The sequence below is a fragment of the Microtus oregoni genome, unplaced genomic scaffold (assembly GCF_018167655.1).
Source record: "Microtus oregoni isolate MIOR12 unplaced genomic scaffold, Mior012 000008F_ref0000371, whole genome shotgun sequence".
Taxonomy (NCBI): Eukaryota; Metazoa; Chordata; class Mammalia; order Rodentia; family Cricetidae; genus Microtus; species Microtus oregoni.
Window position 1 is genome coordinate 36,831,519 of NW_024543067.1, and position 72,067 is coordinate 36,903,585.

Consider the following 72,067-nt stretch of genomic DNA (forward strand, 5'->3'; position numbering starts at 1 on the left):
GACAAGATGAGCAAACAGAAAAATAAAAGAGCTCCAGAGAGAATGTACAAGAATCAGTGACTCTCTTCTTTACACATTCAGGATTCCCATAAAAGTAGTAAACTTAAAACTATAGTAAATATGCAGGGGACCTTGTGCAAATACATGGCGGCCCTGTACATGTTGCTTCAGTCTCTATGATTTCATATGAGTTTTGGTCAGTGGTTTTAGAGGGCCGTGTTCTCCTGGTATCTTCCATCCCCTCTGTCTCTGCTTCCTCTTCTGAGGGGTTACCTGGCCTCTTTGGAGGAGGATTTAATGGAGACATATTTAGAGTTGTGGGCCCCAAGGTGTGTCTCTCTCTCTTTCTCTTTCTCTCTCTCTCTCTCTCTCTCTCTCTCATAATGTCTGACTGTGGGTCTCTGTATTTGTTCCCATCTGCTGCAGGAGTAAGCTTCTCAGATAATGACTGAATAAGGGACCAATCTATGAAAGTAATGGAATATAATTAGGAGTCATTTTATTGTTACCTTTTTTAGACCAGTAGTATTTGGTTTTACCCTAGCACTCTTGGTTATCTACTCTGGTTCTTGGTCACCCAAGCAATGTCTGTTATATGCTTCATCTCTGGGAATGGGCCTGATGTCAAATCAGACATTTGGTTTTTTACTCCAACAAGGTTTGTGCTGTAGCATATTTTGCAGGCAGGACAGATTTTAGATCAAAAGATTTGAGGTTACATTTGGTGTTTGCATTTCTCTTTTGGTAGCCTGAAGAGTACCAACACGTTACAGACACTAGAACATGTGTCAAAGGTTCTATGTTGACATCAGCTGGGCCATCTCCACATTCAATAAGTTGTGTATGTATTGTCTTCCGCAATGGGGCCTTGTTGTCAATTTGTGGTGAGCAACCTATTGCCTTGGCAATATCCTGGGTTATTTGAGAATTTCCATGGAACCCCACTAGCCAACAACTCAACTGGATAAAACCCAGTTCCAGCATGGGAAGCTTCATTTGGTGACTAGAAATGGCCAGTAGGGTTTTCATCTCCCTCATTATTTGGAGACTTTATCATGATTGCCTTCATATATTACAGGAAGTTTTCACTGCACTAGTTTTGCATACCACTACTAAAACATTCTTCAATTCTAGTTGTCTCTCCCCTGATTATCCCCCTCAATCCCAACTCTCCTCTCCCTTCCCACCTGATCCTCCTATTCTCTTCCCTCCCACGCATCTTCCTTGCTCCAGTCTACCCATAAAATCTATTTTACTTCCCATTCCCAGGAAGATCCATGTGTCCTCCTAACGACTTCCACTATACCTAATATCTCTGGGTCTATGGATAATAACTTGGTTATCATCTATTTAATGGCTAATATCCATATATATGCAAATATATACCATATTTAAATTTCTAGGTCTGGATTACCTTACCCACAGTGATTTTTTTCTAGTTCTATCCATTTTGCCTGTAAATTTAATGGTGTCATATTTTTAGGAGCTGAGTAATATTCTAGTGTGTAAATGCACCAAATTTTTTTTAACTATCTTCTGTTGAGGGACATTTAGGTTACTTCCAGTTTTGGGCTCTTATGAATAGAGCAGCAATGAACATGTTTGAACAATAGCCTCTGTGGTAGAATGAAGTGTCCTTTGGGCGAATGCCCAAGAATGGTATAGCCAAATCTTAAGGTAGATCAATTCCCATCTGATTTCCACACTGATTTCTATAGTGGTTATACAAGTTTGAACTCCCACCAGTAAAAGATGACTATTCCCCCTTGCTCCACATCCTTGCCAGCATGAGCGTCACTTGTGTTATTGACCTAAGGCATTCTGGCAGGTATAAAGTGGGATCATAAAGTAGTTTTCATTTGCATTTCCCTGATGTTTAATGATATTGAACATTTATTTATGTGTTTCTCAGTCATTTGAATTTCCTCTATTTGTAATTCTTTTTAGAACTGTACCCAATTTTTAAATTGAGTTATTTAGTCTTTTTATATCAAGTTTCTTGCATTCTTTATATGTTTTTTATATTAGCCCACTATTGGGTGTGGACTTGGTTAACATCTGTTCCCTCTCTGTAGGCTGACACTGTGTCCAGAACACATTCTTTGCTGTGAAGAAGTTTTTTAGTTTCATGAAGTTCAATTTATTAATTGTTGATATTGGTGCCGGCGTTAATGGTATTGTGTTCAGAAAGCATTCCCTTGTGCCTATGAGATTGAGGCTATTCTCCAATTTCTCTTCTATTAGATTCATTGTACCTGGTTTTATGCTGAACTCTTTGATCAACTTGTACTTGAGTTTTGTGCAGGGTGATAAGTATTCTATATGCATGAATCCACTTAGACCAGCACCATTTGTTTAAGATGCTTTTTTTTCCTGTGTGTATTTCTGGATTCTTTATCAAAAATCAAGTGTCCATAGATGTGTTGGTTTATGTATGGATCTTCAATTCTGTCTGTTTTTATGACAATACCATCCTGTTTTTATTACTACTGTAGCTCTGTAGTATAGTTTGGAATGAGGGATGATGAGTTTCATAAGTTCATTTATTATTCTGGATTATTTTAGATATCCTGAGATATAAAAGGCTTTTTTCTTTTGGGCTTCTAGCTCCTAAATTTTGACACAGAGACTTATTATTAATTATGAATGTTCAGCCTTAGCTTGGGCTTGTTTCTTGCTAGCCCTTATTGCTTAATCTGTTTCTCTTCCTCTTCATTTTGTCTCAAGACTTTTTTCCTTCCTACCTACCTTTCTTTCCTTCTTTCTTTATGGCTTACTTTCCTACTGTTCCCAAGGCTGGTGACTGCCTGGCTTCTGCCCCCAGATGTGTCCCTCTCTTTCTCCATTGTTCTCTCCTCCCTCTTCTCTTTCAAACCTAGATTTCTTCTACTACATATTCTCTCTGCCCTCCAACCCTGCCTAACCTTCCCCTGCCTAGTCACTGGTCTTTCAGCTTTTTATTAGACCAAGTAAGTGCCTTAGGCAGGCAAGGCAAAACAAATGCAACACATATTTTCATAATTAGGCAAATACAGTACAAACAAATGTAACACATCTTTACATTTTAACAAATACAGCAAAAACAAATAAAACACACCTTCACATAATAAAAGTAACTTCACAGCATAAAAAAAATTAACACATCTTTGTCTAGTTGAAATAATATTCCACAGCACTGAGTTTTTATGTTTCCATAACAGGTTGATAATTGTCCTTTTGTCTGTGAAAAATTGGATTGGAATTTTGATAGAGACTGTATTATATCTGTAGATTATTTTCCATAGGATGACCATTTTACAATATTAATCCTACTGATCCATGAGCATGGAAGATCTTGTCACCTTCTGACATTTTTTTCACTTTCTTTCTTCAAAGACTTGAATTTTTATCATAATCTTTCATTTGTTTGTATACATATACCCCAACGATATTTTGTATTTTTTGAGGATTTTGCAAAATATGTTGTTTATCTGACTTCTTTCTCAGTCTGTTGATCATTTGTTTATAGAAGAGCTACTGATTTTTGAGAGTTAATTTTGTAGCCAACAACTCTGCTGAAGGTATTTATCAGCTATAAGAGTTCCCCAGTCAAACTTTTGGGTCACTTATGTATACTATCATATCATCACAAATAATGATACATTGATGTATCTCTTTCCAATTTGATACCAAATTTATACTTTCTCTATATTTTATCATTTTCTCTATATATTTTATACTAATCACAAACAGGCTATTCATCACTTAACCCTTGCTCAATGTATTTGTAGCAGCTAGAAACCACCTTAGATAACAATACTAAGTTTTAGCCATTATAACAAACTGCAGTGCATTATAGGTAAAACGTGGAGAACAGAAAACAAAATTATCACTATTTCATCCAATACATTAATTTTTTTATATTTCCAACTTCCAGAATATTTCTTGAGGCTACATATATGGCTTATTGAATAAAATATTTACAATGAAAATATGACAGTTGGAGTTCAGATACCCAGCCCTTACATTAAAAGCTGAGCAGATACTGAGGGCACTTACAATCCCACCATTCAATGATATAGAAGGAGCTGCCTACCTCAAAGATGGGTAAGCTCTGCTTTCAACCAAGAGACTCTGCCTCAGAAAATCAAGTATAAAGCAATGAAGAAGAAACACAATGTCAACTTGTGCCTTCCATACGCATGCATATACATGTAAAATACATACATGCCAACACATATGGATATGCATATACATGTACAACACACACTCATACACATAAAAATAAAACACATTTTTGCTAGGCTGTGGATCACACTTAGGGCCTAATATATACTAACTAAGCACTCTTCCGCTAAACCACACACCAAACCTCTAACTATCAAAATGTTTAAGAAACCCCAAAACCGGACTCTCTGAACATGGCGAACAATGAAGGCTGATGAGAAGCCAAGGACAATGGTTTTGATCCTACTTCATGTTCTGTCTTTGTGGGAGCCTAGCCAGTTTGGATGTTCACCTTACTAGACCTGGACGAAGGGGGAAGGACCTTGGACTTTCCACAGGGCAGGGAACCCTGACTGCTCTTCAGACTGGAGAGGGAGGGGGAGAGTGGTGGGGGGAGGGGGAGAGGGGCAGGAGGAGGGGGAGGGAAATGGGAGGCTGGGAGGAGGCAGAAACTTTTTTTCTCAATAAAAAATAAAAAAAAAACTAAAACAGAGGCAGAACATTTTTAACTTTCTGTGTCTTAGAAGGAATAAAATTAAATCCTTATTTCAAGCCTCCTCTTGAGACTAACTGAAGATTAAAAGGGAAGTAAAGATGTAGACAGATGCATTTATTTATGCTGAGTTATCATGTGTCTATCTGTGAACTTAGCCTATGGTCTATACCCATCTATCCTATAGCTGATACAGCAGGCACCACCCACTGATGTCTGAAGTGTGGATTTCCACTTAAGAAGAGCACAGTAGCAAGCTAAATCTTCCTGGAATGTCAAGTAACTGAAATGACTGATTTGTCAGGAAAACCATCGGGGGCGGGGGGGCGGAGAACAGTAAAGATTGCAGCCAAGTGTGACAACCTAAGTTCAAGTTATAGAACGCACATGACTAAAGGAGAATACTGACTTCTTCAAGTTGTCCTCTGAACTCCATATACACACTGTGGTATATATGTCACTCACATATACACAGTAAATAAAGAAACAAACTTCCAGAATTCTCTTTGCAAGGTATTCTGTATTCTGACATCCCTGTGCTGTTGTTATTCCTGTTGTTGTGGTTTAGTGGTTTAGTTTGGGATTGGTTTGGTTCTGCTTTTTTTTTTTGAGATACAGTATGACTACACAGCCTTGACTGACCTAGCACTCACAAAGATTTGCTGGTTTCTACCTCTAAGTGTTAAGGTTAAAAGTCTGCACAACCACACCAGGCTTGTGTTTTGATATGGCTTCATTCATTCCTACTGAAACACCTAGAATATGTTACAATAAAAATTATGTGTAAAATAACAAAACAATGAGTATTATAACTTAGACTGTACATTCAAAATGATGCATACCAGACAGAACATATGACTCAGAGTATAGAGAGCTTTTTATCTAGAATTCTTTCAGGTCTGGAGTTTAACTCAGTGTCAGGGTGCTTATCCAAATTCAGTCTCCAGAGCTAAAACCAAAATAATAAATCTTTCATGAGGTTGCGATTACAAACATTCCCTTTATCATTACTTCAACAATCCTTTGAAGTTCAGAGGAAAACGTTAAAGGGGCACATCTTTCTGCTAGCGTGTGGAGAGGACCTATGGTCAGTAGAACTAGTGTGAGAGGATTGGATAGAAATTCCACGATTTCCATCTCAGCAAAGAACATAATTATGCTCTTCCTAAACTGAGGTTTGGCAAGTCAACATTTTTCCATCCGGCTATACAAATGGTCATATTTGTTTTGTTGATAATAAAACATGTTTTCCTGGAAGTCCCTCCTCTACGTACCATCCCTTCAATACCCATGAGTTGAAGTGCTTCTGTGCTGAATCATGACCAAGGATGTTCAATGTTCTTTACTTACCAGGAGCTCAGGCTCCATCTTTAGGGGTGGTACAGCCTTAGAAGTGTTCCAATTCAGACAACAATGGGAGGAAGAGAAAGCAGCACCCATGGGTTGAAACTAGTAATCTTAGGAGTTGGCTTATGTTCACATCTGTATGATCTTCTAAAATCAACCTTGAAATTACTCAGTTTAATCCATGTTTTCTCAATTTCTAGTGATTTTCTAGTCATAATGGAAGAAGAAAAATAGAAAATCAATATTTATGAAAATTTAGGTCTCCTCTCACCTCATGAGCAACTCATGTGTAGTATTCATTTCTTTCACAGTTTTTCTGATGCCTAGGTGGGTTTTGTCATTGTGTGTAATGGCAAAACATGAGTAAGATAGAAAATTAAGCATCTTAAGTACTGTTATGTCTACCTCATTGGTAATAGTTTCATTCCCATTGTTATGTAACCATCACTATCATCCATCTACAGTACATTTTTGTCTTCACTAATCCAAAAATTGTATATACTTTTAAACTTTCCTTCCTCTTGCTCCACAACTTTGCCAACTACTATTCTATTATGAAATGTAAATGGGGATTACATCATCAAAATCTAAAATCAATGTAGCTGCAGAATCAGGATGCATGGTCTAGAGGTTTTGCTCTGCTGTGCTTAGCAGCCCACACTCTAAATGGGTGCCATGGGCCCTGAAACTACAGTGTTCTGATGTGTAGTCTCCTCACTGCTCTTTTCATGTCCTTGTTCCTCAGGCTGTAGACGAAGGGATTTAGCATAGGTGTGACCACATTGTACATCAGTGAGGCCACTGCAGTATTGCCGGAAGAATGTGATACAGCTGATCCAAGGTATACTCCAATGGCTGTTCCATAAAATAAGCAAACAGCTACCAGGTGAGAGCCACAGGTGGAGAAGGCTTTCCACCTCCCACCCAATGACGGGATTCTCAGAATGGAGAAGATGATTTTGTAGTAAGAGAAGCAAATTCCAGAGAAAGGAAGTGAACCAGAGATGACACCAACAAAATACATGACTATGTTATTAATGAATGTGTCAAAGCAGGCAAGATTAAGGAGTTGTGCAGGGTCACAGAAGAAATTGGAAATTGCTACATCTTTGAAGTGGATGATTTGTAAGGCAATGAAGTTGTGTGCCTGAGAATCCATAAGACTAACCAAAAAAGACAGGAAAACTAAAAGGCCACAGAGGCGAGGATTCATGATGAGTGAGTAATGCAGAGGATGACAGACGGCCACAAACCTATCATAGGCCATCACAGTCAGAAGCATGCCATCCATACATCCAAAAAGGATCAAAAATGACATCTGTGTAAGGCAACCCACATAGATGATCTCTTTACTGTGAGTTTGGATGTCCACAATCATCTTTGGAACTGTGGTAGAGATGAAACAGATGTCAGCCAAAGACAGGTTGCAGAGGAAGAAGTACATGGGGGTGTGGAGGTGGGAGTCAGAGCTGACAGCCAGGATGATGAGCAGGTTCCCAAGCACCGTGACCAAGTACATGGAGAGGAACAGTCCAAAGAGGATGGGTTGCAGTCCCGGATCATCAGAGAATCTCATAAGATGGAATTCGGAGACACGTGTCAGGTTTTGTCGTTCTATATTGTTTGGACAGCTTTTAGAAATGAAAAGATAGTTAGTAAAAGTGACAGGAGCTTATCATCAATCAACACTGTGTCTGTATCTTGGACTAAAGCATCTGATTCTGTCTTGCAAAATTATCAGGTGACTGTACATCTTTGGCAATGTTTCCGATTTGCTACAATCTCACTATTCTTTTTTAACTTATTTTTGTTGACAATTTCATACATGTATAAAATATATTATGATTATATTATCCCATTACCCCATCAATCCATTTCTCACCCATGATGACATCTTTTTTATCAACAAGTCTCCTCCTACTTTTATTCCTTTTTATATAGCACAAAGGCACAAATACAACTTATTTCCCATTGGCTTGTGTTACTTACTCATCCCTTTCTACACTCATTTACATTAGAGATATTCTTAGGAAGAGATTGCAAGACCAAAATCATTAAATATACCGTCCCTGATCACAATATATTACAAAATATACAAAATATACAAAATACAAAATAATAAAAATATAATTTAAAAAATCCTTCCCATGCTGAGAAAATACAATTATAACTAAAAGAAATCAAGATACTACCTAAAATATCTATGTTATACTAAGATGATGTATGAATTGTCTTGATATGATAGTCTGTAAGACTAAAGATTTTGATATGGACTATTTATAAAATTTCTGTAAGGCTAAAGGTCACATTTTTGAGATTCAAAATATCACTGAAAGTTCATAATCCCAGAGAATGTTTTATGTTCCATTTAACTCATGGAGTTGCTTAATTCTTTGATTTTTCTCTTTCATTAATCAAAGACAATTAGGGCCTATTTAAATTCATAGATTGTTTTCAAACAACTTCAGTCCCTGACTTTGACTCTGCCGAACTTCCACTTTGACAAATGTGCATATAACTCTAAAGTGCCCTGACCACATAATGCATTACCAACATACCTGAAATAATTAAATAATGATGAACTTTTAAGAAGTATTTATGAAATATTTTATTTTCTAGAATTTTGTATAAATCCCATACAGTCAGTCCTATGAAGATATCCTTTCTATAAGATTACCTTTGCTATTTTTCTATATAGCATTCACTCCTTTATCTGATGATAAATTCTACATACACAAATGAGAAATATAGAGTCTTAAGCCTCCCAGAAGGAGGTTTTTCATCTAGTTGAAAGAACTCTATGCTAATTTTCCTGCCCAAATAAGACGCCTTGCCTAGTAATGTGTGGGAGATGCCAGCACGACTGGGAATCAGTGTGGGAGGAAAGCAGATTCTAAGAGTTCCTGGAACCCAACCAGTCCCCAAAGTCAGCTCAGTCCTCAGAGCAGAATATTTGCACGATCCCAAAAGCCACATTTCTTCATGACAAAGACAGTGTTCCTGACAGTGCCTCTACCCTTCTAGCATCTCGATGCGCACTTACTGCACTAGGATGAGTCTCTGCAGGGGCATCACCAACTGCTTCCTTCCTGCATGGTATTCACCAAATCCACAGGCTGAATGCTCAGGACTGGAAAACAAGACAAGCTCAAGTTAAAGAAGGTGTTCAAAAGAAGTAAGAGACATTGACTGAAGCTGGCGAATTACAAGTCTGAAGGCACTATCTAATTACTTCAGTTGTGTGACCTTGGGGGTTCCGCGCACACAGCTCCTAATTAGCCAGTTGGTACACATTATCCCCTGCTTCGGGGATTTATTACTATTAACAATCAAGAGAAAAGGGAAACATGCTAGGAAATTTCAGGAAAGGCTTTCCCATAGACCTTCCAACTTTTGCTAATAGAACATTTGTGTAAAACTAAGATCTATTTTTTCAGTTTACTTTTCAAGATAGTATTTCACTGTGTATGCTTTGTTGACCTGGAAGTCTGTATGTAGACCAAGCTGACCTCAAACTCACAGAGATCTGCCCCCCACTATGCCCCACAAGACTATTATTTTTCAATTCAGCTCGGGGTTTTGGCATCTGACAATGCATTGCATTGCTCAGGAAATCAGAGTAGAAGCAAATCATACTAATCACCATATACTATTTCCATTTCTTGGTTTTTGTCTCTAAGGAAAAAGTCTTATTTTCATTTTCTTTCCCCTTATTCATGCTAGTAATTTTTCCAGCATTATATTTTCATAGGTTATTTGGGGACTTCACATCATGCACCCCAATCACACTCACTTCCCAGTCCTCCTTGTGACCTTCCCCCTCCAAGAAAGGAAGAGGAAGATAAACAGGAGTATGATAAAGAGGAAGACGAAGAAGAATAATGTCCAATTTGTGTTGCTCATATACTCACTGGAGCATGGTGAGCCAGTTAAAGAAAACTGAGCCCTTCCCAACTGCACCATGGTCAGAAACCATCAACTGTGGAGAACTACACCTCAGCATCGTTATCACAATGTTTAAGAGTTCTCTTTGTTGACTTTCTGTCCACACTGTTACTTTTTGGGGGTGAGCAGTTGCCACAGACGCTTTCTATGTATAAATGTCATTTGGTTTGGTTTCTCCTACTTCCAGTTCCATACATGCTCTCTTAAATAGCAGAATGGTGATAAACAGCCCATCCTGTGTTTGTCCCAGATTTCCCATTTCCCATTGTATGTTCTTTCCCATTCATCAACAGATACATAGGCTGTTTCCATTTCCTAGCTCCTCTAAACAGTTTTACAATAAAACTGAGAGAGTCACCAAAGGGCTAGTGAGAAACATGGCACTAGGGAAATTCCCAGGAATCCAGAAGGATGACCCCAGCTGATAGTCTAAACAACAGTGGAGAGGATGCCTAAGCTGGCCTTCCCCTGTAATCAGATTGGTGACTACCTTAATTGTCATCAAAGAACCTTCATTCAGCAACTAATAGAAGCAGATACAGAGATCTAGAGAAAAGCACTGGGCCAAGCTACTGGAAGCCAGAGTCCAAGAGAAGGAGTGATAATATGAGCAAAGAGGTCAAGACCATGATGGTGATACCCACAGAAGCAGCTGACCTGAGCTAATGAGAACTCATTGACTCTGGAATGATAGTGGGGGAAACCTGCAGATGACCAAACTAGGCCCATTGAATGTGGGGGACAGTTGTATAGTTGGAGCAGACTTTAGGGCCACTGGCAGTGAGATCAGGATTTATCCCTACTCTTTGTTCTGGATTTTTGGAACCCATTCTCTTTGGAGAAATACCTTGCTCACCTTAGATATAGTGGGAATGGCCTTGGTCCTGCCTCAAAGCAATGTGCTAGACTTTGTTGACTCCCCATGGGAAGCCTTACCCTCTTTGAGGAGTGGATGGAAGTGGAATGGGGTGTTGGGGGACGGTGGAGGGCTTAGTTTGGTCCTATGCTGGGTCCCTCATTGTCAGGTCAGAGTTGGAAGGCTTTCATTAGTTCAGGAAAGCTGTTTCTGTGGGTATCCCCATCATGGTCTTGACCTCTTTGCTCATATATTCACTTCTCCCTCTCTTCAACTGGACTTTGGGAGCTCAGCCCAGTGCTCCACTGTGGTTCTCTCCATCTGCTTCCATCAGCTGCTGGATATAGGTTCTACGATAACATTTAAGGTAGCCAACAATCTGACTACAGGGCAAGGCCACTTCAGGTACCCTCTCCACTATTGCTTAGGGTCTTAGTTGGAGGTCATCCTTGTGGATTCCTGGGAATTTCTCTAGGGCTAAAACATTATTTTCCAGTCTTCTAGTTAGTTTTATTCTATTTCCAGGAATGGTTTTCCCTTACTTCTTAAGCCAATCACGATTGGAAGTGACTCACTAGGTTCTATTCACAGTAAATGAGAGGCATGAACATAAGGTGTCTTCAGAGAATCTTCACTGCTGTCCACTTAATCTTCTATGAGAAGTGAGGGGTCTAAATACATTACTATCCAGGTCTCAAAACATGTTTTTCCATCACAATTCTCCATGTCAACCAAACTTCCTGAAAACAAACTGGAAACAGGATATGATTTTCACGATGTTGGTTCTTTCTACAGACACCCAAACAGCTTCTCAGAGCATTGCTCCTGGCTTACAGTTGTGTAAGTGCCCTGGTTTCTTTTCTACTATAAGAGCTTGCACTGACACTTTAATAAACCACAGCCAACCCATAATCAAATTTCTTCGATGTCTTCTGTGATTCTGATCTCTCCTGAGGAGTAGGAATCACCTTCCTCTAGAATATATTTGATTTAAGTTCTTTTCATTCTGAGCTCTTGGGCACTTTCAAAAATTGTGTTTGCTACTTATTAGGGTATTTCTCATGGATAAGTTACAGTATATGTAAATAGTAACATGTTACTATTATTACAGATACATACAGTCTTGTCACACAGTCTGTCTTGAGTATCAAAATTTTGGTTGCTTTTCTTGATACAAAGATAGTTGGTACACACAAATGGATATGGTAGAAGACATACTTGGTCACTATACATGGAAAAAGAAGGTGTTTGAGGGCTAGAGAGATGGCTCAACAGTTAAATGCACTTACTACTGTTCTTCCTGATGATCTGACGTCACTTCCCAGCACCCACACTGCGGCTCACCACTTTCTATAACTCCAGTTCCAGGGGAACTGATGCTCTCTGGCCTCCATGGTCACTGTACATATGTGGTACACAAACAAATTGAGGCAAACACACATACACTTAGTATATACAAATACATGTATGCATACAATCACAATTAATGAAAAAAAGAGGCCATGAAATTGAAGATGATCAAGGAGGGATATGTGGGAAGGTTTGAAGGGAGGAAAGGGAAGGGATAAATGTTACGATTATGTTATAATCTCCTAAATAAAATTTTTAAGAATTGTGCCAGACATGGTGACACATGCCTTTAATCCCAAAACTCAAGAGGCAGAGGCAAGTGGATCTCTCTGGTCTACAAAACAGGTTTCTGCACAACCAGAATTGTTAAACAGAGAAACTGTCTAGAAAAAAAAAAGTAAAACTTAAAAAAAGAAGAAGAATTCTTTCTGACAATCATTTGAGAATTTGAGACCCTCTATAACCAATTTAATAAATTTCATTGGCTCCTTTGGTGAAATTGTACATTTTGGGACAATTTAGTATGCCTAGTCCAATAAACGTGTTAGTTGTGAAACAGTGCTTCCCATGGTACATGCAGCACATGATGAGTTCCACAATATTTCTGAAGTAATCTTCTTTGCTCATAAGGGCTAACGAAGGAAAGAGACTCCCTTGCACCTTCATGTTCAGTGAGCTGTGAGACCTGAAGTTCTAGGCTCAGGAACAAAGTTAGGTATGCACCTCCTGGTTAGACACCTCTAGGAGGAGGAGATAAACATTCGGAAAGACTTAAGACATGGGATGAAGTTTACTTTTGTATCACCTAAAGAACTTTGCATGATCATGAGTACCCATGATCTGTAAGTGCCTCAGGATTATCATTGTACGCCTTTCCTGACTACCACATTACACAACCCATAAAACCACCGTGTTCTCAACCAAGGTTTACCTAAAGACTTTCATGTGTACAGCACATATATTTCAACAAATCTCTCCATGCAGGTCCTGTCCCTTTACTCAGAAATTTTAAAAATACCTTGGTTTTTCTCCCAGCAGCAAAATGTCACAATGTGCTAAAAAAAAAAAAAAAATCCATGTCAACGCTCAACTGATGTTCCCGATATGTTCTTAATTTTCTTATCGAATTTATTTCCCTTCACAATGTGTTTTCTTTGGAATTTGTGTGACTGTTTTAAGCTAATTAACTCTGTTTAATGATTCAAACTTTTGCCCATAGTATTAGCAGCAAAATGACAGAAAGCTCTAGACTTCAGTCCTCCTCAGAGATACAAATTTCCTTGTGAGAACTCCATGAACTGGTTTAAAAAGATCAACATTTCAGGGAAGTACAAACCCAATAGCAGTATCACAGTGAATAAGAAAGTTTGTTACATTTGCCCACCAGTAAAGATTACATTCCCAAAACCAGATGACAAAATAGGGAGAAAGTTTCTAACTCCTAGGTTCTGTCTTTGGAATAAATAATTAAGGCAAAATACTTGTCTAAATTGTCTTTATCCTTTCATTGTGTCCCTAAAGAGCTAGTTGATGTGTTGCATGACTTAAAGAACTAAAAGTAATGACAATATACTTAAAATGACAGTACCAGGCCCACAGACAAAACTTCTAAGGCATTTTATAAAGCATCAGAGAAAATGCAGTACCTGGGACAGACAATGAGTAAAACAAAAGACAAAGGGGCTCTTGAGAAGAGAGGGAAGCCTCCTTGATTAGAAAAGGACATATACACATCCTTAGATAAGATAAATTTTAAAACCTTCCCCTATATGAAGCCAACATGTAAAACTTGTGAGAATTCACATTTTTAACCTCAACAACAACATGCAAGATATACAAAGGAACAAGGAAATATGGCCCAAACAAATAAATAAATAATAGGAAAGCAACTCTTCAAATTTTCTTTAAAAATAGTGATATATGATTTATTCAACAACAGATTCAAACAAAGGCAGATAATAAATGAGGTTGCTACACAGACAAAAGTTATAAAAATGATACATGAATAAAATGGTACAATCATATAAATTATTAGAATACAACAATCTTAAAGTTGAGGAACAACACAATAATCCAATTGAAATGGTCAGTATGGTGCTTATGATAGATTCTACTAAGCAGAAAGACGAATCAATGACCTTAAGCACAGATTCTTGGAAACCATTGAATCAGTGAAGCAAATGAAAAGAATAAAGAAAACAGAGATATATTAATGGGCTTACATGGTACAAGAAAGCCAAAATGTTTACATTAGGGGAATTCCAGAAGGAGTGTAGAGAAAGACAAACATGTTTAAAAACCAGAATGCATTACTTCCCAATTAAAAAAAAAAACAAAAGAACTAGCCATATGTAAAATCTAACAGTGGTAAATCAACACTCACAATTAGTGTTAGTGTCATGGAGAATCCTAAAATCAGCAACAAAATTTTCATTTCATGCAAGGAAGTGACTATAAATGCATCAGCATATCTTTCGGGAGAAACCTTAGGTGTCTTTTAAAATCTGTGTTCAGCCCCACTGTAGCGGCATAAACGAATGCAGACAGATTGTAAAAATATATATAGTTTTAATGTAGAAATAGACTTACAGAACCACCGTTCCCGCGGAGACCAGGAAAGCAGAAGAGACAGCTCGGAGCATGCTCGCCAAATTTATAGGCAGACATTAGCCCGAGGCGAACACGCCCCCTAAGGGGCGGGACTTATCCCTACATCTCCCCTTTTTGTCTAAATAAGACAGAACTAAACCAAATACAACTACATACAATAACAACAAATAATAAATATAACAAACAATATTGAGAACAAAAGCTTTGCTAAACATTCTATCTCAAGGAGTCCAAATAATGTAAAGAGTAACTACAATTATATAATCTTCAACTCAGTCAAAGATCTGAGAAGGGAATAAACACTACTCAACAAACGAGATATATCCAAAATGTGCAACAATTGACAGAGACAATTGACTACCTGGGCAATCACCCAAAGTCTCGTTTGCAATGTTGAGTCAACCAATTTTGGCTAAGGCCTAACATAACTGACATACCATTATTAAAGGCAAGGAACTTTTCAAAACTATCTTACCCTGTCTTGGCAGGATATGACAGTCCTGTTTTATCCATTGATGCACGCTCTGTATCTGTGTCAGTGGTTGAGGTATGGGCATTTCTTTGTCCAAAGGCCAGTTCTGCCAAATAGAAAGGCTCCAGATGGAGTGTCTTTGGTGCTCAACATTTTCTCGGGAATAGAGCGGTGTTGCCAGGAGCAATTGTGTCTCACTATCACGAAACTCTGAGTTAGATTAAGGGCCATTTTCTACAGCTCTTTGAAGAGGTTGAAGATTATCTATCTATACTGAGTATAATCTCCATATATCTAAAGAACCTGATTAGTCTAATTATAAATGACAAACTTAGATGACAATTTATCTATATAATTCTCAATATCTATCTAACTTAAAGACTAAGACAATAAACAACTGTGTAACAAATGAGGATAATGACCTCCAAATATAAACACTGTACAAATATACATTGCAATATGGCAAATATATATCAATACACAATCATTATATAAGTATCTTAATCAGAGGTAGAAATGTACACTGCAATATGGTAAATATATACGATATATATATCAATACAATATATGTCAATACATAAAAAATGTTTTAAACAGAGGTAGAAACATGCATGTGTACAATAGTCAATATAATTTAACTTTGTATCAATATACAAGAATCTATACCAATGTATTTGTCTAAAAGCAGTAACTCACAATTACAAATCTATTATCCTATCATCCCTCTTTTTTTTTTCAAAATGATCCCTGAGCGTATAAAATTCCTCCCCCAACCCTCAATCGTATACTAATTATAATCAACCCCTAAATGATGTCCCTAAACCCAAGGGCAAACTTTACTGGGAGAGGGGACGTCGTCCTCTAGAATTACTTCCAGCTGTCATGGGGGCGACGTTCTTTCTGGGGGATCCTGTGAAAGTAAAATGATGGTTAAATTTCAAGATCAATGTCTTTTAAAATTGCAAATAGTCTCTGAGTATTTTGTGGAGGTCTGGCCAGAATGTTGTACAAGATGTGCACCATTTCAGCTAACCAAGTTGGGATCGTCTTGTGCAGCTGGTATCCAAAACAGGTCTTGTAGTAGCGCTATCAGTATCATGACGTCATATCAACCAGGTAGAGTTGTTGTTGTGGGGCCCCATCTTCTTCCTGGAAACTTCAAATGTCACTTCAGGAAAAACTCATTGTTCATTGTGAAAAACTTAAACATTAATCATATAGACATATATAGACATACATATATATATTCAATGAAAGGCATGATAGATATATTCAATGAGAAGTATGATAGATATGAAGAAAAGCAAAGATGTTTTCTAAACTCATATTTCTTTCTGTCCCATATCATGGCTCTTGACATGAGACAGAAACTCCAGAAACTCTGGGTTTTTCTCTTACTAACAGGCTTGGAATTGGAGAGGGACTGAGCCAGAGTCCAACTTCAAAACCAGCTCTATATATTTATAAAGAAATGTTTAATAAGACATATAAATAAAAATTAATACTTACAAAATGTGTCCACCCATCAGTAATTAAATATTCAGGGTCCCTCAATTTCTTTGAAGATGAGTATTTTCCTGTGGAGATAAGAAAAGAACCCTGCCTCCAACCTATCTGTATTTCTTACCATCAGTATGTTCGCCATCCTTATGAAAGAATTGTTATTTATCTTTTCCAAGTGGCTTCTCTTCTTCAAACCGAACCTTTATTAATTTTGATGGTATCCACAATTTTTCCTCACCTGTGGAGATAAGAGCAAAACCCCTTCCCCAACGTAGCACATATCCTGGCTTCCATTGTGAGGTCAGCACATCCTTGAAATAAACTGGTTGATTTAGTTCAGTAGAATTCAAACCTTTGCTATTAACATGATGTTTTTTATGAAATTCAGAGGCTTCTAGCACACTACCAATCAATAATTGATCAATTTCTGCATTACCTTGTGCTGGAGGACCTGGCAGACCCATATGGGATCGGATGTGTGTTATGTACATAGGGCAAAGCCTGTTCCTGATCAAATCTTGAACCTGGAGGAACAATGAGGTTAGTTCAGTATCATCAGGTATAAATTCAGCAGTTTCAATATGTAAAATAACTCTTTCTGCGTATTGTGAATCTGTAACTATATTAATAGGTTCTTTAAAATCCCTTAGCACCATAAGAATGGCATATAATTCCGCCTTCTGGACAGAATTATACGGACTTTGTTCCACCTTATCCAAGTCTTCTGATTTGTAACCTGCCTTCCCTGATTTATTGGCATCAGTATAGAATGTACGGGCTCCAGTTATTGGAGCATCATGGACGATTCGAGGAAGAATCCAAGAAGTTCTCTTTATGAAGTTAAGCCGCTTGCTTTTTGGATAGTTGTTATTAATGTCTCCCAAAAAATTAGCACAAGCTCTTTGCCATGGTTCATTATCTTCCCATAATTTCTTTAGTTCATCAGCAGTGAAAGGCACTATAATTTCTGCGGGGTCTATGCCTGCTAGTTGACAAAGTCTCAGCTTGCCTTTTATAATTAACTCAGAGACTTTTTCCACAGAAGTTTTCAGTTTCTTACTTGGTTTATGTGGTAAAAAGATCCATTCCAAAATAATATCATCTCTCTGCATTAAAATTCCTGTAGGAGAAATTTTTGATGGTAGTATGACGAGAATACAATCGAGCTCTGGATTCACCCTGTCCACATGTGCCTGTTGTAATTTTTCCTCAATCATTGTCAGTTCCTTTTCTGCTTCAGCTGTTAATTCTCTGGGACTGTTTAAATCTTTATCACCATCCAAGGTTTTGTTCAAATGAATTATTAGATCAGGTGTTATTCCAATAGCTGGTCGTAGACTGGAAATGTCTCCTAACAGTCTTTGGAAGTCATTAAGAGTCCGTAGGCGATCTCTCCTAATTTGTGCTTTTTGTGTCTTAATTTTTTGCAAACCTATTTTATAACCTAAATAATTAACAGAATCTCCCTTCTGAAGCTTTTCAGGAGCAATTTGCAATCCCCATTTAGGTAAAAGTCTCTTTATTTCTTCAAACAGTCTGTTCAAGGTATCCATGTTTGAATCGGATAACAAGATGTCGTCCATGTAATGGTATACTATAGATTTGGGAAATTTCTTGTGTATTATTTGCAATGGTTGGTTCACAAAATATTGGCACAGGGAGGGGCTATTTAACATACCCTGGGGGAGAACGGTCCAGTGGTACCTCCTCGAAGGTTGAGAATTGTTATAAGTAGGCACTGTGAAGGCAAATTTTTCTCTATCTTCTTTTTGCAAAGGTATAGTGAAAAAACAATCCTTTAAATCAATAACTATGAGAGGCCATCCTTTTGGTAATAAAGAGGGCAAAGGAATTCCAGATTGCAGAGGGCCCATAGGTTGAATAACCTTGTTGATGGCCCTGAGATCTGTCACCATTCTCCATTTACCTGATTTTTTCTTAACCACAAATACAGGAGAATTCCAAGGGCTGGTAGATTCTTCTATATGTCCGGCATCTAATTGTTCTTGTACCAGCTGTTCTAAAGCCTGTAACTTTTCCTCAGCTAAAGGCCATTGCTTTGTCCATATTGGTTTCTCAGTCAACCATTTTAGAGGCAAGGCTGTTGGTATCTCTGAAGGGACATCAATTGCTTGTTCTTGTATAGCCCGAATGGCCGGTTTTCTCCGTTTGTAATATCTTTTAATATTATTCTCAGAAATATAGGCTCTAGAAGTAGCAGGAATGTTAATTTCGGTATTCCATTGTTGTAATAGGTCACGACCCCATAAATTCATTGTGATATTGGCTACATATGGCTTTAATTTTCCTATTTGTACCTCTGGCCCTATACCATCAACCCATCTCGTGCTCTGCCTTACTCGAGATAGGGTTCCAATTCCCAGGAGCTGAACATTTACATTCTGAAGAGGCCAATACGGATGCCAAGATTCTGGGGTAATGATACTTACATCAGCACCTGTGTCCAGCAGGCCAGTAATAAAAATGCCATTTACACACACTCTCAGTTTAGGTCTTTGATCATTTATAGAAGTTTGCCAAAACACACATAACTTATCTTTCTGAACATTATTGCTTGTAACAGTAGGCATGGTGTTGCGGGAGGTCCTCCCACTCCTCCAGCCTATCACCGCTGAGGTACCAGCCCATTGGGGCGTGGTTTCTCTCCCTTTAAAAAAGCGGCCACTTCCCTCTCCTCTCTCTCTTCACTTCCTGCTCCACCAGCGACTAGACTCCTTTCCTGGTTGCGTAGAGGGCTGTTGCCTGGGACAGTGATCTGTAAGTTTTTCCCCTTTAAATAAATACCACCCTAATAATCATAACCCCGAATTGGTGTGGCATTGTTTGTGACTTACGCCTTCATTTTGGCACCCAACGTTTGGTTTCAGAACCTCTCCTTTCCCCGCTCGCAGCCGCGAGTTCGGCTTGGTGGCCACAAGTTCGGCTTGGCAGCCGCAAGTCCAGCTTGGCAGCTGCGAGTTTGGCTAGGCGGGAGCCCTTCCTTCCTCAGCCGCCACCTGTGCCTTGCAGCGGCGGCCTTGGACTCCCCACGTGGATTTAAACTCCACAGGCCCACGGAGTCTCTGCCCACGTGGTTTGCTCTTTTCTGAGTCATTTTTAAATCTCCCTTGCAAGTACAGCTCTTAAGTGGCAGGAACCAGAGCACGCGGTTGCTGAAAGCTGTAACCCCTCAGGGTGACTCTGTCACGTGGAGGCATAAGTGGCTTCCAGATTGCTCTTCTCGACCCCTGGATTCTGGGTTTATGGTTCCGTCTCAGGAATTGATTTAATTACATTTACTTTGTTGAGAAACTTGCATTTTCCAGTTTTTAACATCTACTAAGGCACTGAAACAGGACCATGTTTTCACCGCGACTCTGCAACAGCGCCACCTGCTGGATAATAGGTAATATGGCAGTTTTCGTTTCTAACGCAAATTTTACTGCTTTGTTTTCACTAATACAATGGATTAGTAAACTTATATTTACTAATACAATGAATTACAACATACAAGGTTTATATGATTATGGGGATACCTTAATTTGCTTGTTACTAGGCCTCAGTTTTCTTTTCCATATTCTATCATTAAGGAAGAATATGGCACTCCTAAGAACGATTGAATCTTTACGTACTAATAATGAACAGAAGAATATGGCACTCCTAAGAACGATTGAATCTTTACGTACTAATAATGAACAGAAGAATATGGCACTCCTAAGAATGATAGAATCTTTACGAACTAATAATGAACAACTAATGGACAGGATTAAAATTATTGAAAATCAGAGGTTATCTGAACAAGTGGATACTATGACAGACAAAATTGATTCCATATCCAAGGGTATTAGAAAGTTACCTGAAAGGGTTCAGGCTGTTGAATTTGACCTTCAGACTTTATCACAAAGTTTTGATAAGGTAACAGACAGAATGTACCTCCAAGATGGGAATCTACATGATATACAAGAAAAGTTTAAGGAGGACATGTTATCTTTGAAGGAAAAAATTAAAGCTTTGGAATCACAGGTGCAGAATGGGGACCAAAAAATTGATACCTCAGTGAAATCACTGGAAATATATACAGGTCAGGAGATTCAGGATTTAAGAGAGACAATGATAAAAAGATTTGAAAAGATTGGGGAAATTATTGCAGCTGGTGAACAGAGTAAGGAGGCACAGGGACAGGATACAAGGCCTCCACCAGCTATTAGAACTGGCTTACCCAGGGTTCTAGCGACATACCCTATACTTAATTCTGAAAAAGCATCAACTTCTAAAGGCTCAAAGGGAGTCAGAGAAGCTAGATGGACGCCAATAGCAATGAATGATCTGAAAGAAATTAAGCAAGGTGTTGTTAATTTTGGCTTGCACAATGCATATGTAAAGGAAATGATAAGGACTTGGGCTTCTAATGCTAGAGCTACTCCCCATGATTTCCATCAGTTAGTGTCTGCAGTTTTAGATAATGGACCTTCCTTGATGTTTGGAATTTATTTCAGAGAAGAATCCAAACATATGGAACAGCAAGGAAGAGCAAAAGGTATTGAGGTTTCCCAAGATCAAATTCTTGGTGCAGGAGAATATGCTGATCCACAGGTCCAAGCTCTTTATGACGATGAAGTACTGTGTCTATGTCACCAAGCAGCTTTAAATGCTTGGAATAGGATACAAGATCCAGCAAAAAGGGTTGAATCATATACCAGAATTAGGCAGGGACAGAGAGAACCCTTTATTGACTTTTTGCAAAGATTAATTAAGGCTCTGGACATAGGGGTAACAGACCCAGAAGCTAGACAAATACTTCTTGAATCTCTAGCTTTTGAGAATGCAAACATAGAATGCAAAAAGGTAATTGGGCCTTTAAAGTCTAGATCAGCACCTATGGATGAATGGATTCAGCATACGATGAATGTTGAGACGTTTAGCTATAATGATGAATCTTGGGTAGGAGAAGCGATTTCCAAAGCAATGAGGAGACATCAAACTGCCAGGTGTTTTAATTGTGGTAAATTAGGACATTTGCAAAGGGATTGCAGGCAAAGAATTTCTAGGAATAATATCTCTTCTGGGAATGACAAAAATAGGAGACCTCGGCCTTCAGGTATATGTAGGAGATGCAGTAAAGGCAGGCATTGGTCCAACGAATGTAGGTCAACAACAGACAGACGGGGCAATCCGATATCATCGGGAAACTCCTTGGGGGGCCTCTCGCAGGCCCCCAAGCCAACAGTGGCCCAGTCATTCCCAGTCACAGTGGAGAACGTGCCTCACCAAGAAAATTAAAAGCTCCAATTTCTGCTGTAAAAAGTAATACTGGTCTAAATGAAGAATTACGTGTGGAGGATGAGTCAAAAAACCCAATAGGACAGAGTAAACGTATATTTTGGCAGACTTCTATTAATGATCAAAGACCAAAGCTAAGAGTCTGTATAAATGGCACTTTTATTGAAGGCTTATTAGACACAGGTGCGGATGTAAGTATCATTACCCCAGAATCTTGGCATCCGAATTGGCCTCTTCAAGAGGTAGATGTTCAGTTCCTGGGAATTGGAACCCTATCTCGTGTAAAACAAAGCACAAGATGGGTTGAATGCATAGGGCCCGAAGGGCAAATAGGAAGACTAAGGCCATATATAGCCAATATTGCCATAAATTTATGGGCCGTGACCTGCTACAGCAATGGAATACCCAGATTAACATTCCTGTATTTCCAGGAACTCATAATTCTGGGAAGGATATGATGAGGTATTATGGAAAAAGGTCACCAGCCATTCAGGCTGTACAAGAACATACAGCAAATACCAAACCTTTAGAGGTTCCAACAGCCCTACCTTTAAAATGGCTAACTGAGAAGCCAATATGGACCAAACAATGGCCTCTAGCTGAAGATAAACTACAGGCATTGGAACAGCTGGTGCAAGAGCAACTAGATGCTCACCATATTGAAGAATCAACCAGCCCTTGGAATTCTCCTGTGTTTGTTGTAAAAAAGAAATCTGGTAAATGGAGAATGGTGATAGATCTAAGAGCTGTCAACAAAGTAATTCAACCTATGGGCCCACTACAATCTGGAATTCCTTTGCCTTCTCTGTTACCAAAAGGATGGCCTCTTATAGTTATTGATTTGAAAGATTGTTTTTTCACTATGCCGTTACAAGAAAAGGATAGAGAAAAATTTGCCTTCACAGTGCCTACTTATAATAATTCTCAGCCTAATAGGAGATATCAATGGACTATCCTCCCACAGCGTATGCTCAATAGTCCTACACTGTGCCAATATTTTGTAAGTAAGCCATTGGAAATAATTCGTAAACAATTCCCCAAGTCCATCATTTATCATTACATGGATGACATCTTGTTATCTGATTCAAATAAAGATACTTTAGAAAGGATGTTTGAAGAAGTAAAGAAAGTCTTGCCTAGGTGGGGATTACAAATTGTCCCTGAAAAGATTCAAAGAGGAAATTCTATTAATTACCTAGGTTACAGAATAGGGTTAGAGAAAATTAAAATGCAAAAGGCACAAATTAGGAGAGACTGGTTAAAGACTCTTAATGACTTCCAAAGATTGTTAGGAGACATTTCCAGTCTACAACCAGCTGTTGGGATAACACCTGATCTAATAGTTCATTTAAACAAAACCTTAGATGGTGATAAAGATTTGAATAGTCCAAGAGAACTGACAGCTGAAGCAGAAAAGGAACTGACAATGATTGAGGAAAAATTACAGGAGGCGCATGTGGATAGGGTGAACCCAAATCTTAGCTGCATCCTAGTCATATTGCCTTCCAGAATTTCTCCTACAGGGATTCTAATGCAGAGGGAAGATATTATTTTATAGTGGATATTTATACCTAATAAACCAAGTAAAAAATTAAAAACTTATGTGGAAAAAGTCTCTGAATTAATTATAAAAGGTAAGCTGAGACTTCGTCAACTAGCAGGTATAGACCCAGCAGAAATTATAGTGCCTTTTACTACTGAAGAAATAAAAAAGTTATGGGAAGACAATGAACCGTGGCAAAGAGCTTGTGCTAACTTTTTGGGAGAAATTAATAGCAACTATCCCAAAAGTGATAGACTTAATCTCATAAAAAGAACTTCTTGGATTCTTCCTAGAATTGTACGTGATGCTCCAATAACTGGAGCCCATACGTTCTATACTGATGCAAATAAATCAGGGAAAGCAGGTTACAAGTCAGATGAATTGAGTAAGGTGGAACAAAGCCCTTATAATTCTGTCCAGAAGGCAGAATTATATGCCATTCTTATGGTGCTAAGGGATTTTAAAGAACCTCTTGATATAGTTACAGATTCACAATATGCAGAAAGAGTTATCTTGCATATTGAAACCGCTGAATTTATACCAGATGACACAGAGTTGACTTCATTGTTTATCCAGGTACAAGACATAATCAGGAACAGGCTTTGTCCGATGTACATAACACACATCCGGTCCCATACAGGTCTGCCTGATCCTCTAGCCCAAGGCAATGCTGAGATTGATCAATTATTGATTGGAAGTGTGTTGCAGGCCTCAGAATTTCATAAGAAGCATCATGTCAATAGTAAAGGCCTAAAGAAAGAATTTTCCATTACTTGGCAACAAGCTAAGGACATTATAAAGAGATGTCCTACTTGTTCTTTCTATAATCAAACACCGTTGCCTGCAGGGAGTAACCCAAAGGGTACTAAGAGAAATGAAATCTGGCAGATGGATGTGTTCCACTTTATGGAATTTGGTAAATTAAAATATGTACACCACACCATAGACACGTATTCAGGTTTTCAATGGGCTACTGCCCTGAGCTCAGAAAAGGCTGATTCAGTAATCACACATTTATTGGAAGTTATGGCCATCATGGGTATACCTGCGCAAATAAAGACAGATAATGGTCCAGCATATGTATCTAAGAAAATGAGATGCTTTTTTGATTATTATAATATAAAACACATTACAGGTATACCAAATAATCCTACAGGTCAGGCAGTTATAGAAAAATCAAATCGTACTATAAAGGATATGCTGAACAAACAGAAAGGGACTGAAAATACCCCCAGAAATAGATTACATAATGCTTTATTAACCTTGAATTTTCTTAACGCTAATGAGAAAGGAACGACAGCAACAGAAAGACATTGGATAATGGAAAAGTCTGCTGAACTAAATCAACCGATTTATTTCAAAGATGTGCTGACCTCTCAATGGAAGCCAGGAGATGTGCTATGTTGGGGAAGGGGTTTTGCTCTTGTTTCCACAGGAGAAGAAAAATTGTGGATACCATCAAAATTAATAAAGTTTCGATTTGAAGAGGAGAAACCTCTTGGAAAGGAGAAATGACAACTCATCCACAACGATGATATTCATACAGGTGGTAAGAAAAACATATAGAATGGGGGCAGGGTTCTGCTCTTATCTCCACAGGAAAACACTCATCTTTGAGAAATTCAAGGGACCCTGGATGTTTGGATACTGACAGATGGAAAAATACCTGCACAATAGGAAATATCAAGACAACTGAATGGGTTGTGTAAGTAATATTAAACCATATTTCTAAATTAATAAAGCTGGTTTTGAAGTTGGACTCTGGCTCAGTCCCTCTCCAATTCCAAGCCTGTTAGTAAGAGAAAAACCCAGAGTTTCTGGAGTTTCTGTCTCATGTCAAGAGCCATGATATGGGACAGAAAGAAATATGAGTTTAGAAAACATCTTTGCTTTTCTTCATATCTATCATACTTTTCATTGAATATATCTATCATGTCTTTCATTGAATATATATATATGTCTTTATATGTCTATATGATTAATGTTTAAGTTTTTCATAATGAACAATGAGTTTTTCCTGAAGTGACATTTGAAGTTTCCAGGAAGAAGATGGGGCCCCATAACAACAACTCCACCTGGTTGATATGATGTCATGATACTGATAGCGCTACTACAAGACCTGCTTTTGGTACCAGCTGCACAAGACAGTTCCAACTTGGTTAGCTGAAATGGTGCACATCTTATACAACATTTTGGCCAGACCTCCACAAAATACTCAGAGACTATTTGCAATTTTAAAAGACATTGATCTTGAAATTTAACCATCATTTTACTTTCACAGGATCCCCCAGAAAGAACGTCGCCCCCATGACAGCTGGAAGTAATTCTAGAGGACGACGTCCCCTCTCCCAGTAAAGTTTGCCCTTGGGTTTAGGGACATCATTTAGGGGTTGATTATAATTAGTATACGATTGAGGGTTGGGGGAGGAATTTTATACGCTCAGGGATCATTTTGAAAAAAAAAAGAGGGATGATAGGATAATAGATTTGTAATTGTGAGTTACTGCTTTTAGACAAATACATTGGTATAGATTCTTGTATATTGATACAAAGTTAAATTATATTGACTATTGTACACATGCATGTTTCTACCTCTGTTTAAAACATTTTTTATGTATTGACATATATTGTATTGATATATATATCGTATATATTTACCATATTGCAGTGTACATTTCTACCTCTGATTAAGATACTTATATAATGATTGTGTATTGATATATATTTACCTACTGCAATGTATATTTGTACATTGTTTATATTTGGAGGTCATTGTCCTCATTTGTTTCACAGTCGTTTATTGTCTTAGTCTTTAAGTTAGATAGATATTGAGAATTATATAGACTAATAGTCATCTAAGTTTGTCATTTATAATAGACTAATCAGGTTCTTTAGATATATAGAGATTATACTCAGTATAGATAGATAATCTTCAACTTCTTCAAAGAGCTGTAGAAAATGGCCTTTAATCTAACTCAGAGTTTTGTGGTAGTGAGACACAATTGCTCCTGGCAACACCGCTCTATTCCCGAGAGAATGTTGAGCACCAAAGACACTCCACCTGGAGCCTTCTTTTTGGCAGAACTGGCCTTGGGGCAAAGAAATGCCCATACCTCAACGACTGACAAAGATACAGAGCGTGCATCAATGGATAAAACAGGGATGTCATATCCTGCCAAGACAGGGTAAGATAGTTTTGAAAAGTTGCTTGCCTTTGAAAATGGTATGTCAGTTATGTTAGGCCTTAGCCAAAGTTGGTTGCTTCAACGCTGCTAACGTGATTTTGGGTGATTGCCCAGGTAGCCAGTTGTCTCTGTGATTTGTTGCATGTTTTGGAAGTTGTTTTACTAAACTTCCTAATTACCCAGGTAACATTATTTCCCTTCTCAGATCTTTGATGGGGTTGTCTTAGTCATTAAGGGCAACATTGAATAAATGGGACCTACTTAAACTGAGAAGCTTCTGTAAAGCAAAGGACACTGTCACTAAGACACAAAGGCAACCTACTGACTGGGAGAAGATCTTCACCAACCCCGCAACAGACAAAGGTCTGATCTCCAAAATATATAGAGAACTCAAGAAACTAGACTTTAAAATGCTAATTAACCCAATTAAAAAATGGGGCACTGAACTGAACAGAGAATTCTCAACAGAAGAAGTTCAAATGGCCAAAAGACACTTAAGGTCGTGCTCAACTTCCTTAGCAATCAGGGAAATGCAAATCAAAACAACTTTGAGATATCATCTTACACCTGTCAGAATGGCTAAACTCAAAAACACCAAGGATAACTTTTGCTGGAGAGGCTGTGGAAGAACGGGTACCCTCATCCATTGCTGGTGGGAATGCAATCTTGTGCAACCTCTGTGGAAGTCAGTGTTTCGGTTTCTCAGGAAATTCGGGATCAACTTACCCCTGGACCCAGCAATACCACTCTTGGGAATATACCCAAGAGATGCTCTATCAAATGACAAAAGCATTTGTTCAACTATGTTCATAGCAGTATTATTTGTAATAGCCAGAACCTGGAAACAACCTAGATGCCCTTCAATGGAAGAATGGATGAAGAAAGTATGGAATATATACACGCTAGAGTACTACGCTGCGGTAAAAAACAATGACTTCTCGAATTTTGCATGCAAATGGATGGAAATAGAAAACACTATCCTGAGTGAGGTGTCCCAGACCCAAAAAGATGAATATGGGATGTACTCACTCATAATTGGTTTCTAGCCATAAATAAGGACCAAGGTGTCTACAATAGGTGAACCTAAAGAAGCTAAGGAAGAAGGTGAACCGAAGGAAAAACATATAGTTGTCCTCTTCGCTAAGGGAAGTAGACCAAATTTCCGGGGAGAAAATGGGATCTTGGGGGGGGGGGTGGGATGGGGGTAAGAGGAGATGGGGAGAGAAAAGGTAGAAGGGAAGGAGGGGGGACCTGGGAAACAGGAGAATTGGGATAAAGGAAAGGTGGATAGGGGAGCACGGAACCACAATTCTTAGTTAAGGGAGCCACTTTAGGGTGGGCAAGCGACTTGACCCTAGAGGGGCTCCCTAGTGCCCAAGATGAGGTTCCCAGTTAGTTCCTTGGGCAGTTGAGGATTGGGAACCTGAAATGACCCTATCCTATAGCAATACTGACGAATATCTTGCATATCATCATAGAATCTTCATCTGGTGATGGATAGAGATCAAGACAGTGACCCACACAGGAGCACTGGACTGAGCTCCCAAGGTCCCAAGGAGGAGCAGAAGGAGGGAGAACATGAGCAAAGAATTCGGGACCACGAGGCGTGCATCCACCCACTGAGACAGAGGAGCTGATCTACGGGGAGCTCACCAAGGCCAGCTGGACTGTGACCGAAAAAGCATGGGATAAAACCGGACTCTCTGAACATGGCGAACAATGAGAGCTGATGAGACACCAAGGACAATGGCAGGGGGTTTTGATCCTACTTAATGTGCTGGCTTTGTGGGAGCCTAGCCAGTTTGGATGTTCACCTTCCTAGATATGGACGGAGAGGACCTAGGACTTAACACAGGGCAGGGAACCCGGACTGCTCTGTGGACTGGAGAGGGAGGGGGAGAGGAGTGGGGGGAGGGGGAGAAGGGTGGGAGGAGGGGGAGAAGGGTGGGAGGAGGGGGAGAAGGGTGGGAGGAGGGGAAGGGAAATGGGAGGCTGGGAGGAGGTGGAAACTTGTTTTTTGTTTATGTTTTTTTTTCTTCTTTTCGCAATAAAAAAAAAGAAATAAAAAAAAAATTTGGAGGGGTCCTCCATCTGGGCCTGTTATCTTAGCCCCTGTGTCCTCAAAATGAATTTGGGCCCTTAGCTTGGTGAGGAGGTCTCTACCCAACAAGGGATAGGGACAGTCCGGAACATGCAGAAAGGAATGCGTCACCTTACCAGTAGTCAGCTGAACCTTCCAATTAGTTGTCCATCGATATCTCTTGCCACCAGTGGCTCCTTGGACCCAAGCAGATCGTTCACTGAGTGGCCCTGAAGTCTGGGTCAGGACTGAATGTTGGGCCCCGGTGTCTACTAGGAAGGTGACTGGTTGCCCCCCGACATCAAGTGTTATCCTAGGCTCGGGGGGGGGTGGGGGGGGGGGGCTCGTGGCCCTGAGTTCCCTAATCCTCTAAGGTGAGGAGGGAGGTTTGGGGCCTGGGCTTCCTAGGTCCTTTGTTCCTCCTGGGGCAATCTTTAATCCAGTGTCCTTGTTCTTTACAGTAGACGCATTGGTCTCTGTCCACCTTGGCCCTAAGTCATTCTCCCTTCCTGTTTCCCTCTCTATTCTGTCCCTGAACCATGGTGGCCAACACCCTAGTTAATTCCTTGTTTCTCCTCTTGTCTCTTTCATCCTCCCGATCTTTCATTCTCTGCCATAATCTTTCCTCTTTTTCTTCTGGAATCTCTCTCTTATTGAAAATCTTCTCTGCCTCTTTTAGTAAGTCTTATATAGTATATCCCTGGAGACCCTCAAGCCTCTGCAATTTGCTTCTAATATCCAGACTAGACTGCCAAATGAAAGACATGGATACACTTGTAGCTTGCCCTGGATCTTCAGGGTCATAGGGGGTATACATCCTATAAGTGTCCTTGAGCCTTTCTAAGAAGGCTGAGGGCATCTCTTCATTTCCCTGTATTACTTGCTTAACCTGGGCCAAACTGGTGGGGCGGCGTGCTGCCCCTCGGAGACCCACGATTAGCAACTGGCGATAGAGGTGTAGATGTCCCCTACTGCAGCCCTGGTGAAATCCCAGTCAGGTTGTGTCAGAGGGAAGGCCTCGTCAATTTCGTTAGGCAAAAGGGTTGGGCTACCGTTGTCGCCTGGGATGTTTTTCTGAGCCTCCAAAAAGACTCTTTGCTTTTCCTCTGAGGTCAGCAGGGCTTGCAAGAGTTGCTGGCAATCATCCCAAGTGGGCTGGTGGGTAACTAAAATAGACTCAATCAGGTTAGTCAGCGTTATCGGATCTTTGGAGAATGGGGGGTTATGGTGTTTCCAATAGTATAGATCTGAGGCAGAGAATGGCCAGTATTGCTGTTGGCCGTTTGGGCCCTCTCTCAAGGGTAGGGCATGAGAAGTGGAATCAGGGGGTGGCTCATGCCTTCCCCGGAGTCTTTCCGCCATGGGTGAAGGGGCTGGGGAGACTTGTGCAGGCTGTCCACCCACCGCTGCAGTCTCCGGCCCATCCAAACTCTCTGGATCCTCTGGATCTGCATAAGGAGGGGGTTCTTCTGATAGAAGGTCAGTGAGGGGAGAGTCAGGGTTCGGAGGAAGGACGGGAGGGGGTGCAGGGGTAGGTTTCAGAGGTTTTTCTTTGGGAATCTTCTCCTTAAGAATGGTGGGGTATAGGGAAGAAGAGGGTGGGGCAGGGGAAGGTGCAGGAGGAAGAGGCACAAGCGGTTGGCTCTCCGGAGGAGGGGGAGCCTTAGGGGCTGTAGGGGTAAGAGGAGGTTGGGGTTTGTTAGAGATGACAAAGGGCTGGACCTATAGGGGCGGGTCACGTGCCAAACTTTCCCAGGTAACGATGAAGGCACGTTGATCCGGGTGTCCATGTGGTCCCAGGCTGAACACTTTTGCCTTATCCTGGGAAATAATATTGAGAAAAATTAAAAGTGCCGTCTCTTAGCCATTCTGCCCCAACAGTAGGCCACTTGGATGAACAAAAGATCACCCATTTCTTCTTTCGAACATCGACTGACAGGTTGTCGGCTCGGGCGCGGACGTCAGGCCAGTGGTCTAAAGTAAGGCTCAATGGGGTGGTTAGGGTTTGTCCCATCTTCTCGAAGAGAAGGGAACCAAATATAAAAACAAAAAAAAAAAGGACACACAAAGACAGAGACAGAACAAATGCGCAGCACAGCTCCGGTGTAAAACCGAAAGCAAAAACCTAGACAGAGGCTCTGAGGGTCCGGATCCCTCTCCTCCAACTAGAACCACGTATCCTTCGCATATGGGCTGAGCTCCAAAGAATCGGGCTCCAGAAGTCCTTGCGGACTGACTCCGGGGGCTCAGGTAGGCTCCAGAAACCCCTGCGGGCTGGCCTCCGAGGGCCCGGGGTCCTTATGTCCGTGGAACGTCTTCCAGGACTGCGGGGGAGAAGTCCCGGGCTCATCAGCCCCTTCCTTCCACCAGGTACAGCGCACTCAGACCTGAGCGTACAGAATTCGACAAAGAACACGGAAGACCACTCAACAGAGAACACAGAAGACAACTGAACAAAGAACACAGAAGACAACTGACTCGGAGCTGGCCAGCTTACCTCCCGATGGTGAGTCGGTGGTCCCTAGGTGGGGGTGGGGGTGTCTCAATTTCCCGGCCAACGCACCAAATGAAAGACCCTCGACGAGGACCTTTTTTCGGGAGGAGACCTCCCCAACGCCAAGGAACAAGCCGAGACCGCACGGATTCAAATCGCAAGAGGTTTATTGAGTAGACACAGGTACCTGCGGGCAGCAAGATCTCTCGGAAGATTTGCGCACCTGCCAACTGGAGGGCGGGCTTTTTATAGGGAAGAGCAAAAAGCAAGTTTACAGAAGCAAAAGCATGGTTATCGGAATGAGGCAGGGGGCATGAATGGTTTCCTCTCTCAGCATGGATGTCTGGCAACAGTCATCCTGTTCCTATCTTATAGATATCCTGTTTTGCAGTCAACCTGCTTTGTTGATGTCCTATCTTATCAATATCCTGCCTTGCAGTCTTCCTATCTCAAAGACATCCTGCTCTCTCAAGCACATGGGATGTTCTTACGAGAGCAGGCTGGCTGCTGATCTGGAAAATTGTTTTTAAAACAAACAGGATGTTCCCCTGGGAGCATGCTAGCTGCGGGTTTTGAGGAGGGGGTCTGTAGGGTCTTTCAGAACAACCCCTCACGTGGTCCTGACTTCCTTGCTTGTCTTCTCCCTCCTTCTGTCCTTCAACTGGACCTTGGGAGCTCAGTTCACAAGCCTAGAAAAGCCAAATAACAAGGTAAACCCAAAGAAAAACATATATAGATCCTCCTGGAAATTGAAAGCAAACAAGATTGCTGTGCAAAAGTTGGGAGCATGGGGGTGGAGGTAGGGGAAGGGAAGAGGGGGAGAGGGAAGGGAGAAGGAAAAGACTGGGGAGAGCTTTTAGGAATGTGGTGTGGGAGAACTGTCTGTATTCTGTCAATCATGTTTTAAATAAATGCTGATTGGCCAGGCAGGAAGTATGGGGGGGGGGACCAGACAGGAAGTAGAGGTGGAAAAAAGAGAACAGGAGAATTCTAGGAAGGAGGAAGCCCATTCCTTCTATTCCAGCCCAGATCACTGAGAAGCAAGATGTAACCTGTCTGACTGAAAGGTACCGAGAGCCATGTGGCTAACATAAATAAGAATAATGAGTTAATACACGCTACAAGAGCTAATTAGAAGACTGAGCTAATGGGCCTATCCGTTTTATAACTTATGGAGATCTCTGTGTGGTTTTCTTTGGGGCTTGCGGGCTGTGGGGTACTGGGCGGGACAGAAACCCCAACAAGCCAGCCCTCATATTACAAGAATGGGAGTGTGGAAATGGAGAAAGGGCGGATATAGGAGCAGGGAAGAAATCTATATTAAGGGAGCCATTTTAGGGTTGGCAAGAGACTTGGCTCTAGAGGGGATCCCAGGTGTCCACGGAATGTCGCCAGCTAAGTCATTGGGCAGCTGTCCTAGCCCCACTATCACACTGATGATTATCTCTAATATCACCATAGAATCTTCGTCCAGTGACAGATGGAGATAGAGACAGAGACCCTCTTCAGAGCAACGAACTGGATTCTATTTTCATATCCATTCTATTAGGCTGTCTGTATATTGGTAAATTGAGTCCATTTATATTTATGAGAGATGTTATTGACCAATGATTGTTAATTCCTATTATTTTTTTTGTTTTGGTGGTGGTAATGTATTTTCCTTCTTTGGGTTTTGCTGTTGTAAAAATATTATCTGTGTTTTCATGGATGTAACTTGGGCTGGGATTTTCCATCTAGTTCTTTCTATAGTGCTAGATTTATGAACAGATATTTAAATCTGGTTTTGTCATGCAATATCTTGTTTTCAATGTCTGTGTTGCTGGGTATAGTAGTCTGGGTTGGTATCCATGGTCACTTGGTGTCTGTAAAGTCTAGGATCTTCTGGCTTTTAGAGTCTACATTGAGAAGTCAGGTACAATTCTGATAAGTCTGATTTCATATGTTACTTGACCTTTTTCCTTTGCAGCTCTTAATATTTACTTATTCTGTATGCTTTATTATGTGGCAAGGGGACTTTTTCTTTGGTCCAACCTATTTGGTGTCCTGTAAGCTTCTTGTACCTTTATAAGCATGTCCTTCTTTAGGTTGAAAATGTTTTCTTCTACTTTGTTTGTTGAATATGTTGAACTTCTTTGAATATGGTTTTGTGCCTTTGAGCTGGGATTCTTCCCCTTCCATCCCTATTATTAAGTTTTGTCTTTTCATGGTGTCCCACAATTCCTGGATGTTTTGTGTTAGGAATTTATTGGATTTAACATTTTCTTTGACTGATGAATCTACTTTCTCTATCCTATCTTCAATACCTAAGATCCTCTCTTCTATTTCTTCCTGTGTTCTGTTGATGATGCTTCTCTCTGTAGTTCCTGTACACTTTCCCAGATTTTCCATTTCCAGAATTCCCTCAACTTGTGTTTTGTTTCTACTTCAGTTTTCAAGTCTTAAACTGCTTTCCTTCACCTGTTTGTTTTTTCTAGGCTTTCTTTAAGAAATTTATTGATTTCTTTCATTTTTCCTTTTTTTCTCAACTTCTTTAAGGGATTTTTTTCATTTCCTCTTTAAGAGCTTCTATCATCTTCATAAAATAATTTTTAAGTTTCTTTTCTTGTGTTTCAGCTGCATCACAATGTTCAGGTTTTGCTGTTATAGGATCATTGGGTTCTGGTAATACCATATTGCTTGCTCTTTTGGTTGTTGAATGTATCCTCTTTTTTATTAGATTTAAAAAAAATACCAATCCAAATTCCCACTCCCTCTCCTCCTTCCATTCCCTCCACACACCCTCCCACCCGACCTCCATCTAATCCTAAGAGCAGGTAAGGCACATTGCTTTGTGGAAAGTTCAAGGCCCTCCCTACTACATCTAGGCTGAGCAAGGTATACATCCAAAGAGAATAGGATCCCCAAAAGCCAGTACATACTGTAGAGATAAATCCTAGTGCCACTGCCAGTGGCCTCAGTCTGCCCCAGCCATACAACTGTGTTGAATGTATTCTTACACCGGTGTTTACACATCTTTTTTTCCAATTGACGTGGGTTTTGCCTGTGCCAACCGTTGTGGTTTGCACCTATGTCCATGTAGTCTGCTGTTTTTCCAACTGGTGTGGTTTGTGCCTGTGCCTGTGTAGTCTGCTAGGTTGTGGGGAAGTGTTGGCAACAGGGAGCATGCTCAGATTCTTCTTGTTGGGCAGCAGAGTAAATCTTGGTGAGACAAACCTCCGGTGGGTAGCAGAACTGGGGGTGCAGCCTGGAGGCAGGTATCTCACCTGCTTGCAGGTTTGTGTGGACTTATGTCTTTTATTTTTACATTTATTTATTTTGTGTATTTGTATGCTCATGTGTCACAAATGTAGAGGAAAGAGGATAACCTGCAGGAGTCAGTTCTTTCTATTTTGTGTTTTATGGGAATCAAAACTCAAATTGTCAGGCTTGATGCTAAGTGCCTTTAACTAGTAAGTCATCTTTCAGTCTATGTCTGTCTTTTGACAAATGAGTTTAAACATCCCATTTAAAGCACCTATATACAAGGATCATGCACTGTGGTTTTGAGTCACACCTATAATGCAACATTTATATATTATATACAATAATCAAGTGTCACACATAACAGGATAAGTAAATCACCATACAGAAAGTTACAAAATAAACAGCACTTTAAAAAGTCAATACTCTTTCATGATACTCTCAACAAATTTAATATATAGATGACATACAAAAATTTATCAGTGACTATATATGTATGAAAAGTCAGTGGCAATCAACACACTCAGTGAAACCTCCAAAGCTTTTTCTTTAAAATCAAGAACAACAGTATCCCTGCTTGGAACTTATATCCATCATAATTCTGCAAGTTGAGCCAATTAAGAGAAATAAAAGGCATCTAAATAATAAAGATAAAAATGCTTACATATATTATCATTTTGAATAGAATAAAAACTGGTAGAGCTATCTGGAAAATGGTATTGAAGCTCCTCATAGAACTATATATACACCAACTAAATAATCCAACAAACTAATTATGGGCATACACTCAAGGAATGCTTACAGAGATATCTGTAATCTATGTTCAATGTAGCAGTTCAATTTGTTTCCAACAATACAGTATGGAAATGACCTAAATGTTCCTTTGTGTAAAGAAACTTTCATAGGGGCTGGGGAGATGAGAAATTGACTCTATCTTAAGGTGGAAGTCAAGTATGAAATCCAAAGTTTTCCTGATCTCTACATGCACATTGTAGAGTCTATATTCATAGAGATGCATACACACATCACACACACACACACACACACACATATATACACACATACATACAAAAATTTTGAGTGTGCTTAAAAAGTAGACTGTCTACCCTCTTTAAAAAAAATTTTCATGCAAGACAACAGGGATAAAACTAAAGACATTTTGTTATGAAAATAAACCAGGCACAAAAACTAAAAATACATTATCCATATTCAAATATGGAGTATAGCTGGGAGAAGTGGTGTATGCATTTAAACCTAGTACTTAGGAGACAGACGATCTCTGTGAGTTCAAAGCCAGGCTGGTTTACATAGTGAGTTCCAGGACAGTCAGAACTACATAGTGAGACCCTGTCTTTAAAAGAGGGGGATATAGTCAAACAGAAGAAAAATGTAGTTGTGGTTATCAAGAGCTAAGAGTTAATGTTTATGAGTTATTGTTAAAGGTTATATACTTTCAGTTACAAGAAAGGTAACTTAAGAGTGCAGTTGATGAATATAATTAACAATGTTCTCCACCTGGATTTTCTAAGGCAGTAAAAAGTGCTTCATAATACCAAAATTACTATATCACATTTTAATTATTCTGATAATTGCTTCATATACATATATTCCACAGAATTTTGTACATCTTGAATCAATATTAAGACTGGGAAGTCATTAAGTGAAAATATTAAAATATCTCTCAAGTATTGAAAATGCAAAAAATGCTCAAAACAAATGTATAAAACTATCAAGAAAGCCAAGTTTCTGCTAGTATACAAGGTCTTAAGACATAGAAACAATTTCCATATTCTATACACACATTTACCCAAATGTGAATCACTTCACGCTTACTGAATGTTGATAACTAATGTAAATAATTACTTTCTAACATTTCTTACTTTCCCAACGTCCTCCACTGTAATACTGTAGATAATCAAAGCACTGAGCAGAAATACAATTTTCCACATTGTATCAAGAGTTTCTCTCCCATACTTATAAAAAATCCATGAAACAGTGAAGGCTTTCCATCTTTCTGACATTGTATAGCTTCAAAGTGGGCTCATGTGAACTGGATTTTGAGCATTCTGATGACTTCCCACTCTTTTCAGTTCACAAGGCATCTATGCAACTTCAATTGTTTCACATCTTTGAAGTCAAATATTATATAATCACTTTACAAATGGCTTATACTGATAAACTTTCTTTCCACTGTGAATTTGAATGCACTCCTAACGTAACAGAACTTCCTAAAGCAGTCTCTCCATTCCTTCCAATCAAAGAATTTATCTCTAGAGTTTTTATGTGTTCTGTAAGATGAGAACTACTGAAAGCTATTCCGTAACCTTTACATTTATAGGCCTTCTCCCCACTGTGAACTCGTACATGTTTACTGAGATGTGAGTAAACAGCAAAAGCTTTCCCACACTCTTTACATCCATAGGGCTTCTCTCCAGTGTGCGTTCGCATGTGAATCTGAAGGTAGGAGGAACATGTAAATGCTTTCCCACACACTGTACACTCAAAGGGCTTCTCTCCAGTATGAATTCTCAGGTGTGCAATAAGATAGGAGGAAGAAGCAAAGGCCTTCCCACACTGGTCACATTCATACGGTTTCTCTCCTGTGTGACTTCTTATATGTTCGAGGAGGCCTGAAGATGTAGTAAAAGCTTTCCCACATTCTTTACAATTATAGGGCTTCTCTCCAGTGTGAGTTCGTATATGTTTTGTGAGACCAGAACGCACAGTGAAAGCTTTCCCACATTCCTCACACTTATGGGGTTTCTCTCCTGTGTGGATCCTTACATGTTTACTTAGATGTGAAGAAACAGCAAAGGCTTTCCCACATTCCTTACACATATAAGGTTTCTCTCCAGTATGAGTCCGCATGTGATTATGAAGATAGGAAGAACACGCAAATGCTTTTCCGCACACATTGCACTCAAAGGGATTTTCTCCAGTGTGTGTTCGTAAATGCTTGGTAAGGCTTGTGCGCTCAGTGAAGGCTCTGCCACATTCTTTACATACATAGGGCTTCTCTCCAGTGTGAGTCCGCATGTGAATGCGAAGGTAAGAAGAACATGTAAACGCTTTCCCACAAACTTTACACTCAAAGGGCTTCTCTCCAGTGTGTGTTCTCAAATGTGTAATAAGGGTTGAGGAAGAAGCAAAAGCTTTGCCGCAATGGTCACACTCAAAGGGTCTCTCCCCCATGTGACTTTTCATATGTTTAATAAGGCCTGAGGTTGACGTGAAGGCTTTCCCACATTCCTTACACTCAAAAGGCTTCTCTCCAGTGTGTGTTGGTAAATGTTTACTAAGGCCAGAGCGCCCCGTGAAGGCTTTGCCACAGTCCTTACATTTATAGGGCTTTATTCCAGTGTGAACCCGAAAGTGATCATTAAGGCATGAGGCATTTCTAAAGCATTTTCCACAAACCTTACATTCAAAGGGTTTCTCTTCAGTGTGAGTTTTTAAGTGCTGAGTTAGTGGGTAACACCTAGAAAAGGCTTTTCCACACTCCTTACATTCATAAGGTTTTTCACCGGTGTGGGTACGCATATGAATATTAAGGTTGGCAGAATATTTAAAACTTTTCCCACACTGCTTACATTCATAGGGTTTTTTTCCAGTGCATGTTTGCCCATTCCCAGCATGGCTCATAGGTGGGTTAAAAGCATCACCACACTGTGCCCATTTAAAGAGTCTGTCTTCACATGCCTTAAGGGCCTGATGAAATTCACTAGATTTGAGGACTTTGGCTGGTTCACATGTTGTCTGGTAAGCAGCACTTGTAGCCAGACTGGTGTCTTTTCCACACTGGCTTAACTCAGGACCTTTGTCTGCAGAACAGGCTTCCTCAGGGTGTGCAGGAAAGGCTTGTCCATGCTGAACACAATCATAAATGTTTCCTCTGTTTTCAATACCTATGTGTGCCGGACTACATGAAGGCTCTTTGATGATTTCTCCAGGTGGCTTGAAGTCACAGAGCTTCTTTCCATCGTAGCTATTTGACTGTTGATTAAAAGGAAATAAGATATTAAAACTTTTTCAAATTTATTAGTGTAAGATAAGAACATGATGATAATGATGTTTCCCATAATTACATATACGTCACTTAATGTAAATTTAAAAATCCTATTGCAAGGATCGTGTGCCATCTACTCTAATTCTGAAAGGTTTCCTGTGTTTTCATGAAATTGTTTTAAAAGCCCAATATCTATAAGTAGGAATATGTGTTTATGGGAACTCAAGTTTCAAACTAGGATTAGAACATCTTTCTAGACTCTATGATTACAGGCTATTTCTCTCTAATACTTCTTTCTTTTGAAGGATTTTGATGAAATTTACATAAAATTACCAAGTATATTTCAATAAAGAAAATATGAAATATCTCTTGTGACTCTTACCAGTTGTGTCTCATTTGACATTTTTAACTGAAACATTGTCCCTCTGGTGTTAAGTCGCATAGCCCACTCTGAAGTTAAACAACAACAAAAAACATGTAAGTGCATCCACAGTGAAAAAGAAACATTAACAATTATACAACTCATTTCAATTTTTTTTTATATTAAGCAAGTTAAAAACAAAGTTATGTTAAATGTTAACAATTTGGCTATGTCTAAAGTTTTACAGGCTGGAATTCAGGTCCATGTCAGAATAGAAGGGATCTTAAAGGCCAGAGAGATGGCTCAGAGGCTATGAAAACTTGCTATTCTTATTCAAAAATAAATAAATAAATAAAACACCCAGATTCAGCAACCATATCAGACAGTTCACAACTACTTGTGACTCCATTCCAGGAGACTTAACACCTTCTTCTGGCCACCATAGGCATATGTATGCATATGGCACACATGAACTCACAAAGGCCCATAGTCATACACATAACAATTAAAACAACAGCTGGGCAGTGGTGGCACACACTTTTAATCCCAGCACTTGGGAAGCAAAGGCAGGTGGTTCTCTGTGAGTTCAAGCTCAGCATGGTCTACAGAACGAGCTCCAGGACAGGCTCGAAACCTTATCTCAAAAACAAAAAATAAATAAAAAATAAAACAACAAAAATAAATATTTTTAAAAGAGGCTCAGGATCCAGTAGTCAATACTAATGATGATAGTGATAATAATATAAACATAAAATACAAAGAGAATAGGCAGTCAAAATTTAAAAATGAATAATTTACTTACTCTGAAATTTAAATGCACTGATAAACAGGGACAGCATTTTTAGGGAGAAAAGAAAGATATGGACTATTGAGATTGTAAAAAAGTCTACGTAGATGGAAGTAATGGAGTTTAGAGATATGAAGATCTCCTAAAACTCTCAAGTCCAATAGCCTCAGCCTCCTGATTCAAGCTTTCACTTGTTGGTAGAGCACTTGCTTAGCTTACCATTCCATCCACAGAACTGGGGTGGGGTGGGGTGTTGCTACTGTATTCCAAGCAGACTGAACTCCCATTTACCTTGGTGAACTCCTCTCTCGATTACTCCAAACTCTTCTGTCTCCAAACAAGAGCTTGAGCTGGGTTTGATGAGCTGACATCCTATACGAGAAGAAAGACACATTCATGAAAGCAGATCAAGCAAGAAAGGATATACCTTTCCATGACTTAGAAACAACAGTTCCAATAACAGCAATGAAATACTGCTAAAGATCCCACTGAGTACAAACCCCTTTATGTGAAAAGGGTACTGACTTCTTTCCCTTTAAGCCTAAAGTGATGGTTACAAGGACAAGACAGAAACACTAATACTGAACCAGTGGGACAAGTTCACCAGGTAAAAGTGTTGGACACTAAGTATGACTACCTGATTTACTTGTCTAGGACATGGTAGAAGGAAAGAACTGACTCCCACAAATTGTATACTGACTTTTAGATGTGCACTGTGACAAAGAATAAATGTAGACATTTTTAAGCACTAATATTAATCAAATTGAAAAGAAAGTGAAAGAAAAATTTGAGACAGGTTTTTTTAACTGTGTCACTCTAATTGGCCTAAAACTTTGTAGACCAGACTGGCTGTGAACTATAGAAATATGCCTGTCTCAATTTCCTGGAGTACTAGGATAAAAGGCATGTGCCACCAAATCCACAAGATTCTTATTATTATAGAGAAAAAGATTACACTAGTAGTTAAATATTTAAGTGTATCAAAATCACATGGAGGGACCATTAAAACAGAGATGATCAGTATTCTTGATTCAGTTGTCAAAGATAGTCTGAAAACGACCTTTTAGTAGAGCAGAAGAACAATACTGGTTATTTTAGGACTGTCTTTAAAACTACAATTGGTTAAAATACATTAGGGCAGAGTTAGAGGCCTGTTTCTCATTCCCCCCTCTCTCTCTCTCTCTCTCTCTCTCTCTCTCTCTCTCTCTCTCTCCTGTCTTGTTTTCTTTTCTTTTTCAGATAGAGTCTATGTAGTCCTGGCTGTTCTGCAGTTCAATATCTAGACCAGGCTGAACTCAAATACACAGAGAACCTCTTGCCTCTGCCTCCCTAGTACTGGGGTACTAGGATTAAAGGTGTTATTTTCTATTCTTCTGTTATTTTTAACTGTCCTGAGAGCTGCATAACCTATTCTAAAAAGTAGAAAATTCATAGGTATGATAGCTCAGCAAGTAAAGGTGCTTGGTGCCAAGTCTGACAACCTAAGTTCCATCCCTAGAACTCATATGATAGGAGATGACTCCCAAAAGCTGTCCTCTGAACTCCACTCATGGGCTATGATACACACATACACACCATAAAATAACAAAATGTAATTAGAAAAATACACACATTTTTGTTCTATAAGAGTCTATGGAATGAGGAGAACCTCACCTAATGAGGCCAGGTTTTGGTAGTTCTCCAGCATCACCTCTCTGTAAAGGTTCCTTTGTTTTGTGTCCAATAAAGTCCATTCTTCCTGGGTGAAGTCTATAGCCACATCCTCAAAGGTCACTAACTCCTACAATCACATACACTTGGATTTTAGCCAACTAACATCTCCATCAAAGTTCACAGGGCACTGAAGAAGGAAACTCAATTACAAAGAGTTGGGAGTTCTCCAGCAGTCCATGCAAGAGTTTAGTGAATAGCCCTAGGCGCTCTTTATATCTATCTCGCTGCTATTAATTTTCACTTTTACATCTTAATTTTAAAGACAGGGTTGGCCAGATTGGCTGACCCTAAACTCTCTATTTTCCCTTTACCGACCCAGTGCTAGGAATAAAGACATACACCACTGTGCCTAGACTCCACCCTTATGTCTTTATTACACATCCCATTACCTCACCCATCTCATTTACTTCCTTCTATTCAAATGTGTTAAATGTACTCCATACACTTGACAAATGAGGAGAGATGAATAACAACTTTCAGAAAGGGGAATATTCGTCCCCTTTATCAACTGTCAGAACACAATAAAATCAAAAATACAAAAGCAGTGTCATGGATAAAGATTAATCACAAATTACTGAAACACTGGGATGAGATTCACAGTAATCCTAAGCCAGTATAAAAGCTTAGTTTTCTCACTGACATGATAAAATATATGACAAGAAGCAACGTCAGGAAGAAAGGATCTATTCTGGCTTACAATTTGAGAGGACATAGTCATGAAGAAATACAACTAATCACTCAGCCCTTGAATAAGGTTTTATTTCCTCCCAGAAACTCTGGAGAAAAATCTCTGCCTACATGGAAATGTGTCAGCCTTATGGGTCTAATGGCAGGATATACTTTAGTCACACCTGGTAACTACTTGTCAGGCAGTCGGACACCATCCTGTCCATCTCTGTCTTTTCACAATGAAAGTAGCTTGGGTCCCTAGAAAATAAACCTAATAGGAAAAAAGAAAACAGAGTTATCCATAATTCTCACTTTTACAAACATGGATGTCATCCTATCCTAGTTCAAAATTCCCATATAGTCCAACACAGGAAATCAATCTCTCAAGCTCTCTCTGTCTCTGTCTCTCTCTGTCTTTCTCTCTCTCACACACACGCACACATGCACGCACGCAGGCACACAGACATACACAACTCATCTTATCACATCTCATTTCATAGACACACGGGGCTGCCACACAGAGTACCAGAGTAGTCATCCTCAGAAAAAAAAGGAATGGTAACCACACTGCCCATAAGGACAAGTATACCAGTCATATTTTTTTTTACCAGTCATATTTTACAGGTAAAGAACAATAAGTCCTAGAAACAGGGCCTATTACCTGCACACGGGTGAAGGGACTCATGGGTAAATCAAGTGCACTCATTATCAGCAACCTGGCTTATAAAACAGGCTTCAGCAACCCTTGCCAACTTCAGTCATCTGTATTAATTATTTTTCTTGTTGCTATGATAAAAAAATATCCAACAAGAAACAACTTTGGGGGCTGAAAAGATGGTTCAGTTATTAAGAGCACTTGTTGCTCTTACAGAGGACCTATGTTCAGCACCTACACAGAAATTCACAACCATCCATAACTCCAGCTTCAGAAGATCTAATGCCCTTTTATGACGTCCACAGGCACCAAGCACAAATGTGGTCCACAGACACACATGGAGGCAAAACACAGGTAAAAAATAAAAGGAAAAAATCTTTTAAAAAATAAAAAGAAGCAACTTAAGGAAGAGTTTGTTTTGGCTTATAGCTGAAGAGGATATAACCCTTAGAATATACTGGAACACTTATCTTCCAGAAACTGAAAGACACATCTGGGCAGTTCACTTGAGTGGCCAAGATGATCTCTCTCTGCAGAAGGCATGGCACCAGGAGTAGGAGGCTGGCTGGTTACATTGAATCAGCAGTCAGGAAACAGAGTGAACAGAAAATAGGGCTGGGCTAAAAAACCTCAACCACCCAATACTGAGCCACTTTTTCCAGCAAAGCTCCACCTCCTGAAAGTTCTACAACCTTTTCAAACAACACTACAGGCAGCACTCATATGTCATTGGGGTAATTTGGTATTCAAACCACAGACGCATCTCTGACCTGGCAGTAATCAGAGCACCAGCACCTATCTGTACAAAGAGCACACAACGTATGAGCTAGACTTACCGTGGGACAAACTGATGGCTTCCATCATGAAAGGATGATGGTGCAATACACTGGAACACTCTTCCAGAATGTGAAGGACATGTCTAGGCAATTTATACATATAAGGGGTCTGTGGTGATCTTTCCTCTTTTTACATGGTGACTTGCATTCCTGAAGACACGGATCATTCATCAGAAAATCTTACTTATCAAATAATCAAGCATCATAATTAGCTCTTTCTCTTTCTGATGCTGATATGAGCGAAAGCCACTAAGAATGATAACACATCATCGGGAAAGATGGCTGAGCAGTTAAGAGCACTTTCTGATCTTCCAGAGGAACTGAGTTCAGTTTTCAGCACCCATGTTGGACTGATCACAACCACCTGTAACTCCAGCTCCAGGGGATCAATCACCCTCTTCTACCTCTGTGGATACCTTCATACACATGGAATACACTCATACAGACACACAGACAAACACACTCGTAGACATAAATAAAAACTTAAAAATTAGTTATCCTAAGGTATCAAGAGCTCCTATCATTAGTAGCATTTATGTTTAAAAACATAGATTCAAGCGGGCTGGAAAGATGGTTCAGTGGATAGAGTCCTTGTAACTCTTGCAGAGGACCTGGGTTCAGTTCCCAGCATCTACATGGTGGCTCACAACCATCCATAACTCTGGTTATTTTCTTTTGACCTCCACAGGCACCAGACACACAGATAGTGCACACACATGCAGGTAAAACACTCATACACAAAACAAACAAATTTTTTTGATGAACAAAAACATCTAGATTCAGAACCAGCAAAATAACTCAGCAGGTAAAGTGCTTACTGCTAGGCATGCTATCTGAGTGCAATCTCTGGGACCCATATGGTAGAAGGAGAAAATTAACTCTTGAAAGTTGTCCTCTGACCTCCACTCATGCTGTCTGAACCCAATCCAGTTACACAAACTCAATAAATAAATTTATAAATGGGTCATATAACAAACAAACAAGACTCAAAAAGAAAAAAGAACATGCAATTGTTCCAATCTTCAACTTAGAGATGAACTAAAGCTTTAAGCACTTTGACCCTCAATTCTCATCTGGAAAATAGCACTTCTCAATGGGAGGAAGACATTCCTTAGAAAAGGACTTGTTTTCAAAACTAGGACAAATAGAGGGGGTGCTATTTCAGGAAAAGGGGAAAGGTTAGGAAACTAACAGAAAATAAAGCACTACACAAATAGACTAAAAACACTAGAAAAACTATACAGGACTACTTCTTAACTTAGAGATGAGAAAGTCAGGTAAGGTCTGTATAGAGTGGGAAGGTATGTAGGCCATTTAGTTGTCTGTCTTACCAGTGAAATACCAAGGAGAAAAGAAAGAATTGTTAGTCTCTAAAGTACAAGTCATTTGGCTTATTTTTTTGTTATTTATAACAGATATACGATGTGGGATTCCCCTCTCTATGCTGTGAATACCATTAGTTAATAAAGAATCTGTCTTAGGTCTGGAAGGGAAGAATATAGGTAGGTGGGGAAAACCAAACTGAATGCTAGGAGAAAGAAGACAAAGTCAAGGAGAAGCCATGTAGCCACCGCCAGGAACAGATGAGCCAGAACCTTGCCAGTAAGCCACAGCCATGTGGTGATACACAGATTAATAGAAATAGGTTAAATTAAGATGTAAGAGCTAGCCAGTAAGAAGCTAGAGCTAATAGACCAGGCAGTGATTTAATTAATACACTTTCTGTGTGGTTATTTCGAGTATGGGCAGCCAGGAACAAACAAGTGGCCTCCTACAAAAGTTATAACTGATTTTATTTACTAGTGTTTTCCTTGATATATAAGAATTGTGTATTTTGGTGTATGGTGTAGTATTTCAGTACCATGTGTAAAGTATATAATGACCAGATGAGGGTAATTCAAAAATCAAACAAGAACGTTAAAAATGTGATGAAAATCCAGCAAGGAAGTTGAGGGTGATAGTGAATGCCATTATCCCCTGCACTTGGAAGGCAGATGGAGGCAGATCTGAGCTTGAGGTTAGTCTGCTCTACAGAGTGAGTTTCAGGACAGTCAGGGCTACAAAGAAACCTTTTTCAAAAAAATCCAAGAAAGAACATATTCCCAAAAAAGCCAAGAAGGACTAAAAAATGGATTTCTCTGACATTAGGAATGTGCCAAAGGCTAGAGAGATAGTAAAGTGGTTTCTTAACTTGTACAGGGACCCAAGTGTTATTTTCAGGACCTATGTAAAAATGCCAGGTGTAGTGGTATGCAGTTGTAATCATGAACTAGAAAGGCAGAGAGACAGGAGGATCCCTGGGGATCCTTGGTCACAGACTAGTCTAATCAGTAAGCTCCAGGCAAATGAAAGGCCCTGTTTCAGGAAATGGATGGCATCCCTGAATATGACACATGAGATCATTCTCTAGCCTCTACATACATGCACACACACATGGATTCAAACACAAATATGTATATATACACATGTGCACTTAAAAAATACCAAATCAATGTTCATACAGGATGTCATTAATGTCATGTCATACCTGTAGTCCTAGAAAAAGGTCGATACAGTAAGAATTTCTTCTGCAAAAACTGATGGCACCATTGTTGTAGTACTTCAGGTATCATTTGGAAAACACCAACTATGTCCCTTGAGAAACAGACATAACGAGGTTACAGAACCGCTGAAACAGGCAATGAGCTGTGTTGGCCAATATGTAAAGGAAGAATATCTTTAGCTGTTGACTAAATACAAGACAACCAGATGTGTTACTATACTCCTGATATTCAGGCTGAACACCAATATATGTCTCTGTTTTTTTATTATTCGTGCTACATCTGGCACAAACGTTTAGGGTACAAATTCATGAAAAGGCCATTTCCCGCTACACATGGCCAGAATCACCACCATACCAGCTAGGTTTTGCTTTCTTCTCTCCTGGCAGACTCTCCCTGAACCCTCTTCTCAGTCTGCTGCCAAACTAGATAGTTGGCTTAAAATCCAGTCAGCTTTCACTGTTCTACGCAGCAACAAAAAGCATCACATCTCCATAATCATTGTCAGCAGATTTGGTAAGACAATTGGAAATTCTTAGAGGGAAGAATTAGTTAAGAGATTTTTTTCACATTAAAAAATGAAAAACATATTACAATGGAGGAATTTGGGTCACAGTATGATAATACACTGGACAGCAATAAAATGGAACAATTAAATGAGATTAGATGGAATTCATTTAATGTCAATTATAAACATCTCATTTTATCACTAGAAAGTTGGTTAATCTGAGTGCTAAAATACAAGTTTTAGAAAAACTTAATAAAACAGATCATAAAGATATTCAAACCCAGATAGAGGATTTAATGGCGAATCAATTTCAGCATTGCATTATCAGGTTAGACAGGAACAGCCTAAGGTATCAAACAACCAACTTTAATATATCCAGTAACCCTCTGCCAAATGAAAGAGGCTCTGTAAATAGTAAATGGACTCCTGTGCCAATGTTAGATTCAAGGAGATTCAAGGAAGCAATAGTCTCATATGGCATGCATTTACCTTTTGTGAAGCAAATGATGACTCATGGTCAGTTTGTAATAAAATTATCCCAAAAGACAAGACAGACTTGGTTAATACTGTTTTAGAGCTTGGTCCACAATTACAATGGAAGACATGGTTGAGAGAAGAGGCTAACACTACTGAAAAACAGAGTGAAGCTAAAGGTATGGAAATATAACAAGATCAACTTCTTGGAGGAGGAGATTATGCTACTATAATTTGTTATATCAATGGAATACCCTCATTAACATTCCCTCAATCTTACAAACAAACCATAAATTAATGTATATGTCTGGGGAAAAATATTACAAGATATGCTAAAAAACAGTCACTGCCCATTCAGGTTGTACAAGAACAGGGCACAACAGCTACTGATCTTTCAAAGGTACCAACAACCCTATCTTTAAAATGGTTGACAGACAAACCTGTATGGGTTGTACAAGGCCTTTAACAGCAGACAAACTATAGGCTTCAGAACAGCTGATACAGGAGCAGCTATATGCTCAGCATATTGAAGAATCAACCAGTCCTTGGAATTCTCCAATACTTGTCAAAAAGAAATCTGGAAAATGGAGAATGGTAGCAGATCAAAGAGTTCTTAAGAAGGTGATTCAGACCATGGGTTCTCTATAGTCTGGAATTCCTTTGCTTTCTCTATTACCTAAAAGTAATAGTTATTGATTTTATCTTTTAGTTAATGTTTTATTTTTTTTTAATTTATTTATTTATTAAGGATTTCTGCCTCGTCCCCACAACCGCTTCCCATTTCCCTCCCCCTCCCCCGATCAAGTCCCCCCCCTCATCTGCTCGAAGAGCAATCAGGGTTCCCTGACCTGTGGGAAGCCCAAGGACTGCCCACCTCTATCCAGGTCTCGTAAGGTGAGCATTCAAACTGCCTAGGCTCCCACAAAGCCAGTACGTGCAGTAGGATCAAAAACCCACTGCAATTGTTCTTGAATTCTCAGTATTCCTCATTGTCCGCTATGTTCAGCTAGTCCGGATTTATCCCATGTTTTTTCAGACCTAGGCCAGCTGGCCTTGGTGAGATCCCAATAGAACATCCCCATTGTCTTAGTGTGTGGGTGCACCCCTCATGGTCCTGAGTTCCTTGCTCGTGCTCCGTCTCCTTCTGCTCCTGATTTGGACCTTGAGATTTCTGTCCGGTGCTCCCGTGTGGGTCTCTGTCTCTGTCTCCTTTCATCGCCTGATGAAGGTTAATATTCCTGAGGATGCCTATGTGTTTGTCTTTGGATTCACCGTATTTAGCTTCTCTAGGAACATGAATTATAGGCTCAATGTCCTTTATTTATGGCTAGAAACCAAATATGAGTGAGTACATCCCATGTTCCTCTTTTTGGGTCTGGCTTACCTCACTCAGGATAGTGTTTTCTATTTCCATCCATTTGTATGCAAAATTCAAGAAGTCCTTGTTTTTTACTGCTGAGTAATACTCTAATATGTATATATTCCATACTTTCTTCATCCATTCTTCCGTTGAAGGGCATCTAGGTTGTTTCCAGGTTCTGGCTATTACAAACAATGCTGCCATGAACATAGTTGAGCATATACTTTTGTTGTATGATAGGGCCTCTCTTGGGTATATTCCCAAGAGTGGTATTGCTGGATCCAGGGGTAGGTTAATCCCGAATTTCCTGAGAAACCGAAACACTGCTTTCCAGAGTGGTTGCACAAGTTTGCATTCCCACCAGCAATGGGTGAGTGTACCCCTTTCTCCACAACCTCTCCAGCAAAGGCTATCATTGGTGTTTTTTATTTTAGCCATTCTGACAGGTGTAAGGTGGTATCTTAAAGTTGTCTTGATTTGCATTTCCCTGATCGCTAAGGAAGTTGAGCATGACCTTAAGTGTCTTTTGGCCATTTGAAGTTCTTCTATTGAGAATTCTCTGTTCAGATCAGTGCCCCATTTTATAATTGGGTTGATTAGCCTTTTACGGTCTAGTTTCTTGAGTTCTTTATATATTTTGGAGATCAAACCTTTGTCAGTTGCAGGGTTGGTGAAGATCTTCTCCCAGTCAGTGGGTTGTCTTTTTGTCTTAGTGACAGTGTCCTTTGCTTTACAGAAGCTTCTCAGCCTCAGGAAGTCCCATTTATTCAATGATGCCCTTAGTGTCTGTGCTGCTGGGGTTATACATAGGAAGTGGTCTCCTGTGCCCATGTGCTGTAGAGTACTTCCCACTTTCTCTTCTATCAGGTTCAGTGTGTTCGGACTGATATTGAGGTCTTTAATCCATTTGGATTTGAGTTTTGTGCATGGTGATAGATATGGATCTATTTTCATTCTTCTACAGATTGACATCCAGTTTTGCCAGCACCATTTGTTGAAGATGCTCTCTTTTTTCCATTGTATACTTTTAGCTCCTTTATCGAAGATCAGGTGTTCATAGGTTTGTGGGTTAATGTCAGGGTCTTCTATTCGATTCCATTGGTCGACTTCTCTGTTTTTATGCCAATACCAAGCTGTTTTCAATACTGTAGCTCTGTAATAGAGTTTGAAGTCAGGGATGGTAATGCCTCCAGACAAACCTTTATTGTATAAGATTGTTTTGGCTATCCTGGGTTTTTTGTTTTTCCATATAAAGTTGATTATTGTCTTCTCCAGATCTGTGAAGAATTTTGATGCGATTTTGATGGGGATTGCATTGAATCTATAGATTGCTTTTGGTAGAATTGCCATTTTTACTATGTTGGTCCTCCCAATCCAAGAGCAAGGGAGGTCTTTCCATTTTCTGGTGTCTTCTTCAATTTCTTTCTTCAAAGACTTATAGTTCTTGTCAAGTAGATCTTTCACTTCCTTGGTCAGAGTTACCCCAAGGTATTTTATGCTATTTGTGGCTATCGTGAAAGGTGATGCTTCTCTGATTTCCCTCTCTGCTTCCTTATCCTTGGTGTATAGGAAGGCAACTGATTTTTTGGAGTTGATCTTGTATCCTGCCACGTTACTAAAGCTGTTTATCAGCTGTAGGAGTTCTTTGGTAGAATTTTTGGGGTCGCTTATGTACACTATCATATCATCTGCAAATAACGAAAGCTTAACTTCTTCCTTTCCAATACGAATCCCCTTGATCTCCTTATGTTGTCTTATTGCTATTGCTAGAATTTCAAGCACTATATTGAAGAGGTATGGCGAGAGTGGACATCCTTGTCGTGTTCCTGATTTTAGTGGGATGGCTTTGAGTTTTTCTCCGTTTAATTTAATGTTAGCTGTTGGCTTGCTGTAAATAGCTTTTATTATATTTAGGTAGGACCCTTGTATCCCTATTCTCTCCAAGACCTTTATCATAAAGGGGTGTTGAATTTTGTCGAATGCTTTTTCCGCATCTAGTGAAATGATCATATGGTTTTTTTCTTTCAGTTTATTTATATGGTGGATTACATTGATAGATTTGCGTATGTTGAACCAGCCCTGCATCTCTGGGATGAAGCCTACTTGATCATAATGGATAATTTTTCTTATGTGTTCTTGGATTCGGTTTGCCAGTATTTTATTGAAGATTTTTGCGTCGATGTTCATGAGTGAGATCGGTCTGTAATTCTCTTTCTTGGTTGGGTCTTTTTGTGGTTTTGGTATCAGGGTAACTGTAGCTTCATAAAAGGAATTTGGCAATGACTCTTCTGATTCTATATTGTGAAATACCTTAAGGAGTATAGGTATTAATTCTTCTTGGAAGTTCTGGTAGAATTCTGCATTGAAACCATCTGGTCCTGGGCTTTTTTTCGAAGGGAGATTTTTGATAACCATTTCTAATTCTTCGCGAGAAACCGGTCTATTTAGATCATTCACCTGGTCTTGGTTTAGCTTTGGTATATGATACTTATTTAAAAAAAATGTCCATTTCTTTTGTATTTTCCAGTTTTGTGGCATACAGGCTTTTGTAGTAAGATCTAATGATTCTCTGAATTTCCTCTGTGTCTGCGGTTATGTCCCCCTTTTCATTTCTGATCTTATTTATTTGCGTGTTCTCTCTCTGTCGTTTAATTAGTTTGGATAGGGGTTTGTCGATCTTGTTGATTTTCTCCAAGAACCAGCTTTTTGTTTCATTGATTCTTTGGACTGTTTTCTGTGTTTCTATTTTGTTGATTTCAGCCCTCAGTTTTATTATTTCCAGTCTTCTACTTCTCCTGGGCGCGTCTGCTTCTTTTTTTTCTAGAGCTTTCAGGTGTGTTTTTAAGTCCCCAATGTATGCATTCTCCGTTTTCTTTAAGTGGGCACTTAGTGCTATGAACTTTCCTCTTAGCACTGCTTTCATTGTGTCCGATAGGTTTGAGTATGTTGTCCCTTTATTTTCATTAAATTCAAGGAAGACTTTAATTTCTTTCTTGATTTCTTCCTTGACCCAGGTGTGGTTCAGTAGTTGACTGTTCAGTTTCCATGAGTTTGTCGGTTTTTTGGGGGCAGCGTGGTTGTTGCCTTCTAACTTTAATCCGTGATGATCTGATAAGACACAGGTGGACACTGATATTTTTTTGTATCTGTGGAGGTTTCCTTTGTTTCCGAGTATGTGGTCAATTTTTGAGAAGGTTCCATGAGCTGCAGAGAAGAAGGTATATTCTTTCCTATTTGGGTGGAATGTTCTATAGATGTCTGTTAAGTCCATTTGCTTCATTACCTCCAATAATTCTCTTAATTCTCTATTAGGTTTCTGTCTGATTGACCTGTCCCTTGGAGAGAGAGGTGTGTTGAAGTCTCCTACTACTAGTGTGTGTGGTTTGATGTCTGCCTTGAGTTCTAGTAATATTTCTTTTACATAAGTAGGTGCTTTTATATTGGGGGCGTATATATTCAGGATTGAGACGTCCTCCTGATGAATTGTTCCTGTTATGAGTATAAAGTGACCGTCTCGGTCTCTTCTGATTGATTTTAGTTTGAAGTCAGTTTTGTTAGAAATTAGTATGGCCACACCTGCTTTTTTCTTAGGACCATTTGCTTGAAACACCTTTTCCCAACCCTTTACTCTGAGTAGGTGCCTGTCTTTGTGGTTGAGATGTGTTTCTTGCAAACAGCAGAATGTTGGATCCTGTTTTCGTATCCAATCTTTTAGCCTGTGCCTTTTTATAGGTGAATTGAGCCCATTAATATTAAGTGATATTAATGACCAGTGGTTGTTTACTCCGGTTATTCTTATTGCTTTTGGTAGTAGAGATTGTGTGTCTCCTTTCTTTGAGATGTGCTCGTGAAGGGTCATTAGATGCCTGGGTTATTGTAGGCAGTGTTGGCAGTGTTGGATTCCTTGGGTTGCGATTTTCCTTCTATTACTTTCTGTAGGGCTGGATTTGTGGCTACGTATTGTTTAAATTTGTTCTTATCCTGGAATGTCTTGTTTTCTCCGTTGATAGTGAACGATAGCTTGGCTGGGTATAGTAGTTTGGGTTTGCATCCATGGTCTCTTAGCTTCTGCAGAACCTCTATCCAGGACCTTCTGGCTTTCATAGTTTCCATCGAGAAGTCAGGTGTAAGTCTGATCGGTTTACCTTTATAAGTTACTTGCCCTTTTTCTTTTGCAGCTCTTAATATTCTTTCTTTAACCTGTATATTTTGTGTTTTGATTATTATATGGCGAGGAGATGTTTTTCTTTGATCCAGTCTGTTTGGTGTTCTGTATGCTTCTTGAATATTTAAATGAATATCTTTCTTTAAGTTGGGAAAGTTTTCTTCCATAATTTTGTTGAAAATATTTTCTGAGCCTTTGAGCTGTGACTCTTCTCCTTCTTCTATTCCTATTATTCTTAGGTTTGGTTTTTTTATTGTGTCCCATAGTTCCTGAATGTTTTGTGTTGAGAATTTGTTGGCTTTGCTGTTTTCTTTGATCTGTTCGTTTATTTTCTCTATGGTGTCCTCAGCATCTGAGAGTCTTTCTTCTAGCTCTTGTATTCTATTGATTATGCTTGTTTCTGTAGACTCTGCTCGTTGGCCTAGATTTTCCATATCCAGCTGGTCCTCAGTTTGTATTTTCTTCTTTGCCTTCATTTCAGTTTTCAATTCTTGAACTGTTTCCATTACCTGTTTGATGGTTTTTTCTTGGTTTCCCAGGGTATCATGTACGTATTTACTCATTTCTTCAAACTTTTTGTTATACTTCTCATCCATTTCTATAAGGGCATTTTTTACATGTTGTTTAAGGGACTCTATTATCTTCATAAAGTCGATTTTTTCCACTTCTTCTGTGTTAGGTTGTTCAAATACTTCGGTTGTAAGATCATTGGGTTCTGATGTTTTCATGTTGTTTTTCGGATTATTGGGTGAGTTCTTGCCTTGGCGCCTGCCCATCTCCTCCTATTGATCCTATCCAATGGATCCTTTAGAAACCGGATCAGGTTTCCCTGCTGGCCAAGGGCTCCGCTTACAAAATGCCCTCACTCCCTTTCGTGGTTCCTGCTGCAGGCCAAGAACCCTCTCACCCCTCCGAAGGATCTTCAGGACAGGACCAGGCTCCCCTTGTGCCAGTGACCTGGCCAACCAAAGGCCTACCTCTTTGATTCAATTGTAGTAGGGCGATCTGCTCTCCTTATTGCATGCCTGTCCCAGCCGCTTGGGTCTGGCCGCCGCTCAGCCGCGTCCGGCGCCGTCACGCCTCCATTTAGTTAATGTTTTAAAGACTGTTTCTTCACTATACCTTTACAAGAAAAAGAGAAAAAAAATGCCTTCACAAGTGCCTACTTATAATAATTCTCAGTTGGCTAAGGGAGATCAATGGAAGATTCTCCCACAGGGGATATTAAATATCCCCACCCTGTGCAAATATTTTGTACAATAGCCTTGGGTGGAGTTTTCCTTCTAGTACTTTCTGTAAGGCTGGATTTGTGGATAGGAATTATTTAAATCTTGTTTTGTCATGAAATATCTTGTTTTCTCCGTCTATGATGATTGAAAGCTTTGCTGGGTATAGATGTCTGGGCTGGCATCCATGGTATCTTAGTGTTTGCATAACATCTGTCCAGGACCTTCTAGCTTTCAGAGTTTCCATTGAGAAGTTGGATATAATTTTGAAAGGTCTGTCATTATATTACTTGGTCTTTTTCTTTGTGGTTCTTAATATTCTTTATTCTGCATGTTTACTGTTTTGATTATTATATGGCAAATGGACTTTTTTTTGGTCCAGTCTATTTGGTGTTTTGTAAGCTTCTTGTACATTTATAGGAATATCCTTCTTTAGGTTAGGAAAAGTTTTCTTCTGTGATTTTGTTGAATATATTTTCTGTGCCTTTGATCTGGGATTCCTCTTCTATCACTATTTTTCAAGGTGGGACAGTCCTTCAAAAAAAATCCTGGTTCATAGAAAAGTCTGCCTAATATTCGAGGCCTTTAGACTGAGGATGGAAACCCCAACATTACAGAATAACTCTTGATGACTGTCCAGGAAACCAGTTGTTTCTGTCATTTCTCACATTTTTTGGAAGTTGATTGCTTGTACTTCCTGCTTACTCGGTTAATATCATTTCCTTCTCAGGTCTCTGAGGTAGTTGAAGACTAGATAGTTATAGTGAAAGTTTTCCATGTTTATCAGATGCAGAAAAGAAATTCACTAAAGAGGTGTAAAGTGTGTAAGGTTGAGAGATATCAAAAGACAGTTTTAGATGGTTACACAAGTCATGATAGAAAGCAAATTAGGTACAAGACTTTGGACTCAGCAAAATAGGATAGATATGGAGTATTTTCTCTAAATTTGTCAAATGCAAATGGACATTGTTGATATATTTACTGCCTGTATATTATATATATATATATTGATTGTACTTATTGTATATAATTTTTCCCATATTAACTATAGCTTCCTTTTTATTTTAGAGAAAAAAGGGAATATATAGTGGCATAGTATTTGTTTTTTAATAAATAAAGCTTGTCTGAAGATCAGAATGCAAAGCAGCCACACTATTCAACCATATAGCACAGGCAGTGGTGGAACATACCTTTAATCCCAGCACTAGAGAGGAATATGAAACGGGAGGAGACAGATCTCATGCTCAGTCTCAGTTTGAAGATTCATGGAGACAGCATCGTCCATTTCAGACTAAGGAAGAGATTAAGAGCCAGTGGCTAATTGTTTTGCTTTTCTGATCATCAGGCTGAACCCCAATATCTGTGTCTGGGTTTTTATTATTCATTTTATACTGAGGTTTAGGTCTCAGAATTCATATGTGGGCTCACAACTACTCTTCTGACTTGGGCACCTGCATATAAATGGTACAACTACAGGCAAAACACTCACATAAAAAAAATAAAATAAAATACTTTCAAAAAAGACAGCTAATATGGAAAGGGTTTTCAATGTCCCTAACACAAAAATGTCTGAAGTTGTACGTAAGCTAATTACCCTCATCTGGTCATTATATATTGAACAAAATGGTTCTAAAATACTACATCATACACCAAAATGCATAATTCCTGTGTATAAAGAAAAAACTAGCAAATAAAATCAGTTACTAAGTAATAAATAAATAATAAAATAAATAAAATCACTTGTATCTCTAGGTCTTTAGGTACCAACAACTCTTTCCTTTCTCCTTGGTATTTACCTAAACACCTAAACACTTAAGCTTAAGCTCCCAATCTAGAAAGACACAATCAACACCAAGAAGAACAACACTGTTCTCAATTTCAAGTTCTTCATTTGATAATAATTTAAAGCTAGTGAGTTTTAGCATGGTACTTTTATGTGTCAGGTCTTATACATTGCCACTTGACTCAGGTTACTTTGTGGTTTTAAACTAAGGGAACGGGGATGTGTTTAAATTTTAACTCTTGCTAAAATACACCACTTAACAAAGATGTATGAGTTCAGTCAATCTTGTTTTCAGATTATAGCATGCCTGGGGAGTCCACTAAAATTAAATATACCCCAAAAGTCTCAAGCAAATGAATAAACACAGAAGAAAACAACAAACATGTTTTATTTGAACTCTATCCTTGCTTAGATTTCCCACAGTCATAGCCTGCATTACAGAAAAACATTACATATTGGACATTAAATAAAATCAAAGACATTCCCACTTCCTGGCTTGGTAAAATGGCAGCACAGATCCCTAGTTAAAACATCTAACAGAAAATATGCTAAAATAGGGACTCCAGGATTAAATTTTATACGAGAAACCATTCTAGGAGGGTGATTATCTCTATTATTTCTCCATCTTTGGCCAGCTTTGTTTGCTAAAATCCAAACATAAAGGGAATCTATTAATGGTTTCCTATAACTTTAACTTGGTGGTACCACCACCTAGCCCCCCAGAAGCAATACTCTTGAAGAAATTACTGATTCCATCCATTCAACACCTAGCAATTACTGGACTCCAATCAATTGTGCAGTGCTCTCCCAACATGTTCTATGCTTATTTCAACAGGCTCTCAGCCAGAGTTTGCTTCCACCTCCAAAGGGAAATAATACACATTTTCCAAGCTACCTAACAGCTCTGTCACCAAGCATTATTATTGCAAGCAAGAGCTCAGTGAGACCCACCTTCTTCAGGAACACAGCATAACAATACACTAAAGAATTAATGACCTAAAGTAAAGGGTCTCAGGGGGCCTGAGAAACTGAACTCTGCATACTAACAAGAAAACATGTCTGAAAAGAAAGCCAACACTGATAAGAACATCTGCAGTCAGGAGCCAAGAGAAACATGACAACATATGAAAAAAAAAATCTGCAGGCATGTCTTGGCTCTGAGACTACAAAGAACAACACACAGATAAAATTTCCATCTTTTCTCTGCCCTCCAAAACCCCAAGTCCCCTGCACCTTGACACACAGCCTCCATTTCTGCAATAAAGGACAATAGCAATGTGCTTCTATTGAAGTTGGTCTCCTCTTTTATTTTCATGTTCCCTCCACCAATCCTGGTCTAACAATAACAACCCTCTCCAAGGAGACTCAGATGACACACTAAAATAGACAGCCCCAATACCTAATAATATTTTGGTAGTAAGATGGGATCACTGTCTTCCACTCCCTTCCCTCTCAGTATGACTAACTCCAACATCTATATTTTGATTTAAATCATCATTCGTTTATTCATTTGGCCTATTTGCATACAAAGACAGGAAAAACATTGCCCCTTATGAGTACTCATCAATTTGCAGTTGCATATTTATTTCCTTGGTTAATATTAAGCTTTTCCGATTGTTACAAGCTCTCTAAGAATGGTTATAGGCTGGATTGTGTCACTTTGCCATAACCAGCTACTCATGTATATAAGAAATGAACAAAACATTTAAATGTGTCCAGAGGGATGTACATCGGTGGTACAGGAGTTGCCTCACATGTACAAGGCTATGAATTCAAACCCTTGCACTACAAAATAAAGAAACATAATATCACAGTACACAACTTTCTGAAAGAATGAGGGAGTGTTTCAAAACAACACAACAGAATAACTATAACCATTGCTCTAAACACAGAGAGCCTTAAGGACATAATCACTTTCAATACTATAAACCTCCTAAAGGGAACGAGAGAGATGGCTCTTTCAAAGGAGCAGGCTTACAACTAACTAACTCCAGTTCCAGGGGATCCCTCTTCTGGCTTCTTCAGGTACCCACACTCACTTGCACATATAAGCACACAGACAAAAGCATATAAATAAATAATAAAATAAATCTTAGGGAGACAAAACTACCTTTGATGGTATCTTAGAACCAAGAACAACCAAAAGCGGGAGCCACTTTAGGGTTGGCAAGAGACCTGACCCTAGAGGGGCTCCCAGGTGCCCAAGCTGAGGTCCCCAGTTAGTTCCTTGGGCAGTTGAGGATAGGGAACCTGAAATGACCCTATCCTAGAGCAATACTGACGAATACCTTGCATATCATCATAGAACCTTCATCTAGTGATGGATGGAGATAGAGACAGAGACCCACACTGGAGCACTGGATTGAGCTCCCAAGGTCCCAATGAGGAGGGAGAACATGAGCAAAGAAGTCGGGACCACGAGGGATGCACCCACCCACTGAGACAGTGGAGCTGATCTATTGAGAGCTCACCAAGACCAGCTGGACTGTGACTGAAAAAGCATGGGATAAAACTGGACTCTCTGAACATGGCGAACAATGAGGGCTGATGAGATGCAAAGGACAATGGCATGGGGGTTTGATCCTACGTAATGTGATGGCTTTGTGGGAGCCTAGCCAGTTTCGATGTTCACCTTCCTAGATATGGACGGAGGTGGGAGGTCCTAGGTCTTACCACAGGGCAGAAAACCCTGACTGCTCTTTGGACTGGAGAGGGAGGTGGAAAGGAGTGGGGGGAGGGGGAGAAAGGTGGGAGGAGGGGGCGTAGGGTGGGAGGAGGGGGAGGGAAATGGGAGGCTGGGAGGAGGTGGAAACTTGTTTTTTTGGGTTTTTTTTCTCCTTTTCTCAATAAAAAAAAAAGAACAACCAAAAGCATATTTTTGAACAATATGGAAAATCTTTTTCCATAAAGACCACACGTTAATGACATTTTAATATCTTTATTATTTTTTAGATTCATGTGTTTTATGTGTTTCGGTTGCATGTATGTCTGTGTACTATGAATGCGCCTGGTACCCAAAGAGGTCAGAAGAGGGGGTTAGATCACCTATGACTGGAGTTATTAACAGTTGTGAGCTTCCATATGGGTGCTGGCAATAGAACCTGAGTCCTCTGTAATAGCAGCAAGAGCCTTTAACCACTGACCCATCTCCTCGGTCCCTAATTTCCTTATTTTATGATGCATTACCGAACACTTAAAGTTCAATTACCAAGCCTGCAATTTTCAAACTATTTCCTTTGAAACAGATGAAATCTGAAGTTTAAAAAAAAGGCCACATTTATATCAAAGATTCTATAAGGCTAATTAGAACTCGATGAATGCTGCAGATCTAGAGCAAAAGTCATCTGGGACTACGTTTAGTCTCCTTAAAATCCATCTAATGCTACCTCTGTATCTGATGTAACATCATTTCAAATGTCAGGTACAACCTTTGGTCTGTATTCTTAGCAGAACACTAGCTTCCACCAGTCCAAAGGGTAACAACCTATTTTTTACCTGGTGTTTCCACCAAGGTTTTCACATTGCCTTGACTGATGACTTTTGGTCTAGAACTACAAAAAGTTCACATTGCCAGGTGTAGTCGCCTACGCTTTTAATCCTAGCACTCAGAAGAAGACAGGCCAAACTCTGTTCCGGGCCAACCTGATCTACTTTGGGATTACGGTGTCACTCTTGCTGTGTAGCCTGACTGGCAGAAAAAAATAAATGAAAAGAAAAACAAATCATGGAACCACTTCTACATTAGAACATGTTATTTGGGGCAACAAATGTTCTCGGGACATGGTCATTATTTGATTTAGAATCAGCTCTTACTACCTTTGAGGTGAGAGGGTTTTTTGGGGTGGTGTTGTTGTTGTTGTTGTTGTTGTTTTGCATCAACACAGCTCACTCACTGACACACACACACACACACACACACACACACACACACACTTTTTTTTTCTTCCGAAACAAACCAATCCCAGTACTTCAACAGTCTCCACCCTTTGACTCCTGTGGGCAGGGCCTAAGAAGTTCAGGTGGACAGAATGACTGAATACTGTTTGGCTGCTTTCAGTACACACAGACAACTAAGAAAGCGGCTTCTTACCCAAATGTAAGTAAGCGTTGGAGATAAATAAGTGGCGTGCGAAGAGGACGCCGAATTTCTGAAGATACATTTGTCTGTAAATATACAGGGTGCCAACGCTCTCAACAGCTCTCACCTCGCACTCACCTGAAGGCGCCGGACCCGCCAATTCCTGAGGACGCAGGACGGAACCAGCCGCGCGGCGGAGATACGGGTCGCGCTCGCGGATCCGCAGAGGCCGAGGAAGCGCCGCTGCCGTGGGCCAAACCCGCCTCTCCCTGGCCGCCTACCCGGCACCACCTTTGCGGAGCAACGGAACTCCAACTCCCGAAGCTCGCTCCGGAAGAGATGGAAGGCAACACCGACAGCGCTTCCGCTTCCGGCTCTAGGCCGGAGGAGCGATTCCGGCTCCTGCTCAGGCGGTTCGGAAGACGTCTTTTTTTTTTCTTGGCATCACCAAGGTCTCACCCAGGTTGACGCCACTGAGACGGAAAAAGAACTCCGCGGACCCAGACCTGGGCATAAGAGACCGCGGAGGGCGGCTAATGTCACTTCCGCTTACCCCAGTCTCAGGCTGCAGTTGCCTCAGTTTACCCGGAGACCGAGTTTACGCCCCTTCGGGCAGGGAAATCACAGTCTTTAGAGTCTCAGCTGGCCTAACTGCAGAACCAGGCTCACGAGCCTTGTTTAGGCGACGGGCAAGCCAAGAGAGGATGCCTGGACAGAGGACCTGTCAGAGCGCTCAGGCCGCCAGGAGTTGCTCTTCTTAGAGGCTGAGTTTCAGTCCCAGTGTACTCACTTAAGTATCCAGGTACTTATATGTCTCCAGTCACAGCACTAGACGAGGAACATGTGGTTAGAAGTAAAGTCCATTTATTTCAAAAACGCAACGTGCCTCCTCCCATAAGTATGTGAGGTCTTCTTTTGAGCATACTCTATTTGTTTTGTAAAACCCAGTAAGGAAGTCTTTTTCTGCCAACTGGTTTCTTTTATATGTTAATACCGGTGTAGCTTCTTCCAGTCTCTCCTGTCACAGTACTCTTCTAGTGACTGCCTGTGTTCCTAGAGTCCTAATCTAGGCAGACTAGAAAGCTGAAATGAGAGGAAAGGGATATGAGAGGAAGGCCTGGAAGGAAGGTCTGCCTTGTGTGTCCTCTGGTCAGACTGAGAAAAATTAAGACACCCTATAGGCTCTAGGGGTTCCTACTATTATGATTTTGCTAAATAGCCCTGTTGTTAATTTGTCTTATATGGTGGTTTGAATAAAAATGGCACTATTAGGGGGTGGAGCCTTGTTGGAGTGTGTGTGGCCTTGTAGGAAGTACTTCCCTAGAGGGTAGGCTTTGAGGTTTCAGAAACTCAAGCCAGGTCCAGTGAAGCAGTTTTTTTCCAGCTGCCTGGGGATCAAGATGTAGAACCCTCAGCTACTCCAGCACCATGTCTGGCATGGACTGAATCTCCGAACTGTAAGCCAGCCCCAATTAAATGTTTTCCTTTATAAGAATTGCTATAGTGATGTGTCTCTTTACAGCAGTAGAACCCTAAGTCACCTTCTAATTGTTTATACCCATATATTGATGCTGCTCTCAGCCTTGCCATAGAAGCTTCCTGTTGCAGTGGGCTCAAGTCCAAATGGATTAAAGACCTCAATATCAGTCTGACCACGCTGAACCTGATAGAAGAGAAAGTGGGAAGTAGTCTGCAACACATGGGCACAGGAGATCAATTCCTACATATAACCCCAGTAGCACAGACAATAAGAGCAACAATGGATAAATGGGACCTCCAGAAACTGAGAAGCTTCTGTAATGCAAAGGACACTATCATTAAGACAAAAAGGCAACCTACTGAATGGGAGATCTTCACCAACCCCGCATCAGACAAAGGTCTGATCTCCAAAATATATAAAGAACTCAAGAAACTAGACATTAAAATTCTAATTAACCCAATTAAAAAATGGGGTACTGAACTGAACAGAGAATTCTCAACAGAAGAAGTTCAAATGGCCAAAAGACACTTAAGGTCATGCTCAACCTCCTTAGCGATCAGGGAAATGCAAATCAAAACAACTTTGAGATATCATCTTACACCTGTCAGAATGGCAAAAACTCATGCACATTGAACAGTGTTCATTAGAACCACCCCTGGGTCAAGGAAGAAATAAAGACTTCCTAGAATTCAACAAAAATGAAGGCACAACATACCCAAACCAATGGGACACTATGAAAGCAGTGCCAAGAGAAAAGTTCATAGCACTGAGTAAGTGACTTAACAGCACACCTGAAACTTCTAGAACAAAAAGAAGCAAACTCCCCAGGAGAAGTAGAAGACAGGAAATAATAAAATTGAGGACTGAAATCATAAAATAGAAACAATACAAAGAATCAATGAAACAAAGAGCTGGTTCTTTGAGAAAATCAATGAGATAGAAAAATTCTTATCCAAACTAATCAAAAATCAGAGAGAGAACATTAAAATTAACAAAATCAGAAATGAAAATTGGGAAATAACATACACTAAGGAAGTCCAGAGAATCATTAGGTCATACCACAAAATTCTGTATTCCACAAAATTGAAAAATATGAAAGAAACTGTCAATTTTCTGGATAGGTACCACATACAAAAATTAAATCAAGACCAGGTGAACAATTTAAATGGACCTATAGCCCATATGGAAATAGAAGCAGTCATCAAAAGCCTCCTAACCAAAAAAAAGTCCATGGCTGGATGGGTTCAGTGCAGAATTCTATGAGAATTTCAAAGAAGAGTGAATACCTATACTCCCCAAAGTGTTCCACATATTAAAAAGAGAAGGAACACTGCTAAACTTTTTATGAGGCTACAGTTACCCTGACACTTTGGCACAAAGACTCAAAAAAAAATCACAGACCAATCTCACTCATATACCTTTGAATACATGGGCACAGGAAACCACTTCCTAAATATAGCACCAGACACTGAGAGTAGCAATAAATAAATGGGACCTTCTGAAACCGAGAAGTTTCTGTAGAGCAAAGAACACATTCAATAAGACAAAAAAACAGCCCACTGAATGGGAAAAGATCTTCACCAACCTCAAATCAGATAGAGGACTGATCTCCAAAATATATAAAGAACTCAAGAAACTAGACATCAAAATACCAAATAATACAATTTTAAAATGGGGTACAGATCTAAACACAGAATTCTCAACAGAAGAATCTCAAATGGTCAAAACACACTTAAGGAAATGTTCAACATCCTTAGGCATCACAGAAATGCAAATCAAAAGAACTCTGAGATAACATCTTACACCTGTCAGAATGGCTAAGATTAAAAACACCAATGATAGCTTATGCTGGAGAGAATGCAGAGTAAGGGGAATACTGCTTCATTGCTGGTGGGAATGCAAACTTGTATAGCCACTTTGGAAACCAGTACATCAGTTTCTCAGAAAATTAGGAACCAACCTACTTCAAGACCCAGAAATATCACTCTTGGGCATATACCCAAAGGATGCTCAATTATACTATAAGGGAATTTGTTCAACTATATTCATAGCAGCATTATTAATAATAGCCGAGAACTGGAAACAACCTAGGTGCCCCTCAACAAAAGAAAGAATAAAAATGTGGTACATTTATACAATAGAGTACTATTCAGCAGTAAAAAACAATGACATCTTGAAAATTACATGTAAATGGATGGAACTAGATAAAATCATCCTGAGGGGAGTGTTTCAGAGCCAGAAAGACGAGTATGGTAAGTCCTCATTTATAAGTGGATATTAGATGTAAAGCAAAGGATAAAGAGCCTATAGTCCACGATCCAAGAGAAGCTAGGTAACAAGCAGAACCCTAAGAGAAACATACATGGATCTCCATGGGAAGGGAAATAGACAAGATTTTCTGAGAAAATTGGAAGCATAGGGGTGGGGGGAGAAGGAAGGACAGAAGGGGAGGAGGAAGGAGGGGGGAGGAGAACTTGAGAGAGTGGAACGCTCAAGATGGGGGAAGGACAGAGAGGGAGAGCAAGGAAAGAGATGTCTTGATTGAGGGGGCCATTATGGAGCTAGTAAGAGACCTGGCACTAGAGAAATTCCCAGGAATCCAGAAGGATGTCCCCAGCTAAGACCCTAAGCAATTGTGGAGATGGTGCCTGAACTGGCCTTGCCTTATAGTCAGATTGATGATTATCTTAAATGTCATCATGGAACCTTCATCCAGCAACTGATGGAAGCAAATGCAGAGATCCACAGCAGAGCACTTGGCTGAGCTCCCAAAGTCAGTTGAAGAGAGGAAAGAGCAATCATATGAGCAAAGGAATTAAGACCATGATGGGGATGCCCATTGAAACAGCTTACCTGAGCTAATGGGAGCTCACTGACTCTGGCAGGACAGCGAGGGAACTAGCATGGGACCAAACTAGGCCCTCTTAATGCGGGTAACAGTTTTATGGCTGGGGCAGACTGTGGGGCCACTGAAAATAGCACCAGGATTTATCCCTACTGCTTGTACTGACTTTTTGGAATCCATTCTCTTTGGTGGGATACCTTGCCCTCAGCCTAGATATGATGAAGAGGGCCTTGGTCCTGCCTCAAAGCAATGTGCAGACTTTGTTGAATTCCCCACGGGAAGCCATACCCTCTCTGAGGAGTTGGGGGGAAGTTGGAGGAAGTGAGAGGAGGGGAAGGAGTGGGAACTGGGATTGGAATGCAAAATGAGAAAAGACTTTTTAAAAAAAATAGTTAATTAGAAATAAAGAAGGAAAGAAAGAAAGAGAAAGAAAAAAGAGAGAAAGAAAGAGGAAGGAAGGAAGGAAGGAAGGAGAAAGAGAGAGAGAAGAAAGAAACAAAGAAAGAAAGAAAGAAAGAAAGAAAGAAAGAAAGAAAGAATCATATGAGCAAGAGATCAAGACCATGATGGGGATACCCACTGAAACAGCTTACCTGATCTAATGTGAGCTCACCAACTCAGGCAGCACAGCGAGGGAAACAGCATAGGCCCAAACTTGCCTCTTTTCTACTGGACTTTGGGAGCTCTGCATCTGCTTCCATCAGTTGCTGGATGAAGGTTCTATGATGACATTTAAGTTAGTCATTAATCTGACTACAGGGCAAGGCAGTTCAGGCACCCTCTCTACATGTACACTATCACTGCTTGGTGAGATTCCATTTATTACATTTATTAATTGCTGATCTTAGGGACTGTATTATCAGTGTTCTATTCAGAATGCCATCTCCTGTGCCAATGTGTTTAAGGCTATTTCCCAATTGCTATTACATCAGGTTCAATGCATCTGGTCTTATGTTAAGGTCTTTGATCTACTTGTACTTGAATTTTGTGCAGCGTGATAAATATGGATCTATTTGCCTTCTTCTACAATCAGATATCCAGTTTGACCTGCACCATTTGTTGAAGATGTTTTTTTTTCAGTGTGTATTTATGGCTTCCTTATCAAAAATCAGGAGGCTGTAGATGTGTGAATTTATGTTTGGGTCATCAATTAGACTGCCTTGATGTCTGGTTTGATGACGATACCATGTTCTCTTTATTGCTATTGCTCTATAGTATAACTTGAAATCAGGGATGGTAATTCCTCCAGCATGAATTCTTTTATTGTTCAGGATCATTTTAGCTATCCTGGGTTGAGAAATTGACTTTTCAAGGTCTGCAAAGAACTGTGTTGTTATTTTGATGGGGACTTCATTGACTCTGCCGATGGCTTTTTGTAGGATGGCCATTCTTACTATGTTAATTCTACTGTTAAATGTACATGGAGATCTTTCCATCTTCTTATATCTTCTTCAATTTCTTTCTCAAAGACTTGAAGATTTTGTCATAAAACCCTTTTATTAACTTGTTCAGACTCACCCCATATTTTATATATTTAAAGCAATTATGAAAGGGATTGTTTCCTGTTTCCCTGATTTCTTTCTCAGTCCATTTGCTACTAATTTTTCTTGGGTTAATCTTGTATTCAGTCTCCTCATTGTAAGTGTTTATCAGCTTAGATTTCCTCTGTGGACTTTTTAGGTCATTTATGTATACTATTATATCATCTAAAAATAAAGACACTTGGACTTATTCCTTTACAATTTGCATCCCCTTAACCCCCTTTAGTTTTCACATTTCTCTACCTAAAACTTTGTATATTATATTTAATAGATATGGAGAGAATGGACAACCTTGTATTGTGTAGTTGGAATTTTCTTTGGGCCACCAACCAGCTCCCAAATACAGATATGGAGACTTATTATTAATTATGAATGCTTGCCCTTACCTTAGGCTTGTCCACTATCTCTTTTAACTTAACCTGTTTCTATTAATGTACATTTTGTGTCAGGGCTTTTTACCTTTCTTTCATTCCGCATGTCCTACTTTCCTGTTTCCTCCATGTCTGGCTGTCTGGACCTTGGTGTCTTCATGTTGTTTCTTTTCCTTTCTTCCATGGGACTAAATTCTTCCTCCTACTTACTCTCTCTGTCCAAAAGTCCTGCATATACCTCCTACCTCACTATCAGCTGTTCAGCTTTTGATTAGATGAATCAGATGCCTTAGGCAGGCAAAGTAAAACAGTCACACATCTTCACATAGTTAAACAAATGCACCATATTAATTTGCATATTTAAACAAATATTCATCAATAATTTTTTTCCTGGTTTTAGTGGAATTTCTTTGATAGGTTGCTGTAAATTACCTTTATTAGATCGGTCCCTTGTATCCCTAATCTCTCCAGACCTTTGATTGTTCGTTTGTTTTTCAAGACAGGGGTTTTTTTTTTTTGTTTTGTTTTTATATATATTTATTTATTTATTATGTATACAATATTCTGTCTGTGTGCCTGAAGGCCAGAAGAGGGCGCCAGACCTCTTTACAGATGGTTGTGAGCCACCATGTGGTTGCTGGGAATTGAACTCAGGACCTTTGGAAGAGCAGACAATGCTCTTAACCACTGAGCCATCTCTCCAGCCCCTCAAGACAGGGTTTTTATGTGTAGCTTTGAAGCCTGCCCTAGAACTCATTCTGCAGACCAGGCTCGCCTCCAACTCATAGAGATCTGCCTGCCTCTACCTCCCAAGTGCTGGGGTTAAAGGTGTGTGCTACCATCACCCAACTCTCTCCAGAACATTTTTATCATGAAGGAGTGTCTATCAAATATGTCTATCAAAGACATATTCTGCACCCAATGAAATGATGCTTTTACTTTCAGTTTTTTTGTATGATGGATTAAATTTATTGATTTTTATATCTTGACTCATCCTTACAACTGGGATGAAGCCTACCTGATCATGGTAGATGATCTTTTTTATGTGTTCATGAATTTGGTTTGTAGTATTTTATTGAAAATTTTTGGACCTATGTTCATAGGGAAATTGGTAATTTTCTTTGTTGAGTATTTATGTGTCTTGGGAATGAAGGTAACTATGACCTCATAAAAAGAATTGAGCATTGTTTCTTCTGTTTCTATTTTGTGGAGTAATTTGAGTAGTATTGGCATTTAACACTGTAAGTCTGTTAGAATTCTGTGCTAAAACCATCTTGCCCTGGACTTTCTGTTGCTGTTGTTTTGAGACTTTTAATGACAACTTCTATATCATTCGGGGTTATGGGTCTAATTAAATTGGTTATCTGATCATGATTTCACTTTGGTAAGTAATAACTATTGCCTTGTTGGGGTTTCTATTGCTGTAATGATAGTGAACTAAACCTTTGGAACTGTAAACCAGCCCCAATTAAATGTTTTCCTTCATAAGAGCTGCCATGATCATGGTGTCTCTTCACAGCAAGAAAAACCCTAAGATACCTGTTGAGAAAATTATTTCTTTTATATTTTCCAATTTTTTTTGAGTACAGGTTTTTAAAGTATGTTTTTATGATTCTCTGGATTTCCTCGGTGTTTGCTGTTATGTCCCCTTTTCATTTTTTGATTTTGTTAATTTGAATATTTTCTCTTACTTGGTTCGGATAAGGGTTCTTCCGTCTTGTTGATTTTCTCAAAGAACTCTTTGTTTCATTGATTCTTTGTATTTTTCTGTTTCTATTTTATTGATTTCAGCGCTCAGTTTGTTCATTTATTGCCATCTACTCCTCTTCGGTGTGCTTACTTCTTGTTCTAGAACTTTCAGGTGTGATGAAAAGTTGTTAGTATGAGATCTCTCTTATTATTTTGTGTAGGCACTTAGTGTTGTGTACATCTCTTAGCACCACTCCTATTGTGTCATGTGAGTTTGGGCATGTTGTGTATTTATTTTCATTCAATGACAGAAAGTCTTTAATTTATTTCTGTCTTGACATATTCCCCATTAAGTAGAGAGTTGATCAGTTTCCATGAGTTTTTAAGCTGTTGTTTCTGTTGTTGATGATATCCAGCTTTAATTTGTGGTGATCTGATAAGATTCAGGGAGTTATTTTATTTTTCTTTTAAACACTGCTTGGCCCATTAGTTTTAACCTTTTATTGGCTAGCTCTTACATATTGATCTAACCCATTTCTAATATTCTGTGTAGCACCACAAGGTGGCTTACCAGGAAAGATCTTAACCTGCATCTGTCTGGAGTGGGAGAATCATGCAACTGCCTTGAATCTGCTTCTTTCTCCCAGAATTCTGTTCTGTTTACTCCGCCTACCTAATTTTCTGTCCTATCAGGCCAAGCAGTTTTCTTTATTAATTAACCAATGAAAGCAACAGATAGATACAAGACCCACTTCTATCATTTCCCCTTTTTCTGTTTAAACAAAAAAGAAAAGGCTTTAACTTTAACATAGTAAAATTATATATAACAAAACAGTTATCAAGTAAGAATTACAGTTATAATATTTATATCTATTTTATCTTTTATCATAACTAAGAAAAACTATAACTAACCATTCTTCAACTCCATCAAAGACTCCAGAAGGATATAATATTACCTAAGCAAACAAGAAATCCAGAACTCCAGAAATGACAGAGACAACTCGCTGCCTGGACAATCACCCAAAGTTCCTCTGTACTGTTGGGGCATCCATCTTCAGCTTACAGGCCCATAGTATCCAGCAGACATTTCCATGAAGCAGGAAATTTCAAAGACAGTTCAGTCACTCTCTGCTGTGTCCTGCAGAATGTCTCATAGACTCTTTCATAGATCAGGAACCCTGAAAGACCGTCTCACCTTTAGGCAAGTTCAGCAGTCCTCTCTCTGCGGGTTCTCTGTATCCAGTTTATGCAACAGTCCAGGCAAGTGCAGTTTCTTTCCCAAATGGCTATCAAACTCCATAAGGAGCCTCTTCAATGCCCATCTTCCTCTTGAAGTAACTGGTGCTGCCAGGAGCAGACGTGTCTCATTTTCATGAAAAGCCCTAAATTATTAAAACATTTAAATGTTTAAATGCCATATTCTGTAGCCTTTGAAAGATATGAAGAATGCATATCTAACTGAAATATATCTCTATATATCTAGAAAATCTAACTAACATGACTACAAGCTTTACTGTTTATCAATGATTATCCATTAGCAACTTATATTTCCTAATTATACATTACATTTTTAAGTGAACTACACAATCACAATACCTTAATCAAGATCAGAAATACATATACATATAACAAAACTGACCTTAAAATCCATACCAATGCAAATTATTCATATCTATATCATATCCCCCTTTAAATGTAAAAGAACATTTATAAACAATATTTGAGAACATGAGCGCAGTTTTTTCTCTCCAAACTGCTTCCTGCTGAATGGGGGCGCTGTTATTCAGGTCTTTTATGGGATAACCTGTCTGCCAGGTTCATCTCAGTAGGCAGTTGAATGAAGTAATTTTCTGAAGGTGTTCACAGCAACCTTTCAGGAGGGTGTGGTCTATCATGCCATATTGGGATAGACATAATCCACAGGGTCTCATCCTCTGTGAAAACAAAAGAAGACCCTTTCCAAAGCATCATATCCTTAGACCCAAATTTTGAAATCATAATACCCTTATATCCATTCTGGTTTAGCTTGGCAGCCCATATAGGGAAATGTCTCTCTGTATTTAGCTCCTTCACAGTCAAAAATTTTAAAGAAACACAATGTACATAATCCAGACTCTCTGTGAATTTTTACGTGGCTTATTTTTCTTTATTTTTTTTAATCTATAACTATCTGTACTCTCTCTTTAAAGACTTTGCCCTTTTTTTAAAAAACCATTAACTTTATTCTCTATATTTTTTTTTCTTCTCTCTCTCAAGCCTACGTACATTCATCCAACACTGTGATCCATTTAGTGGTCTGAATCTGTCCTATTGTGAATCTGTAATTTTTTTAATATCCAAGAGCATTTCTTAAAATGTTAAGCACTTCTTAAAAAAAATGATAAGCACTTCTTAAAAACTTAAGTTGCACCATGTAGGGGTAATACTGCACTGCCTGTTTACTGCCAGTCTAAACCTTAACTGTGCTTTTATTATGGTAATTACGATCGATCCTGCCTGAGGTCAGCACAATTCAGCGCAAAGCCGCTCCTGCCTCAGATCCATTTGGTGCCCCTGAGCTGTTCACAGTTCCAGGCACACAGCAAGTCCACATTGGAGCCGCAGTCAGCAGTTTAACTCTGAGACTGAGCGTGCAGCACAGAAACTCTTTTCATCCAAGTTACAGCCAAATCTGACACGCAGAGCACTGCGCAGTCTGAAAACACGCCTCTGTATGGCGGCAGGAATCCACCATGCTCTTCTGCCTGCCTGAAAGACCCTCGACGAGGACCTCTTTTCCAGAGGAGACCTCCCCAACGCCAAGGAACAGGCCGAGACTGCACGGATGCAAATCGCAAGAGGTTTATTGAGTAGACACAGGTACCTGCGGGCGGCAAGATCTCTCGGAAGACTTGCGCGCCTGCCAACTGGAGGGCGGGCTTTTTATAGGGAAGAGCAAAAAGCAAGTTTACAAAAGCAAAAGCATGGTTATTGGTCAACCGGAATGAGGCGGGAGCATGAATGGTTTCCTCTCAGCATGGGTGTCAGCAAGAAGCAAGTTTACAGAAGCAAAAGTGTGGTTATCGGAATGCGGCAGGGGGCATGAGTGGTTTCCTCTCTCAGCATGGATGCCTGGCAATAATCGTCCTGTTCCTATCTTATAGCTAACCTGCTTTGTTGACATCCTATCTTATTATCATCTTGCCTTGCAGTCTTCCTATCTCTATCTCCTGCTCTCTCAGGCACATGGGATGTTCTTACGGGAGCAGGCTGGCTGCTGATCCGGAGAATTTTTTTAAAGCAAACAGGACATTCCCCCAGGAGCATGCTAGCTACAGGTTTTGAGGAGGGGGTCTGTAGGGTCTTTCATGCCTAAGCCTGATTCTGCTGTCTTCCCAGGTGCAGGCAGGGAGTGCTGAGCCATCGGCAATGGTCTCAGAGCACTCTCCTTCCAATCCCAAGCAGGAACACAAACATCCAGTCCCATAAAAGCCATTGAAATGCTTTAAAGCCAGAGTTTGTACTGGTGGCACAGTCCCAAGAAAGCCACGCTTTAAAATGATGCAGCTTTTTTTTCTGTTGCTGTTGCTGAATCAGGAAATCTCTCTACGGCACGCCACCAACAAACAGCAAAAATCTGCATTAAACTCTGTCTCCTTTTTTTTAAAGCCCTCTCAGGTCAGGTTTTTAAGTGGATTTAATTGGTCACGTTAGGCGCCACTCTGTAGAAATAGGAGTTGGGGGAGCCGCTTCCCACCACACAGCTAGCTTTACCCGAAATAATTACACGGAAACTGTATTCTTTTAAACACTGCTTGGCCCATTAGTTTTAACCTCTTATTGGCTAGCTCTTACATATTGATCTAACCCATGTCTAATATTCTGTGTAGCACCACAAGGTGGCTTACCAGGAAAGATCTTAACCTGCGTCTGTCTGGAGTGGAAGAATCATGGTGACTGCCTTGAATCTGCTTCTTTCTCCCAGCATTCTCAGGGAGTTATTTTAGTTTATAGTGAAAAGCCTGTTTGCGCCTATTTGCAATTGCTTTTAGATTAAAGATAATCAGCAATAACAAAAGAGAAGTATAAACTTGCAAATTTTGCAAAATAATCCTAACTGCCGCACTTGCATCCTGACCACAGTACCCTGTTCCGCTCACTCTCAGGAAGCATCTGGTGCCCAGACTGAGACAGATAAAGTTTGTGGGAAATGTCAACATTTTATGGCATTTCTAGAAAATTTAAGGGAACTGATAATTGTGGCCCAGGTCTGATTTAATATGCTTATGTTATGTCCAATCATTTTGTACCCCATACCCACTATGCTAACCATGCTAATGTTGTGGGTTTTGCCTATAAAAGTTTTCTGGAATTACTGTTTGGGGTGCTCTACCTCT

General features: G+C 39.6%; 2 protein-coding genes and 1 pseudogene across 10 annotated transcripts; all 3 read right to left on the minus strand.

The window, feature by feature from the left end:
• Nucleotides 1-6,734: 6,734 nt before the first annotated feature.
• Nucleotides 6,735-7,700, minus strand: LOC121451844 (putative gustatory receptor clone PTE01). The gene has a single exon (XM_041657619.1). It carries the CDS (start codon nucleotides 7,620-7,622, stop codon nucleotides 6,735-6,737), a length of 888 nt encoding a protein of 295 aa, XP_041513553.1. The 5' UTR covers nucleotides 7,623-7,700.
• A 21,666-nt stretch (nucleotides 7,701-29,366) lies between these two features.
• On the minus strand, nucleotides 29,367-30,884 carry LOC121451353 (annotated as a pseudogene).
• Nucleotides 30,885-34,304: 3,420 nt separating this feature from the next.
• On the minus strand, nucleotides 34,305-60,356 carry LOC121451720 (zinc finger protein 883-like). 9 transcript variants are annotated; one of them, XM_041657439.1, is made up of 9 exons: nucleotides 59,904-60,356; nucleotides 55,095-55,195; nucleotides 46,159-46,265; nucleotides 43,632-43,815; nucleotides 42,323-42,411; nucleotides 41,412-41,538; nucleotides 40,050-40,130; nucleotides 38,993-39,060; nucleotides 34,305-38,597 (listed from the first exon to the last, which is right to left on the minus strand). In XM_041657439.1, the coding sequence occupies exons 4-9, from the start codon at nucleotides 43,729-43,731 to the stop codon at nucleotides 36,771-36,773; spliced, it is 2,292 nt and encodes a 763-aa protein (XP_041513373.1). In that variant the 5' UTR covers nucleotides 43,732-43,815; nucleotides 46,159-46,265; nucleotides 55,095-55,195; nucleotides 59,904-60,356; the 3' UTR covers nucleotides 34,305-36,770. The 9 variants fall into 9 exon arrangements, with proteins under 9 accessions (XP_041513373.1, XP_041513374.1, XP_041513375.1 ...); XM_041657440.1 differs by having other exon boundaries at nucleotides 59,893-59,922; XM_041657441.1 differs by lacking the exon at nucleotides 55,095-55,195.
• Between the last annotated feature and the right edge of the window lie 11,711 nt (nucleotides 60,357-72,067).

What these genes read in the sequence shown, in the direction of transcription:
- LOC121451844 (XM_041657619.1), bottom strand. Translation starts at nt 7,622, where the DNA reads ATGAGATTCTCTGATGATCCGGGACTGCAACCCATCCTCTTTGGACTG.
- LOC121451720 (XM_041657443.1), bottom strand. Translation starts at nt 43,731, where the DNA reads ATGTATAAATTGCCTAGACATGTCCTTCACATTCTGGAAGAGTGTTCC. An exon ending in AGCCATCAGTTTGTCCCACG is followed by an intron (nt 42,412 to 43,631) that starts GTAAGTCTAGCT and finishes TTTTCCTATTAG; the next exon opens with GTTTATTTTCTAGGGACCCA. An exon ending in CGAGAGAGGAGTTCACCAAG is followed by an intron (nt 39,061 to 40,049) that starts GTAAATGGGAGT and finishes GTTTAACTTCAG; the next exon opens with AGTGGGCTATGCGACTTAAC.